Raw genomic sequence first — 72089 nt, 5'->3', positions numbered from 1 at the left:
AAGGAACATCCAGTTTTTCGCAGTCCTATTACAAGATTTCGTTCAAACTTAGTGAGGTGTTGCTAAAGGCGTCTTTGTCGCCTTAAAGTGGTTCTTGACTATCATCAACTCACCACGTCTAATCTTTAAGGTAACTAAAGCTCACGACCGTTACAGCGTGTATTTGAAGCAAGCATGATTTGTATTCTCAAAGTGGCGTTACTAGCTCCACTCTTATGCGACTGGTGCGAAATTTGAATATACATTACCTTTGAGATGTAGAAATACGACCAGCATCTTTCGTTTATGTCAAACAACTCCTTCTTGCTGTTGCAGTTTCTTTCCGTTAGGGTATCTTGTTTTACACATATCAATGGCTTTATAGGCAGTGTCAGACATGTCGAAAAATTTCTTTTTGCTGATGGCAACGACGTTATAATCAATGATAAAACACTATAACGTCAACTGGAGACAGCAAAGGGAAACCTAAATAATGTTTATAATTCGTCATCATGCAATAAACTTACACACAACATAAAATAAACACACTGAGTTTCTACTCAAAGCGGGGAAATAATACCTTAAAATTCAATGTGGATGAGACTTTCAGAGATTATATAGAAAAACAGAAAATTTTAAGAACTTATATTGGCCATACGTGGCTTACATACGGTTACCTCCTCCGTCGTGAGGACCCACCTCTGTGTCGCCATGGCTCCGAAATGACAGTCGTCCACCTCTTGCTGGACTGCCCACTTTTAACTTTCCCAGCACCCTTCTTTCGGTGTTGGGCGACAATGCCTCAACAGCAGCTTTAGTTTTACGTTTTATTCGTGAGGGTGGGTTTTATCATTTGATCTGAGTTTTAGTGCATGTCCTTTGTCCCTGTGTGTCCCCCATCATAGGGCTTTTAGGGTGGAGGTTTTAATGTGTTGCAGAGTGGCTGGCTTCTCCTTTTTTATTCTCATGGTCAGCCAGTCATGGTAATCTGCTTTCTTGTTTTTAATCTCCTCTCCCTGTTTCTTACGTCCCTCTGTGGTTTTCTTGTCCTATTTTGTCCATTGTAGTGTTTGTTGTCCTTCCGTCGTTTTTCTGGTTCTTGCTTTCTCCTGCTATTGTGATTGTGCGGTACGTCTTCTTTGTGTTCTTCTTTCCCTTGGGTAATTGTTCTACTGGGAACACAGGACCTATGACCTCGCAGTTTGGTCCCTTCCCCTCCCCCCCCCCTCCCCTCTTAAACCCACCATGCACGCTCAGTAACACATTAAACACATATTAAAATACTTTAACATTACGTATGTTGATTCCAAGACTTATAATAAATGCTAAAATGACAGTCAATGTCTACCTGGTGTCTGGGAGTCTCTTTTATTGGAACCACAATATTGTCCTTTCCTTCACTGTGTAATTCCTTCCTTTCACTTTGAGTACTAGTTTAACCTCTCTTCCTCCGTTTTGGTGGAGTTTCCCTTTCCATTAAGCGATATTGTGTATTATTTGCATGTAATAATTATTTCAGCAATGCCCTGTTGTTGCAAACAAACCAAAGACCTACTTCAATTATCAGCATTTCACACAAGTGCACGCCAAGACACTAATAGAGAATTGGCGGATGACTCATTATTTGAAAATACATGTTGGTATTGGAAACGAGTGCCATCATTAGACAGCTGTAAACAGTGTTTCCCACAGTTTTGGTGCTTGTGTCAAAATATACACTCCTGGAAATGGAAAAAAGAACACATTGACACCGGTGTGTCAGACCCACCATACTTGCTCCGGACACTGCAAGAGGGCTGTACAAGCAATGATCACACGCACGGCACAGCGGACACACCAGGAACCGCGGTGTTGGCCGTCGAATGGCGCTAGCTGCGCAGCATTTGTGCACCGCCGCCGTCAGTATCAGCCAGTTTGCCGTGGCATACGGAGCTCCATCGCAGTCTTTAACACTGGTAGCATGCCGCGACAGCGTGGACGTGAACCCTATGTGCAGCTGACGGACTTTGAGCGAGGGCGTATAGTGGGCATGCGGGAGGCCGGGTGGACGTACCGCCGAATTGCTCAACACGTGGGGCGTGACGTCTCCACAGTACATCGATGTCGTCGCCAGTGGTCGGCGGAAGGTGCACGTGCCCGTCGCCTGGGACCGGACCGCAGCGACGCGCGGATGCACGCCAAGACCGTAGGATCCTACGCAGTGCCGTAGGGGACCGCACCGCGACTTCCCAGCAAATTAGGGATACTGTTGCTCCTGGGGTATCAGCGAGGACCATTCGCAACCGTCTCCATGAAGTTCGGCTACGGTCCCGCACACCGTTAGGCCGTCTTCCGCTCACGCCCCAACATCGTGCAGCCGCCTCCAGTGGTGTCGCGACAGGCGTGAATGGAGGGACGAATGGAGACGTGTCGTCTTCAGCGATGAGAGTCGCTTCTGCCTTGGTGCCAATGATGGTCGTATGCGTGTTTGGCGCCGTGCAGGTGGGCGCCACAATCAGAACTGCATACGACCGAGGCACACAGGGCCAACACCCGGCATCATGGTGTGGGGAGCGATCTCCTACACTGGCCGTACACCTCTGGTGATCGTCGAGGGGACACTGAATAGTGCACGGTACATCCAAACCGTCATCGAACCCACCGTTCTACCATTCCTGCACCGGCAAGGGAACTTGCTGTTCCAACAAGACAATGCACGTCCGCATGTATCCCGTGACACCCAACGTGCTCTAGAAGATGTAAGTCAACTACCCTGGCCAGCAAGATCTCCGGATCTGTCCCCCATTGAGCATGTTTGGGACTGGATGAAGCGTCGTCTCACACGGTCTGCACGTCCAGCATGAACGCTGGTCCAACTGAGGCGCCAGGTGGAAATGGCATGGCAAGCCGTTCCACAGGACTACATCCAGCATCTCTACGATCGTCTCCATGGGAGAATAGCAGCCTGCATTGCTGCGAAAGGTGGATATACACTGTACTAGTGCCGACATTGTGCATGCTCTGTTGCCTGTGTCTATGTGCCTGTGGTTCCTGACCCCAGGAATGTGTCAATAAAGTTTCCCCTTCCTGAGACAATGAATTCACGGTGTTCTTATTTCAATTTCCAGGAGTGTATGTTATTTGCCTTAGTATTTACTGCGGAATTTCTCTAATTTCTCAATTTTTACTATTTTGGCGCTTAACACAATTACTGACAAGTATTGACGCATATGAAATAAAATGCTCACAACTTGTTACGGTTTGCATTATAACGTTCCAAATGCACGGTTGGCCGCGGGCATGACGACCATTACTATGCGTATGCATGGTTTGGTTTAGTGACGAAGTCCACTTTCATCTGGATGGGTTCGTCAATAAGCAAAATTAGTGCGTTTGAGGAACTGAGAATCCTCATTTCGCGATCGGGAAGTCTCTTCACGCTCAAAGTGGTGTGCAGTGTCTAGTCACGGAATAATCGGTGCGATATTCCTTGATAGCACGGCGACTACCGAATCGGACATGATGGTTTTGGAAGATGATTTCATCTCCATCATCCAAAGTGACCCTGATTTCGACAAGATGTGGTTCACGTAAGACGGAGTTCCACCCCATCGAAACAGGAGAGTGTTTGATGTCCTGGAGGTGGACTTTGGGGACCGCATTCTGGCTCTGGGGTACGCATAGGCCACTGGTATGGGGCACTGATTGGCCGCCATATTCTCCGATCTGAACACATGCGACTCGTTTCTGTGGGACTATATTAAAGGCAAGGTGTAGGCAATAACCCCAAAACCATTGCTGAGCTTAAACAGCCATTGAGGACGTCTTCGACAGCATCGATGTTTCCACACTTCAGCGGGTCCTGCAGAATTTCGCTATTCGTCTGCACCACATCATCGTCAATGATGGCAGACATACCGAACATGTCATAACCTAAGTTCGAATATCTTTAGTGAAATTTACATGTTGAATGTAGTATCTGCACACCGTAGTTCGTAAGTAATTTAGATTTTTTTTCATACAGTTCAGTAATTGTCACCCTGTACATCAGGGCCGGCCAAACGCTGCACAGTGTGCAGACGTGCGGAAGTGCTGCACATGTGCGCACGTGTGTGACAGCGAGTGACAGCGACATCCGTTGTTAGACATGTGTCCTAAATGGACGGCGGCGGCTCCGTTTCCCTGTGGTACAAGCAAGAGCGCAACATATCCAGTCTCGTTTACCCCTGGCGACCGTAATTTTATCAGAGAAGTACTGAGAAATGGTAAGTACTGTGAAAAAGCAAAGGACGGGAGATCTATGTTCTCAGTCGTTTAAAAATGACTGGGAACTGCAATTCTGTTTTGTAGTCGCTGTGCCGCCGAATAATAGGCGGCCGGCGTAAGTTTTCAATCGAAAGACACTACAAGACATATCACAAAGACGGGTAGAGTGTACTCAACAGTGAAGAACGGCAAGTAAAATTAAATGTCCTTAAGAAAATGGATGAAACACATCAACTTGATTTTACTGTACATCAAAGTAACTGATACTTCTTGAACTCTCAGTTTCTTGTGTTACATTTATGTCTGTTTTACTGTACGCTGTATAATGTACTGTTTTCAGTTTTTCAGAATGACAACCACACTAAATCTTCACTGCGAGCAAATTTTAAAATCGCATTAAGAATTGCACAATCTGGGAAGGAGAGTTTGTGAAAGGGTGTCTGATTGATGCTGCAGAACTTGTGTGCCCCACGAACGTTTGTACGTTTCAAGATATCAGCCAATCCAAACAAACAGTGACAAGACGTATCAGTGCTATGGCCGGCGATCTGCACTGACAGAGGAGCGACGCCTGTGCCTAGAAACCTGCACTACATGGACACTGAGGGCTGCGGCGTGCACGCTGTGATCCGGAAGTTGCACATGTGCAAGAGCACCGCACGCGTGCAGAATTTCTGGCCGGCCCTGCTGTACATGGTACATTTGTCTCCATCACTGAGGAACTGAAGGCTGCTACAGGGTTAACACCGCATTTAAAAAATTCCGCAAAAGTTTCTTTAGGTCCGAGTCGTCCGTGCGTTCCAATTGCTCCTCATTTTTGGGCACCGGCTCTTCTATTGCGCTCTCGCAGCTGCAGGTTAACTGTCACAGCGTTTCGAAACAACGTGCGGAGCTCCGTCTTCCTATTCAGGGGGGCATGCTACGGCGCGAGGAGCGCATTCAGGCCCGCAGTCACGTCGGTCGGTCGACGGTGCGTTATCAGCGCCAGCCGGCCGCAGCTGCGGGAAGACGCGACGTCGCTCGCCGCTCGACGGAACTCCTTAGAAGGCTGTGGGAAACGAAAGCGCCGCATCTCCTGTTACCCGCGGGCACATAAAACGAGCTTAGCATAAGGACAATGGGGACACGGCGATTGCATCTCCGGGCTGGCCTTGGACGTCAGCCTCGTATGAATTTACATTGCCCGGGCTACTCGTATCTGGCAGCTCCACCTGTTGCGGCGTGCGAGAGCCGGCCGACCAGTGACAGCAACGTTGTGGCTTAATTTCTCGCTGCGTGGCTCACACACACACGCACACACACACACACACACACACATACACACACACACACACACACACACACATACACACACACACACACACACACACCTGTGCTGAGACAGTCTGGGAAGCAAGAGCGGTGCTCTCTCTCTCTCTCTCTGTCTCTCTCCGTCGCTCTCTTTTCGTGCCCCGCAGCTCTACCTCACACAGACGTCTCGTCATACACACATACACACACACACACACACACACACACACACACACATTTAAGACATCTGCGAGAGCGTTTTAAGATTAGCATTAACACTAACGCTTCGATACTTCGGGTGACTGACAGAATAATGTTACACTCACTGGCCAAAGAATGAAAAAAACATAACCCGTTGGACTTGCCAGACAAGAAATGCAATTTCAAGGATACTGCCATAGTCGTTCGACCTCGAAATGCTTTTAAACGCACGGTGTGGCGCATTCTTGACGTTGAAACTTTTTTGCGTTACTTTTTACATTCCTAGCGAAGTTAGTTCAATGTAAAATATGTAGCAGTCATCTCCTTCTGATTATTTTTTCTCTTTTTGTAGAATAGTAAACAGTGAACAACTTTCACATTGAAAGCGTGGTTTAAATGTTTATAAAAACTCCTTCTTAAGAAGCAAAATATGGACAAGCTGTATTACAGGTTGTGGCAGAGGTACGTTGAAACATAGCCGAAAGGCGTCAACAAAATACAGAATTTCACCTCAATATTAAATTAAAACCTGCACAACATACTTGTCACGTTGTGGTAGCTCACCAATGTACAGTCAGTGCATTCATCCATTACTACCATATGACAACAATGTTATGCATGTTTTAATTTAATATGAAAGTGAAATTTTACGTTTGACTGACACCTTTCAGCTATATTTTAACGTACATCTGCTACAACATGTGCTCAAATTTTCCTTCTGAAGAACACTTTTTTTAATATAAATGTTGAAAACAGGTATAGTATCCAGATTTCGGCTTTTATGCCGTTATCAAGTACAATGCTAAAAGTTGTTAGACCATTATTAAGCCATATCTGTTAAGGCAGTCCAAAGCAGGCCATTATTAAGTCGTACATGTTAGGTAGTGTAAAGTAGTTTAGCACTGCAGTTGATAATGGCGTAAAAGCAGGAATCTGGGTAGTACAGAAGATAATTATAATGATATGCAGCTAAAAGGCGGCTCACTCTTTTAAAAAGTATTGCACGAATGTGGCTCAGCGCCATAGAAACCTTTTCACGGTTAAGAGGGTTTTAATACACCTTCCAGTTTGCAACTTATTGGCTCTTTACTATTTTTACAGGGTGATTTCAGTCTAAACGTGCTGCTTCAGGCCCGCATCTCGTGGTCGTGCCGTAGCGTTCTCGCTTCCCGCGCCCGGGTTCCCGGGTGCGATTCCCGGCGGGGTCAGGGATTTTCTGTGCCTCGTGATGGCTGGATGTTGTGTGTTGTCCTTAGGTTAGTTAGGTTTAAGTAGTTCTAAGTTCTAGGGGACTGATACCCATAGACGTTAAGTCCCATAGTGCTCAGAGCCATTTTGCTGCTTCAGCCACGCATAAAACATTTTTTTTTTTTTTTGTCTTTCTGTGTTGACTACCTTGTAAAGTCACGACAATTTTAGCTTCTTACTACACACCGCTGCTCTGTTACTCTATCATTGTAGTGACGTTCACCATTAGCAGAAACCGTATGTACTTTTACGATTGTCGAATACAGTGTAGAATTCTCATTAGCTTCACAGTCATGTTAGCTACAACAGCCGAGGCGTGACTTAAGGGCTTGAAGTGCACTGTAAAGACATGATCAATCACCTGAGTGTCGCATTGTCCTACTGGAATTGCCCAAACCTGCCGGAATAGCAGTAAGGCGGACATCTGCGCGACCTCTCCTTCTGACGGTGGGGCAGTGTTTTGCCGCTCTGTAGGCTTGTTATTGCAGGATGGTTCAAAATAATGCGCATCTCTCACGAAGGTCCAGTGTGGGCTGTAATCACCGTATGGCAGGGAAGCTTTGTAGATGTGATAATGCGCTAATGCTGTTCCGACTTACGCCAGAAAAAATTGGTTCCAATTTTGCCCACGAGTTGCAAATCTGGCGCTGTGCAGCATCTCTTTGACAGATCCGGTGCTCATATTGAACAAATTCTGTAAGCTCTAACAATAAAATCAACGTTATGCATTCCTCAATAAAAAAATTTCAAATGTGTCTGAAATCTTATGGGACTTAAATGTTAAGGTCATCAGTCCCTAAGCTTACACACTACGTAACCTAAATTACCCTAAGAACAAACACACAAACCCATGCCCGAGGGAGGACTCGAACCTCAGCCGGGACCAGCCGCACAGCCCATGACTGCAGCGACTGATACCGCTCGGATTCCTCAATAGTTTGACCTTTTCTGCCCATGTTCGGTTCCTAATCCATTGCATATGGAAACATCTCTATACGTCTGTCTTGCATCCACAGTGCCAAGCTTCCACATGGTAGCCAAAATTTGAATTAATTATTTCCACCGTAAGTCGGGTCCACACTAATGCATTTCAATATCTGACAAGTCTGATATCATCCAGAGATCGTGGTGCCACACCAAAGTCGATAACAATCGACACCACAGACATTAGTGAGGGCTCGCTGCAATCTGCAATGACAAATGGGGCGACGCTCCACTAGACCACGCCTTCCCTTTAGCAACAAGAGCGCCATCATGCTGATGTCAATATAGTGTCAGGCGTGCAAGAGCGCACATCAGTTCGAGACATCAGCCACTGTAATCAACAAAATCTTGCAGGACAGTGACAGTTATAAAGTTTCAGATGAACATGTACTGTTGTGCCGGCCGATGTGGCCGAGCGGTTCTAGGCGCTTCAGTCTGGAGCCGCGCGACCGCTACGGTCGCAGGTTCGAATCCTTCCTCGGGCATGGATGTGTGTGATGTCCTTAGGTTAGTTAGGTTCAAGTAGTTCTAAGTCTAGGGGACTTACGACCTCAGATGTTAAGTCCCATAGTGCTCAGAGCCATTTTTGTTGTAAATGTCGAACGTTGTATCTCATGAGAACAGTTTGCTACTCTGTGCATCAAGTGATACTTTCATAGTTAATAACAATCGTAAATTATCAAGCAGTCCTATGGGAAAGACCTGTGCATAAGTTGAGGAACCTTATTTATTTATTTATTTATGTCATAAAATGAACTAATACACTGAAGCGTCGAAGAAACTGGTATAGGCACGCGTATTCAAGTACAGAGATATTTAAACGGCGCTGCTGCTGGCAACGACTATATAAGACAACAAGTATCTGGCGCAGCTTTCACATCTGTTCCTGCTGCTACAATGACAGGTCATCAAGATTTAAGAGAGTTTGAAGGTGGTGTTATAGTCGGTACACTAGTGATGGGACACATTACTTGCGAAGTTGCGAAGAAGCAGGGATTTTCGCGTACGACTTTTTCATGAGTGTACCGTGAATATCAGGAATCCAGAAAAACATCAAATCTCCGACATCGCTGCGGCCGGAAAAAGATCCTGCAAGAATGGGACCCACGACCACTGCAGCGAATCATTAAACGTAACGGAAGTGCAACCCTTCCACAAATTGCTGCAGATTTCAGTGTTGGCGTCAACAAGTGTCAGCGTGCGAACCATTTCGGAGCCGAAGGTCCACTCGTGTACCCTTGATGACTGCACGACACAAAGCTACACACCTCTGCTGGGCCCGTCAGCACCGACACTGGACTCTTAATGACGGAAACATGTTGCCCGGTGGGACGAGTATCGTTTCAAATTGTTTCGAGCGGATGGACGTACACGGGTATGGAGACAACCTCATGAATCCATGGACCCTGTATGTCATCAGGGACTGTTCAAGCTGGTGGAGGCTCTTTGATACTGTGTGGCCTGTGCAGTTGAAGTGGTATGGGACTCTTGATAGATCTAGATGCGAAACTGACAGCTGATACGAACGTAAGCATCCTGTCGGATCACTTGCATCCATTCATGTCCATTGCGCATTCCGACGGACTTGGGCAACTCCAGTAGGGCAATGCGACACGCCACACGTCTAGAGTTGCTATACAGTGGGTCCAGGAATACTCTTCTGAGTTTAAACACTTTCGCTGGCCACCGAACTTCCCAGACATGAACATTATTGAGCATATGTGGGATTTACGGACAGCCCTTTAGGATTCACGGTGTCAATTCCATCGAGCGCTACTTCAGACATTACTCGAGACCATGGAGAGTCCAGTTGCGGAAATTCCGCTTGTTAACCATAGTAACGTATTTTTGGTGTTCCTATATTTTTGTCCACCTCCTATTCGTTCTCGAGTTGACAATTAAAACGTTTTGACTACTCTCATAAAGCAATCGTATTTACACTACTGGCCATTAAAATTGGTACACCAAGAAGAAATGCAGATGATAAACAGGTATTCATTAGACAAATATATTATACTAGAACTGACATGTGGTTACATTTTCACGCAATTTGGGTGTATAGATCCTGAGAAATCAGTACCCAGAACACCCACCTCTGGCCGTAATAACGGCCTTGATACGCCTGTGCATAGAGTCAGACACAGCTTGGATGGAATGTACAGGTATAGCTGCCCATGCAGCTTCAATACGATACCACAGTTCAAGAGTACTGACTGGCGTATTGTGACGAGCCAGTTGCTCGGCCACCATTGACCAGACGTTTTCAGTTGGTGAGGGATCTGGAGAATGTGCTGGCCAGGGCAGCAGTCGAACATTTTCTGTATCCAGAAAGGCCCGTACAGGGCCTGCAACATGCGGTCGTGCATTATCCTGCTGAATGTAGGGTTTCGCAGGGATCGAATGAAGGGTACAGCCACAGGTCGTAACAAATCTGAAATGTAACTTCCACTGTTCGAAGTGGCGTCAATGCGAACATAGAGGTGATCGAGACATGTAACCAATGGCACCCCATACCATCACGCCGTGTGATACGCCAGTATGGCGATGACGATTACACGATTCCAATGTGCGTTCACCGCAATGTCGCCAAACACGGATGCGACCATCATGATGCTGTAAACAGGACCTGGATTCATCCGAAAAAATGACGTTTTGCCATTCGTGTATCCAGGTTCGTCGTTGAGTACATCATTGCAGGTGCTCTTGTCTGTGATGCAGCGTCAAGTGTAATCGCAGCCACGATCTCCGAGCTGATAGACCATGGTGCTGCAAACGTCGTCGAACTGTTCGTGCAGATGGTTGTTGTCTTGCAAACGTCCCCATCTGTTAACTCAGGGATCGAGAAGTGGCTTCACGATCCGTTACAGCCACGCGGATAAGAAGCCTGTCATCTAGACTGCTAGTGATACGACGCCGTTGGGATCCAGCACGGAGTTCCGTATTAACCTCCCGAACCCACCGATTGCATATTCTGCTAACAGTCATTGGATCTCGACCAACCCGAGCAGCAATGTCGCGATACTACAAACCGCAACTTTGATAGGCTGCAATGCGACCTTTATCAAAGTCGGAAACGTGATGGTAGGCTTTTCTCCTCCTTACACGAGGCATCACAACAACGTTTCACCAGCCAACACCGGTCAACTGCTGTTTGTGTATGAGAAAGCGGTTGGAAACTTTACTCGTGTCAGCACGTTGTAGGTGTCGCCACCGGCGCCAACCTTGTGTGAATGCTCTGAAAAACTAATCATTCGCATATCACAGCATATCCTTCTTGTCGGTTAAATTTCGCATCTGTAGCACGTCGTCTTCATGGTGTAGCAATTTTAATGGCTACTAGTGCAGTTGAAATCTCACTCGAGCTCCACGTGATGTGTGACACACCTCAAGGTGATACAGGTATTCATCGTCACGATATACGCGTTCATGCCGGACAGTCAGGCGCTGCAATTACGGTGTAATGACTAGCCTTTGTGTGGGGGTCCTAAGGAAAGCGGCGCGAGCGTGTCGTGCGCTGCCTCGGCAGGTGGGACACCCAATTAATACCTGCGGTGACACTCGCCCCGTACTGGGAACCTGTGGCGCCCCGCTGCGCCCGGCCCTGGCGTCACCAGCCTCTCACTCCTGAGTCACGAGCGGCGCGTCGTGACGCCGCCCAAGGGCGCTCTCGGTCGCTTCCAGGACGGGTCGAGGCCGCGCGACACACACACACACACACACACACACACACACACACACACAGGCCAGCGAGGCCTGCCCATCCGTCCGTAGCAGCTGCAGAAGCCCGCCGCTCTCTCTGTGACGTCAGCTTCCAAAGCTACGGTGCTTACCCACTTACCATCCTCTGAAACACCGGTGCTGCGTCAGATACTTGTTGCAAGAAACCAGTATTAACTCGATTATCGACGGTGCTCTCAGGACTTGCTAGTTCGCATCTCTTAGTATGACAAGCTCCTGATTATGTGGCTAGTATATTATCCAACCACAGACAAGTGATTTTTCAAAAAAAAAAAATTATAGAAACGAGCCATACACACTGAAGAGCCAAAGAAACTGCCTAATATCGTGTGGGGAGCACGCAGATGTGGAGCAACACGACGTGGCATGGACTCGACTAATGTCTGAAGTAGTGCTGAACACATCTGCATCTACATCTACATCCATACTCCGCAAGCCACCTGACGGTGTGTGGCGGAGGGTACCCTGAGTACCTCTATCGGTTCTCCCTTCTATTACAGTCTCGTATTGTTCGTGGAAAGGAGGATTGTCGGTATGCTTCTGTGTGGGCTCTAATCTCTCTGATTTTATCCTCATGGTCTTTCCGCGAGATATACGTAGGAGGGAGCAATATACTGCTTGACTCCTCGGTGAAGGTATGTTCTCGAAACTTCAACAAAAGCCCGTACCGAGCTACTGAGCGTGTCTCCTGCAGAGTCTTCCAATGGAGTTTATCTATCATCTCCGTAACGCTTTCGCGATTACTAAATGATCCTGTAACAAAGCGCGCTGCTCTCCGTTGGATCTTCTCTATCTCTTCTATCAACCCTATCTGGTACGGATCTCACACTGCTGAGCAGTATTCAAGCAGTGGGCGAACAAGCGCACTGTAACCTACTTCTTTTGTTTTTAAATTTCATTTCCTTAGGATTCTTCCAATGAATCTCAGTCTGGCATCTGCTTTACCGACGATCAACTTCATATGATCATTCCATTTTAAATCACTCCTAAAGCGTACTCCCATATAATTTATGGAATTAACTACTTCCAGTTGCTGAGCTGCTATACCGTAGCTAAATGATAAGGGATCTTTATTTCTATCAATCTTGCAGGGCTGTCCAGATATCTGTAAGGGAACAGTGGGATGGAGATCTCTTCTGAACACGTTGCAAGGCATCCCAGATATGCTAAATAATGTTTGGGGGCCAGCGCAAATGTTTAAATTCAGAAGAGTGTTCCGGGAACCACTCGGTAGGAATTCTGCACGTGTGGGGTGACGCATTGTCCTGCAGGAATTGCCCAATTTCGTCAGAATGCACAATGGACATGAAAGGATGCAGGTGATAAGACGTGTCACCTGTCAGAGTCGTATCTAGACGTATCAGGGGTCCCATATGACTCCAACTGCACACGCCCTACACCATTGCAAAGCCTCCGCCAGCTTAAACAGTCCCCGGCTGACGTGCAGGGTCCATGGATTCATGCATTTGTCTCTATACCCGTACACGTCGATCCGTTCGATATAACTTGAAACGAGACTCGTCCGATTAGGCAACATGTTTCCGGTCATCAACAGTAATATCGGTGTTAACAGGCCCAGCCGAGGCGTTAAGCTACGTGTCCTGTAGGCATGAAGGGCAACACGACTGGGTCTTCTGCTCCGAAAGCCCATATCGATGATGTTCTGTTGAATGGTTCCCACACTGACACATGTTGGTGGCCCAATATTGAAATGTGCAGCAATTTCCGGAAGGGTTGCACTTCTGTCACTTTGGACTATTTTCTTCAGTCGTCTTTGGTCCGGTTCTTGCAGGATCTTTTTCGGGCGCAGAAATGTCCGAGATTTGATGTTTTACCGGATTCCTGATGTTCACGTTACACTCATGAAATGCTCTTTCACTGCTACCTCGGAGATACTGAGTCCCATCGCTCGTCCGAAGACGCAGGACGCAGGGTGTCCGTGACGTATCCTTGTACCGTCAGTGGTGCCTCAGTCACTGCCAGCCCTCGAACTGAAGGCATACTAGTGTCTCCCCACACTATGCCGCTAGGAGAAACTCTTCTATACTACTCCAAAAAATTGGAGGAATGTGATCTCTGTCCAGGTGGCCGCCAAAGTCGCTGATGATGCCCATCCGGTGTAGTGCAGAACCGAGATATATCGCTGAACATAACACGGCACCAGTTATCAGCAGTCTGTGCTTCGCAGTCGTGGAACCACTTCTGTTTTGGTGCTGCTGGCAGACTAGGGACGAGAGGGTAACTTCTGGGTCCGGCTGCTGACAGTCTCCGATCAGAGGAGCAGGACACTGAAGGACGTTGCACGGAGTCCATTTGCTCGCGAATGGCAGTCGCAGAGGCGAAGGTGTTAGGACGTACTTGCGGCGCCACATACAGCGATCCTTCCTTGCGGTGATCAGACGAGGTCGACCGAAACGTTGACGAATATGCTTACTGTAATGTTCCGATATAGTCCAACATCGGGCCGCTGTCACATGCGGATCCCACATGAGTCCGAATATTACACATTTAGACCAGTCGGGCTAAGGGAGACCCATAATGAGCCCCCTTTCAATCTCTATAATTTGCTTATAACTCTGTGTCACGCAAATACACAGCATTTTTGTATCGTTCACGCCCCTTGTATACTCTACCAGGCCTGATGGTAACGATCCTATACACTAACAACACCAATGCACTCTGTCACAGAAAACTGCAACACTAATCTTTAAGGTAGCAACTGATGATGTACGGAATTGCTGATAATAAATTAGTAATTACTGTTGCACTTCAAAATGATATTTGACCTCAAGGTAAAACGTATCCTATAAATGCAGTTGCTATAACTAAGAATAGAATTACTGTTCCAATTATTCAGGTGTGTATGTATATATAAGATCCATAGTAAATTCCTCATCCTACATGCAAATAAATACAAGTAAAAAATATAGATGCCCAATTTGCATGTGAAGTTCGAATAATTCAACCATTATTTACGTCTCGGCAGATGTGAACAACACTAATAAATGCTATGTCAATATTTTATGTATAATGTATAGCTAAAAATAGTCCAGTTACGATTTGAATTACCAAGCATAACCCAAACAGGGACCCAAAATTTCATCAAAATGAAATATTTGTTGGTGCAGGTAAATCAACTAAAGAGTTGTTAATAATTTTAATTAAAGGATGTCTTAATCATAATGGTTTATTCATTAGTAAGTTATCTTATTTTACGAATATGCCTCTGGTTAATATTAGTGATTTTAACTAGTGCTAATAGCTCTAAAAATAAATAAATAATTATTATTATTTTAATAATGAATGTTCATCTATTATGTGATTTTTCTAAAGATATTGTTGTTTCTTGGTAATTGATTGAATTATCAATATTTATAGTTTCAGTGTTTTTGAAGAAGTCTATAAATATTGTTATGTCTAGGATAATAAATATTGACATAATAAATACTCATATTGTTAGGGTAATAATTACAGTAATTGATTTAGGTTGAAATATTTCGTTTGATGCAATTCTTGTAATATAAATAAATAGGACTAATATACCACCAAGAAAAGTTAAGAAAAAATATATGATAGTCAATATCTTTCCATTATTTTTCCTGTTATTAATCTAATTAAAAAAGTTTGGAGGATAAAGAAAAGCATTATTGATATTGTATTTCTTAATTTAATAAAATTAACGTTCATTACATTTGATAGTGATATAATTTTTATTTTAATCATTTCAGGGGTTAGTTTATTAAAAAAATCGGTTTTGGGGACCGATGATGGAAGCTTTTCCATCTCTGAAGTTTTAAAATTGGGGGCTAGACTTATTTCCGGTTTACAAGACCAGCGTTTTCTTAAAACTATTAAAACTAATGTTTATATTCTCTATTTTTACTTCTTTGTTGGAATATTATGTTGGTGTTTAAGTTTTTTCTTCTAAACATAAGCATTTATTAATGGTTCTTCTGAGATTGGAGTATATTGTTTTTTCTTTATTTATATTAATTACTGTTTTTCTTATTGAATTTGTTTATGATTATTTCTTTCCTGTTTCTTTTTAGTTTTTTCTGTTTGTGAAGGTGCTTTAGGTCTTTCTATTTTGATTTCAATAATTCTGTCTCATGGTAATGATTTTAATTCTTTTGGGTTATCATTATATTAAAGTATTTCTTTATGGCTAGTTTTTTGATCCCTCTTTGTTTATTAAATAATTGTTGGTGGTTGGTTCATTCTTTAATGTTTCTGTCGAGTTTTGTTTTTATGATTTGTGTTTATTCATGTACTGACTTGAATATAGTTAGATACTATTTTGGTATTGAATAATTTTCTTTTAGTTTAATTTGGTTGAGTTTTTGGATTTGTTCTTTAATAATTACAGCTAGAGGTTCAGTTTAATTGAGTTCTTATCATTCTATTTTTTTGTTTTTATGGTTTTAATTTTAATGATTATGCTTTACTGTTCATTTGCTAGATTGAGCCTTCTTTCTTTCATATTTTTTTGAGGCTAGATTGGTCCTTACTTTGCTTTTGATTTTGGGTTGAGGTTACCAGACTGAATGTTTGCAGGCTGGTGTTTATTTAATTTTTTATATTTTGGTTACTAGATTACCTTTGTTGTTGGTTTTATTTAGGGTTTATGATTTTTCTAACACTTCATATTTCCCCTTATTGGTTGATTTTGGTTCATATTATTTTATGTTTTATGTATTTATAATTTTGGCGTTTTTAGTTAATATGCCAATATTTCTGGTTTATTTATGACTTCCTAAAGTTCATGTAGAGGTCTCCATTTCAGGTAGAATAATTCTTGCTGGTGTTTTATTGGGTGGTTATGGTATTTTTGGTGTTATAAAGGTTATTTCTTATTTGGGTTTAAAGTTTAATTATTTTTGATTATCTTTAGGTTTATCTGGTGGAGTTATTGTTAGATTTATTTGTTTTCGTCAGGTTGATGTAAAGTCTTTAATTGCATATTCTTCTGTTGCTCATATAAGAATGGTTATTGGTGGGTTGATGACTATAAATTGATAGGTTCTCTTTCTATAATGGTTGGTCATGGTTTATGTTCTTCTGGATTATTTTGTTGGTCTAATATTATTTATGAGCGTTTAGGTAGATGAAGATTATTAATCAATAAGGGTATAATTAATTTGATACCTAGAATGCCTTTATGGTGATTCCTTTTGAGATCATCAAATATAGTTGCCCCTCCACCATTAAATTTGGTAGGTGAACTTAGATTATTAAATAGAATTATGTCTTGATCTTGTTTTAGATTTTTTGCTTTAATTCTTTATCTTTTTTTAGAGCTGTTTATACTTTATATATATATTCTTATCCTCAGCATGGGAATTATTATTCTGGGGTTTATACTTGTTCTCTTGGTTATTTTTGTGAATATCATCTTACTTTTACATTGATTGCCTTTAAATATTATTTGTCTAAAGGGTGAGTATTTCTTTGTGTGAAATGCTTAAGTATTTTAATTTGCTCGCCTGGCAACTAATTTTGTGGTCAGCCAGCAAGCGATGGAGAACATACTGACCATAGTTTCCACTGTGCATGGCCACATTTTGTTCCAGCTCACTGAAAGAAATGTTTCTATTCTCTTTCTATTTAGCGGTATCAGGACTATGATTATAAATTAAGGTATAAAGTTTTAGTTCAAACATATAATGAGTAAAGTCTCTCAAGTACAATACTTTAAAATTAACTGTGTTATATTGATAGTAAATCGTTCTATTTTAAACAGCACAACTAGCAGTTCAGAGGCGACTTCTACGGTACATTACTACCAAATTGTCTTTCGCCCTGACTACTAATACTCAAATGTTCAAAATAAATGATAAACAGCCAAACAGTTGCAGGATAGAGATTTATTGAAATCCTTGACCACGGTGTCGGTATATCTAAATATACCTTCATCAGAAGTAAAATACACTAAAATGGCTGGCTCTGAGCACTATGGGATTTAACATCTGAGGTAATCAGTGCCCCAGAACTTAGAACTACTTTAACCTAACTAAGGACATCACAAACATACATGCCCGAGGCAAGATTCGAACCTGCGACATTAGCGGTCGCGCGGTTCCAGACTGTAGCGCCCAGTACTGATGCTATGCTGTGTTCACATCGACCCTCTGTCCATAATTATGTCATATAAATGGAGATGATGTTTTAACTACTGACGACGCCTTTGGCACAATTGTTTTATGTATTTTCACTGCAGGATGTGATTTTAGTGTATTTTACATCTGATGAAGGTATATATATATATATATATATATATATATATATATATATATATATATATATATATATATATATATGTATGTATATATGTATATATATGTATATATATATATATATATATACCGAAACCGTGGGCAAGGAATTTAATAAATCTTTATCCTGCAACTGTTTGGCTGTTTGTCGTTTACCGTGAAGAATTTCAACAGTTGCTGTTTCAGCCATGTTTAAAATCTTCAAAATAAATTCTCGCCACAAAAGTGGAAATAATAATTACAAATCTGTTTGGCAAGTGGTGACTATCACGGACGGCACACTAACAGTTACTTTAGCGACTTCTAAGTGATCCAGGACGGTGTACAGCCCTCGCGAGTTCAGTATCCGTTATTACAGGAAATAGGCGTTTTGTCACAATTCGTCTCTTGACTTAATCCGAGGCAGAGAGCGATCCGCCATTTAACAGACGTGGAGTGGCTGAGTGCGAAGTGAATCTTTTTCCTGCTACTCTACGCTAATTCACGGAGTTTCATGGTCCGGCGAGTTTCAGGGTGTACGGGTCACGCCTTCCCTACTTCTTCCTTGGTGTGTCGACTGTGTTCTTCTCGTCTGAATCGTCCTCACGGTTGCGCTGCTGCTAGGGGGTCTTCTTGCCAATGTTGCGGCGTGCCTTCACTCCAGCAACAGGTCTGGACACCTTGTGGTCGGGCGCCTGTGCACCTGGTTGCCCAGGATGAGTGTGCTCCCTGCCGCCGTTGGATAAGCAGCTGCAGCAGCAAGTCGTATACTCCTAGCTCATGCATTTGTTACATAGTTTAATTCTTAATTTCTTTGCGTGTTTTTGGTACTTGCATTGTTTAATTCATAAATTTCGGGCGTATTATAGTACTTGAGAGTTGTAGCATTGCGTTTTTAGTACCTGAATAGTATAAAATCGCGTAGTCTCCTTCCGCCGCCAAGCAGTGTGTCAGCAGTGCGCAAGTAGCAGCATTACTGCATTTAATAGGCACTCTTGTATTTTAATAACCGTTTAAATTTTGTGTCGAATTGTTTGTGCTCTCTGTAGATTAATTCAGACGTTCTTTGCACAACAGTTTTCAGCATGGATAGGGACTGCAACTGCTGTGTTCGGATGCAGGCTGAGTTGGCATCCCTTCATTGCCAGCTTCAGGCAGTGTTGGCTTCGGTCACACAGCTTGAGGCTGTTGCCAATGGGCATCACTGTGGGGGTCCGCATGGGGGTTTGTCGGGGACGCCAGCTCGTCCCACGCATCCCCCGATCAGACTACGACTGTGGCTACCAGGGATACTGCTCACATTGAGGCTGATCCCTCACCTGTGGTGGAGTGGGAGGTCGTCTCGAGGTGTGGCAGGGGGCGAAAGACATTCCGGAGGGCTGAACGGAAGACCTCTCCAGTTCGTCTGACGAACCGGTTTCAGGCTCTGTCTCTGGCTGATACTGATGTTCGGCCGGCGATGTCTGCTTCTCCTGTTCCAGAGGTTGCCCCTCAGTCTGAAAGATCCGGGCAGTCGCAGAGGGTGGGCTTACTGGTAGTTGGGAGCTCCAATGTCAGGCGCGTAATGGGGCCTCTTAGGGATATGGCAGCAAGAGAGGGGAAAAAAACCAATGTGCACTCCGTGTGCATACCGGGGGGAGTCATTCCAGATGTGGAAAGGGTCCTTCCGGTTGCCACGAAGGGTACAGGGTGCACCCATCTGCAGGTGGTCGCTCATGTCGGCACCAATGATGTGTGTCGCTATGGATTGGAGGAAATCCTCTCTGGCTTCCGGCGGCTATCTGATTTGGTGAAGACTGCCAGTTTCGCTAGCGGGATGGAAGCACAGCTCACCATCTGCAGCATCGTCGACAGGACTGACTGCGGACCTTTGGTACAGAGCCGAGTGGAGGGTCTGAATCAGAGGCTGAGACGGTTCTGCGACCGTGTAGACTGCAGATTTCTCGACTTGCGCCATAGGGTGGTGGGGTTTCGGGTTCCGCTGGATATGTCAGGAGTCCACTACACGCAGCAAGCGGCTACACGGGTAGCAGGGGCTGTGTGGCGTGGACTGCGCGGTTTTTTAGGTTAGATGGCCTTGGGCAAGTACAGAAAGGGCAACAGCTTCAAAGGGTGCGGGGCAAAGTCAGGACATGCGGGGACCAAGCAGCAATCGGTATTGTAATTGTAAACTGTCGAAGCTGCATTGGTAAAGTACCGTAACTTCAAGCGCTGATAGAAAGCACTGAAGTTGAAATCGTTATAAGTACAGAAAGCTGGCTGAAGCCAGAGATAAATTCAGCCGAAATTTTTACAAAGGCACAGAAGGTGTTTAGAAAGGATAGATTGCATGCAATCGGTGGTGGCGTGTTTGTCGCTGTTAGTAGTAGATTATTTTGTAGTGAAGTAGAAGTGGATAGTTCCTGCGAAATATTATGGGTGGAGGTTACACTCAACAACCGAGCTAGGTTAATAATTGGCTCCTTTTACCGACCTCCCGACTCTGCAGCATTAGTGGCAGAACAGCTGCGAGAAAATTTGGAATACATTTCACATAAATTTTCTCAGCATATTATAGTCTTAGGTGGAGATTTCAATTTATCAGATATAGACTGGGATACTCAGATGTTTAGAACGGGTGGTAGGGACAGAGCATCGAGTGACATTATACTGAGTGTACTATCCGAAAATTACCTCGAGCAATTAAACAGAGAACCGACTCGTGGAAAAAACATCTTGGACCTACTCATAACAAACAGACCCGAACTTTTCGACTCTGTAAGTGCAGAACAAGGAATCAGTGACCATAAGGCCGTTGCAGCATTCCTGAATATAAGAAGTTAATAGGATTATAAAAAAAGGGAGGAAGGTTTATCTGTTTAGCAAGAATAATAGAAGGCAGACTTCAGACTACCTAACAGATCAAAACGAAAATTCCTGTTCTGACACTGACAATGTTGAGTGTTTATGGAAAAAGTTTAAGGCCATTGTAAAATGCGTTTTAAACAGGTATGTGCCGAGTAAAACTGTGAGGAACGGGAAAAACCCACCGTGGTTCAACAACAAAGTTAGGAAACTACTGCGGCAGCAAAGAGAGCTTCACTCCAAGTTTAAACGCAACCAAAACCTCTCAGACAAACAGAACCTAAACGATGTCAAAGTTAGCGTTAGGAGGGCTATGCGTGAAGCGTTCAGTGAATTCGAAAGTAAAATTCTATGTACCGACTTGACAGAAAATCCCAGGAAGTTCTGGTCTTATGTTAAAACAGTAAGTGGCTCGAAACAGCATATCCAGACACTCCGGCATGATGATGGCTTTGAAACAGAGGATGACACGTGTAAAGGTGAAATACTAAACACCTTTTTCCAAAGCTGTTTCACAGAGGAAGACCGCACTGCAGTTCCTTCTCTAAATCCTCGCACAAATGAAAAAATGTCTGACATCGAAATAAGTGTCGAAAGAATAGAAAACCAACTGAAATCACTCAACAGAGGAAAGTCCACTGGATCTGACGGAATACCAATTCGATTCTACACAGAGTACGCGAAAGAACTTGCCCCCCTTCTAACAGCCGTGTACCGCAAGTCTCTAGAGGAACGGAAGGTTCCAAATGATTGGAAAAGAGCACAGGTAGTCCCAGTCTTCAAGAAGGGTCATCGAGCAGATGCGCAAAACTATAGACCTATATCTCTGACATCGATCTGTTGTAGAATTTTAGAACACGTTTTTTGCTCGAGTATCATGTCGTTTTTGGAAACCCAGAATCTACTCTGTAGGAATCAACATGGATTCCGGAAACAGCGATCGTGTGAGACCCAACTCGCTTTATTTGTTAATGAGACCCAGAAATTATTAGATACAGGCTCCCAGGTAGATACTATTTTCCTAGACTTCCGGAAGGCGTTCGATACAGTTCCGCACTGTCGCCTGATAAACAAAGTAAGAGCCTACGTAATATCAGACTAGCTGTGTGGCTGGATTGAAGAGTTTTTAGCAAACAGAACACAGCATGTTGTTATCAATGGAGAGACGTCTACAGACGTTAACGTAACCTCTGGCGTGCCACAGGGGAGTGTTATGGGACCATTGCTTTTCACAATATATATAAATGACCTAGTAGATAGTCGGAAGTTCCATGCGGCTTTTCGCGTATGATGCTGTAGTATACAGAGAAGTTGCAGCATTAGAAAATTGTAGCGAAATGCAGGAAGATCTGCAGCGGATAGGCACTTGGTGTAGGGAGAGGCAACTGATTCTTAACATAGACAAATGTAATGTATTGCGAATACATAGAAAGAAGGATCCTTTATTGTATGATTATACGATAGCGGAACAAACATTAGTAACACTTACTTCTGTTAAATATCTGGGAGTATGCGTGCGGAACGATTTGAAGTGGAATGATCATATAAAATTAATTGTTGATAAGGCGGGTACCAGGTTGAGATTCATTGGGAGAGTCGTTAGAAAATGTAGTCCATCAACAAAGGAGGTGGCTTACAAAACACGAGTACTTGAGTATTGCTCATCAGTGTGGGATCCGAACCAGATCGGGTTGACGGAGGAGATAGAGAAGATCCAAAGAAGAGCGGCGCGTTTCGTCACAGGGTTATTTGGTAACCGTGATAGCGTTACGGAGATGTTTAGCAAACTCAAGTGGCAGACTCTGCAAGAGAGGCGCTCTGCATCGCGGTGTAGCTTGCTAGCCAGGTTTCGAGATGGAGCGTTTCTGGATGAGGTATCGAATATATTGCTTCCCCCTACTTATACCTCCCGTGGAGATCACGAATGTAAAATTAGAGAGACTCGAGCGCGCACGCAGGCTTTCAGACAGTCGTTCTTCCCGCGAACCATACGCGACTGGAACAGAAAAGGAAGGCAATGACAGTGGCACGTTAAGTGCCCACCGCCACACAGCGTTGGGTGGCTTGCGGAGTATGAATGTAGATGTAGATGTAGGTTGCGGACGAGTTCGTTCTCCGACATCCGCGCGGCCGCATTAAACCGACGCGTCGATTGCCGGAATCGTCGTGTAAGCAGCGGGACTCCCGCTATTCTGTGGAGTTCTCCGGTGCTGGAGTCTCGTGGCAGGTGAAGCGCTGACCTAAGCGCCTTGTTCTGGACCGTCTGCAGCTTTGCGATTGACGAGTCGGCCGCGTTGCCCAGCACCACAGCAGCGTACTCCAACACTGGCCTGATTAGTGTCAGGTACAGAGTAATGGCGCAGTGTGGGCCAGGGTCGTCACTGGGTTGAGTAAGGGCTATAACAAGCACTTTACCCCTTATTCAAATGGTTTCGGGATTGCGGCCGGTCGTCGTTAGCTTCCGTCCACGATATTTCGACTGGACAACTGCCAGCCATCCTCAGGTGAGCCATCCAAGACTGACGAAGACGCCCTCCGTTCTGTAATATATAGCGTGCAGCGACTATTCCGCGCATGCGTCCAAATCATATGGAGAGACGAACCACACCGCCCGCCAGCAGCGCCCTCGCTGGTGGAACTGCAGAACTCGGCTGTCTCCGGCGTTGTCAATTGCCGCGACCATCGGAGTACTCTGATGCCTTCGTCTGGAGCAGATCTTAGAGATGACGGTGTTCCACGCATTATCTACCTGGTAGCCATTGTCACGGTTGATAAGATTGTCTGTCATGCGAATTTCCACTGATTCTTTTGTGACGGAGTCCCAAAAGGATGTTGCTGCGGCCAAAATTGTTGTCTTGTCATACTCCATTGAGTGTCCAGTGAAAATGCAGTGCTCAGCAACTGCAGACTTGCTAGGTTGCAAAAGGCGAGTACAGCGCTGATGTTCAGTGCAACGTTTGTAGGTAGGCTGTTTAGGCTTTTATATTGGTAACGCCACGTAGCGCTCTATATGAAAATCATTTGCTGTGCTGTGTGCAGTCTGTGGCTAGTTTGCATTGTTGTCTGCCACTGTAGTGTTGGGCAGCTGGATGTGAACAGCACGTAGCGTTGCGCAGTTGGAGGTGAGCCGCCAGCAGTGGTGGATGTGGGGAGAGAGATAGAGGAAATTTGAGAGCCGATGATCTGGACGTGTCTCCATCAGAGACAATATATTTGTAAGACTGGATGTCCTGAACTGCTATATATATTACGACTTTTGAACACTATTAAGGTAAATACTTTGTTCTCTATCAAAATCTTTCATTTGCTAACTATGCCTATAAGTAGTTAGTGCCTTCTGTAGTTTGAATCTTTTACTTAGCTGGCAGTAGTGGCGCTCTCTGTATTGCAGTAGTTCGAGTAACGAAGATTTTTGTGATGTAAGTGATTTGTGAAAGGTATAGATTAATGTTATTCAGGGCCATTCTTTTGTAGGGATTATTGAAAGTCAGATTGGGTTGCGCTAAAAAATACTGTGTGTCAGTTTAAGCACAGTCATGTACAGTTTTTCTAAGGGGAAGTTTCACGTTCTTCTATTGTTCGCAATGTTTGCCCTATATATGACATGCCACAATGACAAGGTATTTTATAAATTCCCGCCTTCCGCAACACTAGATCGTCTTTCACTGATCCCAGCAGGTCAGAAATCTTCGATGGTGGACGGAAAATTACGTTCACTTCGAAATCGTGGAGGATGCTTGCAATTTTGAAGGAAATGTTGCCAACGAAGGGAAGGAAACCTAAAGATTTAGTAGACGTTCTCTCTTCTTTCTCCGCTCCCTGTTTCTTTGGCTTAATTGCAACGGTGACATTGGCTACCAGGTAGATAATGCGTGGAACCCCGTCATCTCTAAGATCTGCTCCAGACGAAGGCATCAGAGTACTCCGATGGTCGCGGCAATTGACAACGCCGGAGACAGCCGATTCTGCAGTTCCACCAGCGAGGGCGCTGCTGGCGGACGGTGTGGTTCGTCTCTCCACATGATTTTGACGCATGCGCGGAATGGTCGCTGCACGCTATATATTACGGAACGGAGGGCTTCTTCGTCAGTCTTGGATGGCTCACCTGAGGATGGCTGGCAGTTGTCCAGTCGAAATATCGTGGATGGAAGCTAACGACGACCGGTTGCAAGCCCGAAATCTTTTCGAATATTTAGTTCGCAGCGAAAATTTTAAATTTCACACTTTACCCCTTACTTCCTTGATGTGCGCCTTCCATGTCAGGCGCCGGTCCAGAGTGACGCCTAGGTAGCGTCCGGGTATCGACCACGGGATGGGGCCTCCCATGATGCTGAGTGGCTCCAGGTCGGCAGGACTCTTCTTCCTAGTAAAGATTGCCGCCTGGCTTTTGGCTGCGTTAAACTTGAGCCGCAATTTGGTGGCCCAAGCTCCGAGGACGTAGCAAGCCGATTGCAGGCGGTGACGCATCAGCCTGGCGTTGATGCTTCTGCCGTAGAGCGCCGTATCGTCCGCGTAGAGCGCAACGTGCACGCCCTGGCTCCTAGGAACGTCGGCGGTGTGCAGTGAGTAGAGCGAGGGGCCGATGAGGGATACAGATATGTTTGATACCGTTGGCCTGACAGAAGTCGTGGAAGGAGGATGCTCTGAATTGGGGGCCATTATCGGAGACCAATGTGTGTGGCAAGCCCTCAATGCCGAGAACCCGGGCCAGGGGCGTGAGTGTAGTCTCTGTGGTGGCGGATGCCTCGCGGACGACATTTGGGTATTTGGAGTAGGCATCAACAATAAGTAACCACATGGAGCCCATAAACGGGCCCTCAAAATCAGGATGAATGAGATTGCAGGACCGGCGACGCACAAGTCAGGTTGCAACGACTGAGGGGAGATTTCCTGGCGACACGCACACACAGTGCACCCGCGGACCAGGTGGTCAATAACACATTGATGCCGGGCCAATACACACGCCGGCGAGCCAAAACTTTCAGGCGGCAGATACCCTAGTGCCCGCTGTGAAATAAAATGAGCACTTGATGCCACAAATCTGGAGAGATGACCAGCCGATGGGTTTCCGACTCCATGGCTGAGAGAAGAACATCATTGACCACGAAGGGCGTGTGGGACAGGTGGCGCCACCCATGGACCACATAGCAGAGAATCTGCCACAAGGTAGGGTCACGGCGGGTAGCCGCAGCAATGTGAGCAGCCGTAACAGGCAGACCGTCCAGCGCGGAATCTATGTGAAAGCACAGGACCTCATGTTGGTCAAACGCATGATTGGGGCCTGATGGGGACGCGACAAAGCGTCCACGTTAGCCTTGTGGGCGGTGGGCTTGTACCGGATTGTGTAAGCATAATTTCATAAAATACACTAGAGACATTGATCTATCAAATATGGAAATTGAGAGTGGGGTCCGAAAAGCGTAACTGAAGGTTTATGGTCCATCAGGAGGGTGAACTTTGCCCCAAAGAGATATGTGAGAATTTCTTGACGGCGAACATGATCGGCAGGGCCTCCTTTTCAATCTGAGAGTACATCTACATCTACATCCACACTCCGCAAGCCACCTGACAGTGTGTGGCGGAGGGTACCCTGAGTACCTCTATCGGTTCTCCCTTCTATTACAGTCTCGTATTGTTCGTGGAAAGGAGGATTGTCGGTATGCTTCTGTGTGGGCTCTAATCTCTCTGATTTCATCGTCATGGTCTCTTCGGGAGATATACGTAGGAGGGAGCAATATACTGCTTGACTCTTCCGTGAAGGTATGTTCTCGAAACTTTAACAAAATCCCATACCGAGCTGCTGAGCGTCTCTCCTGCAGAGTCTTCCACTGGAGTTTATCTATCATCTCCGTAACGCTTTCGCTATTACTAAATGATCCTGTAACGAAGCGCGCTGCTCTTCGTTGGATCTTCTCTATCTCTTCTATCAACCCTATCTGGTACGGATCTCACACTGTTGAGCAGTATTCAAGCAATGGGCGAACAAGCATACTGTAACCTACTTCCTTTGTTTTCGGATTGCATTTCCTTAGGATTCTTCCAATGAATCTCAGTCTGGCATCAGCTTTAACGACAATCAACTTTATATGATCATTCCGTTCCGTTGTGTTGGGGACAACGTCTTAGACGCATAAGTGATAGGATGTTTGGAGCCATCGGCATTGTGACACGCAAAGACGGCCCCAGTGCCGTATGCCGACGCATCAGCTGCCACAACCAAGGGGTGGTTCAGAGAGAAGGGAGTAAGTCAAGCTGTCGACTTCAATATCGGCTTTTAACAGAGGAAAGCCTGGTCACAGGCAGGAGTCCAATCAAAAGGCACCCCTTTGGGACGCAAGTGATTGAGGGTTTGAGCAACGGAGGCAGCCTGGGGTAAGGACTTCAAGCAACCTTGCCCAAAAAGACCTGGAGTTCAGGTAAGTCCTTGGGACGAGGAAGGGACTCAATGGCCATGGCATTATGACCCAAAGTGTGAATGCCATCTTTGCTAAGCCAGTGGCCTAAGTATTCCACTTACAATTAAAAAAAAACACTTGTCCAGCCAACAGCGTAAACATGCAGATTGCAGGACGCGAAATAAGGTGCTGAGGTTTTACAGTGTTGCTGGCGGGAATGCCTTGCGACCAAGATGTCATCCAAATGATTTACACAGGCAGGGAATGGCTGCATAATCTGCTCGAGGAACCGCTGGAAATTTGTCAGCGCCAAAGAGACACCCAATGGAAGGCACTTGTAATTGCACAGTCCAAAAGGCGTATTGATAACCAAGATGTCCAGGGAATCGGCATCCAAGGGTAACTGGTGGTATGCCTCAGCGAGGTCGATCTTGGAAAAGTACTCTCCCCCGGGATGGGAAGGTCTTCTGTCGGGGAATGGGGTAAGTGTCTACTAAAGACTGAGCATTGACAGTAGCGCCGAAGTCTCCACACAGGCGAAGGGAACCATTGGGTCTCCGTATGACCACCAGTGGTGTCGCCCAGGAACTGTATGTCACAGGCTCCAAAACGCCAGCGGCCTGGAGCCGATCAAGTTCCTGCTTGACTGCTGGCTGTAAGGCCCCTGGAAAGGGTTGGGCCCGAAAAAAGTGAGGCTGTGCTTCTAGCCGAAGTGTGATGTGCACCTGAAAATCGGAAGCACATCCGAGATCCGTTGCAAACAACGACGCAAAATCGGAGCACAAATCGTCTAAGTTTTGAAAAGGAACAGAACTGGAAACGACCTTAACTTTATCGTAAATTGAAAAGCCAAACAGCTGAAACGCATCCAGGCCAAAAATATTCGAAGCCGACGGATGGTCGACGGCAAATAGGGTAAGGAGCCGGGGAAGAGGTTTGTATGTCGCCTGGATGGCGAACTGCCCACAAAGGGGAATGGAACCGTCTCCATAGGCGACCAAGCACCGAGAGCGAACTGACTTCTCAGGAGAGCCCAGGGGGGTATACATCGTCATATTAATCAGGGAGATGGTAGCCCCAGTGTCGATCTGAAAACTGACATCCTCAGTGAGAAGGCGGAGCACGAAAAACGCTTTCGTGCTGATGGGTGAGCCTGTGGGACTACCGATTGCAGAGCCAGGACTTTGAGGCCCAGGAGAGGCAGGACTGGAGCAAGTCGAGTGACTATGAGAAACCGATCGGGTGTGGCCCTCCTTGTTTCACAGCGAGCACGTTTTCCAGCGGTGGGGACAATCAGCTCGAGAATGCGTAGCAAAGCACTGTGGGCAAGATGGAAGTGGGCCGTGTGACTGGCGACGAGGGGCGACCGGAGGCGCCGGTGCCATAGAGACGTCTGACAACGAGGAGTCCCAGCAGCGCTGGCCTCTGTCGACAGGGCCACGTCGACGTCGCGACGGAAGAACTCACTGGGACACATCTATTGCCGCCACTTGCAGCCGCGCCATAAGACGCTCATTAGCCGCCTGAGAATTTTCAAAGAGTGTGCATCTCTTCCAAGGAGGGGTTATCGAGTTTCAACGCCGCAGTGCGGACCTCAGGGTCGGGAGCCAGCTGAACCACCATATCCCGGATCAGGGAGTCCGCATACGAAGCCTTACACTGCTGATTGGTGCACGTAAAATCGCATCGACGGCTCAGACCCTGCAAGTTCGTGACCAGGAATGATATGATTGATGGTTCAAATGGTTCGAAAGGCTCTGAGCACTATGGGACTCAACGTCTGAGGTCATCAGTCCCCTAGAACTTAGAACTACTTAAACCTAACTAAACTAAGGACATCACACACATCCATGCCCAATGCAGGATTCGAACCGCAGCGGTCTCGCGGTTCCAGACTGTTGCGCCTAGAACCGCACGGCCAATATGATTGACCAGGCTGCTTATGGTACTGGTGGAACTCTAGAAGAGAGGCGACCACATGGTAGTGTTGGGAATAATAGCGCTTCAGCAAAAGGCGTATCTCCTGAAAAGAGAGAGCCACAGCATCAGACAACTCGCGGAGAAGAATGAATGTGTCTGGGGTGGCCCAAGACAAAAACAACGACCTGAAAAAGCCGTGAAATGTTGTTTCAGCCGATTTAAGTATGTTTCCCAGTCTTCTTTAGCGTCATTAAATGGTGGGCATGACGGCGGACGTGGGAAAGCATCAGACACCCGAGGACTCGGAAGTTGTTGTGGTAACGCGTCCCAGCCATCGACTTCGTCCATTAGCAACCGCAGCGACTGTTGTTAGATGTCTAACTGCACCTGCTGCTGCTGCATGAGGTGCTGCTGTTGCACCAGAAGACAGACCAACTTCGGTCCATACTAATAAATGGTTCAAATGGCTCTGAGCACTTTGAGACTTAACATCTGTGGTCATCAGTCCCCTAACTACTTAAACCTAAATAAACTAAGGACATCACACACATCCATGCCCGAGGCAGGATTCGAACCTGCGACCGTAGCGGTCACGCGGTTCCAGACTGAAGCGCCTAGAACCGCACGGCCACTCCGACTGGCCATGCTAACAACTACCACCGTTTACCTCATCGCCAAAATGTTGAATCTGGTTGTGGGGTTGCCGAGAACGAAAGTGCCGCGGAATCAAATGGGATCGGCCTGCGAACAAACAAAACAAACGGGGAAGGACGGACAAGAACAATGATGGACGACCGAGCAAGACCTAACAAACAACAAGACGCAAATACCAATCCGGTCACAAGCGAAAACTCACGAATCCACCACGTCCACTCGCACACGGGAAACAAGTAAACATGCTGTCTGTCGGCGAGACGTCGATAGACTAACGCGAATATCAGATTTCCTGCTGAGATTTTTTATTTTTATTTATTGATTTTCAATTCCTCCCGAAGGGGGCGGGCTGGCAGCAGCTTAGTACACTGCTCTACAGCCTACAGACTTTGTTTTTAAAAATAGAAGAAGAAAAGAAACAAGAAAAACAGGTGATAAAACGGTGACTTAAAGTGTAAAATGGCGGAAAATGCGGAAAGTTAAAATAGAAAGCAAAAGGGGTTGGCAATGTTATAAAAGACACAGGAATCAGACAAGTGACATAGCACACCCAGCGGCAGTATGATGGCCGTTCGCAACACTTCCCAAAAACACAACACGGAACACTCACTGTAAAACACTGCACGAAAATGTCGGTACAAAGATGACACTCCGGAGCCAAAGGCAGAGGGGGTGGGGGGTTGGGGGGGGGGGACCTGGAGGTGGAGGAAGAACAAGGAGGGAGGAAGGAAGGGAAAAAACGAAAAAGGGGGGGAACCAAGGAGGGAGAGGACTCATAAAGGGGGACCCGCTGAGCGAGAGGCAGGAGCTTAAATACCTGTAGAGTACGTTGTTATTGGTCGCTGGGACCACGTATTACTCCGTGGTGCCCGCACATTATAAGCGGGCCAGGAGCGCTCGGATAGCCACAGCTTACGGCGCAACAGCTGTAGAGACCTCTTGTGGTAATCGAGGTCCGTGCCCTCTGAAGCGGATTCGAAACCCACGGCACTCGGTACCAGAGATATAAATCTTGAATACGTTCACCAATCACCTTGGCGAAGTACCTGTAATATTGCATGGCAGTTGCAGGTATCTCAAAGCGTGATTGTTGAAGTGTTGCACGATGAAGAACTGTATCTGTATCATTGCCCCTTAACTCAACATCAGCGGCAAGAAGACTGGATTCCACAAGCACAGTCTGTGAATTGCTTTTGCGCCAAATGGAAGATACTGAACATTTTATAAATAACATGATATGGGCTGACGAATCTAGCTTCACTCATGAAGGTATTTTCAACCTTCACAACAGCCATTATTGGTCAGAAAACAGCCTACATGTCTCCCATGAATGTGGCTTTGAGGCACACTTTGGCATAAGAGTAAACCTGTGGATTGGAACTGTGGGTGGAGTGCTTTTAGGCCCTTATTCATTGCCGGTCATGCTGAATGTGTCCCTGTATCGTAAGTTTTTTGCAATACTTTGCCTGACGCAGTAGGAAACATTCCACTTGGTGGTCGACGAAGGTTGTAGTTCCAGCACGATGTCTCACCACTCTACTTTGCAATAAATGTGCATAACTACTTAAATAAAATGTTTCCAGGGGAATGGATTGGTCGTGGAGGTCCAGTGTTCTGGCCTCTACGTTGCCTGGAGCTTAAAGCCAAAATTGCTCATATGCGTACATACCGGCACTGTGAAGGTAAGCCTGGGCATCAAACCTACAGAATGAAATTATTGCTGGTAGCATAATGTGTAATCTAGTGTACTCTACTTATTGGATTTTTTGTACCTTATTGGATACAGACAATGTTACCGTATTCACTGTTATTTTTATTGACTTTATATGTGTTGTGAACGAACGAAGTGGACATTTACGTCTGTAAGAGGTTCATGTTATAACCTGATGTTTAAAAAGAGCTAACAGAACGAGGAAGAAATACACAAGATATCACACTGTGAAGGTGTAAACTGTACATAAATTTATGCCAATTTTTTGCAAACATCAGCGGGTATGCGTTGCCGTTTACTATAGCGTTGCCGTATCTCACTGAGGCAACTGGCCTCCTCGCGTAGAGTGTAGTGTTCATGCTATGCCTTCTACACTGTGCTGCGCACAGTTACAGATTTCCCACAGCCCCGATTTTTAAATCGCATTTCTATTAAACCTGTTGGCGGAATTAGGTTTTCCAACATAAGCTTGTGTCTTGAATTGGGATGAGAAACAGCATGCCGACATCCATGTGCGGCATTTTTTCTGCTCCCTGTGTGTGCAGGCCTTCAGTGTGGATAGCTTTGTTTGTTTTCTGAGAAGGAGTCGTGGGTAGCTCTTGCGATGCACCACGCATTGCTTCTCATTCATTCTAACACACACACACACACACTCACACACACACACACACACACACACACACACACACACACACACAAACTAAATGTCCTTCACCTTTCACCACTTTAAAAATGAAAGTTTTCCAAGGAAAGGCTTTTTCTACAGTTTACTTAGGCGTTAGAATTGCTAATAATATGGGGGAGAGAGAGGCAGGGCAACAGATGGCACGGGGTGGAGGGGGGCGCGGAAACAGCGGGATACTAGCTGCATCTGATTGCACTCTGGGGTAAGAGCAAGTGCAAGAAGACTTAGGAACCACTGTTATAATTGGACTGTAGTCTCCAGAGATTTTAGTCCTGTCTAGAATACACGCCAAGGTCTAGTTTCATTGACATCTACCTACATGCTTTTTCGTACATTGTCATGGGCCATATGAATTACACTGAAGCGCTAGGGAAAGTGGTGTAGGTGCGCGTATTCAAATTCAGAGGTATGTAAACAGGCAGGATACTGCGCTGCGGTCGGAAGCGCATATAAAGGACGACAAATATCTGGCGCAGTTGTCAGATTGGTTAGTGCTGATACAATGGCAGTTTATCAAGATTTAATTGAGTTTGAAAGGGGCGTTACAGTCACCGCACATGCGGTGGAACACAGTATCTCCGAGGTAGCGATGAAGTGCGGATTTTCCCGTCGACCACTGTGTACCGTGAATATCAGGAATCTGGTAAAACATGAAATCTCCGACATCGCTACTGCCGGAAAAAGATCCGTCAAGAACTGCAGCAACGGCTGAAGAGACTCGTTCAACGGGACAGAGGTGCAACCCTTAAACAAATTGCTGCAGATTTCATTGCTTTGCCATCTACAAGTGTCAGCACGCAAACCATTCAACGAAACGTCATCTATATGGGCTTTAGAAGCCGAAGGCTCTCTCATGTATCCTTGATGACTGCACGACACAAAGCCTTACCGCTCGCATGGGCCCGTCGACACCGAGATCCCGGCCGGAGTGGCCGTGCGGTTCTAGGCGCTACAGTCTGGAACCGCGTGACCGCTGCGGTCGCAGGTTCGAATCCTGCCTCGGGCATGGATGTGTGTATGTCCTTAGGTTAGTTAGAGTTAAGTAGTTCTAAGTTCTAGGGGACTGATGACCACAGCAGTTAAGTCCCATAGTGCTAAGAGCCATTTGACCCATTTGAACACCGACATTGGAGTCTTGATGACAGGAAACGTGTTGGCTGTTCAGACGAGTCTCGTTTCAAATTGTATCGAGCGGATGGACGTGTACGGGTATGGAAATAAACTCAAGAATCCATGGACCCTGCGTGTGAGCAGGGGACTGTTCCAGCTGGTGAAAGCTCTGTAATGGTGTTGTGCGTGTGCATTTGGTGCGACATAGGACCCCTGATACGTCTAGATACGACTCTGACAGGTGACATGTACGTAAACATCCTGTCTGATCACTCGCATCCATTCACTTCCACTGGACTTGGGAAATTGGAACAGGACGATGCGACCCCCCACATGCCCAAAATTGTTACGGAGGGGCTCCAGAAATACGAGGGCTATCCACTAAGTAATTACGTTTCGGAATTAACAATAAGTAAAGTATTGGAAATTTTTTTATTATATACAGATGAAAGCCACACTTAAATACTACTTTTCTACATAGTTACCATTTAAATTAAGGCACTTATCGTAGCGATGGACGAGCTTGGTAATTCCTTCGTCGTAAAATTCGGCCCCCTGCCCCTTCAACCACGTGGTTACCTCTTGATGAAGCTGTGCGTCATCATCAAAATGCTGCATAGCCAACCACTTCTTCATTGCTGGGAATAAGTGGAAGTCGCTCGGCGCCAGGTCGGGACTGTACGGCGGATGAGGAAACAACTCCCACTTAAAAGATTCGAGAACTTCACGAGTGGCATTTGCCGTGTGGGCCCGGGCGTTGTCGTGAATCAGCAAGATCTTTGAGCCAAACTTTCCCCTGCGCTTGTTTTATATTGCTCTTCTGAGGTTGTGCAGAGTTTGGCAATACCTTTGAGAGTTTATTGTAGTGCCTCTTTCGAGGAAATCCACAAAAATCACACCTTTTCTGTCCCAAACGACAGTCGCCACGTGGTTGAAGGCGCAGGCGGCCGAATTTTACGACGAAGGAATTTCCAAGCTCGTCCATCTTTAGATAAGTGCCTTAATTTAAATGGCTAACTATGTAGAAAAGTAGTATTTAAGTGTGGCTTTCATCTGTATATAATAAAAAAAATTCCAATACTTTATATATTTTTAATTCCAAAACGTAATGTACTTTGCGGATAATCCCCGTATATACACTCCTGGAAATGGAAAAAAGAACACATTGACACCAGTGTGTCAGACCCACCATACTTGCTCCGGACACTGCGGGAGGGCTGTACAAGCAATGATCACACGCACGGCACAGCGGACACACCAGGAACCGCGGTGTTGGCCGTCGAATGGCGCTAGCTGCGCAGCATTTGTACACTGCCGCCGTCAGTGTCAGCCAGTTTGCCGTGGCATACGCAGCTCCGTCGCAGTCTTTAACACTGGTAGCATGCCGCGACAGCGTGGACGTGAACCGTATGTGCAGTTGACGAACTTTGAGCGAGGTCGTATACTGGGCATGCGGGAGGCCGGGTGGACGTACCGCCGAATTGCTCAACACGTGGGGCGTGAGGTCTCCACAGTACATCGATGTTGTCGCCAGTGGTTGGCGGAAGGTGCACGTGCCTGTCGACCTTGGACCGGACCGCAGCGACGCACGGATCTACGCCAAGACCGTAGCATCCTACGCAGTGCCATAGGGGACCGCACCGCCACTTCCCAGCAAATTAGGGACACTGTTGCTCCTGGGGTATCGGCGAGGACCAATCGCAACCGTCTCCATGAAGCTGGGCTACGGTCCCGCACACCGTTAGGCCGTCTTCCGCTCACGCCCCAACATCGTGCAGCCCGCCTCCAGTGGTGTCTCGACAGGCGTGAATGGAGGGACGAATGGAAACGTGTCGTCTTCAGCGATGAGAGTCGCTTCTGCCTTGGTGCCAATGATGGTCGTATGCGTGTTTGGCGCCGTGCAGGTGAGCGCCACAATCAGGACTGCATACGACCGAGGCCCACAGGGCCAACACCCAACATCATGATGTGGCGAGCGATCTCCTACACTGGCCGTACACGTCTGGTGATCGTCGAGGGGACACTGAATAGTGCACGGTACATCCAAACCGTCATCGAACCCATCGTTCTACCATTCCTAGACCGGCAAGGGAACTTGCTGTTCCAACAGGACAATGCACGTCCGCATGTATCCCGTGCCACCCAACGTGCTCTAGAAGGTGTAAGTCAACTACCCTGGCCAGCAAGATCTCCGGATCTGTACCCCATTGAGCATGTTTGGGACTGGATGAAGCGTCGTCTCACGCGGTCTGCACGTCCAGCACGAACGCTGGTCCAACTGAGGCGCCAGGTGGAAATGGCATGGCAAGCCGTTCCACAGGACTACATCCAGCATCTCTACGATCGTCTCCATGGGAGAATAGCAGCCAGAATTGCTGCGAAAGGTACTAGTGCCGACATTGAGCATGCTCTGTTGCCTGTGTCTATGTGCCTGTGGTTCTGTCAGTGTGATCATGTGATGTATCTGACCCCAGGAATATGTCAATAAAGTTTCCCCTTCCTGGGACAATGAATTCACGGTGTTCTTATTTCAATTTCCAGGAGTGTATATGTGGGTTATGTGCGTGGTTATTTCAAAAAAATCTTTATTCCAAACATAATAATCATACAACGTTAACCCACTTCCTTATCTGATTAGTGGGTCATAATAATTATACAACTGATATAATTATGTTGCAGCTAATTACAATTTTCAAGTGAACTACAGTTAGTGTTACATACAATCGGCATTTAATTTCTAGTATCTACGGCTTATATCTATTTGTTATGACTAGTTCCTATCACCTGCAGCGTCACATGTGTGCCAGTGAAAGAAATAAACCTACTTTTGATAGCCTTGCTCATCGAGCTAAACCCGAAGAGCGTGCCAGTGGCACTGGGCAGGCCAAGATGTTTATTCGCTGCAGTTCCCTAACTTAATTTTCCTAAACTAAGTCCTACAAACTAACTTATCCTACGTCATATCCGGTGCATATCCTTATTGGTAGCATTGACCCTCCACTCCCCCTGATGCTGCACATGGCGGATTCCAACTATGATGGAAAGCCGGGCAGTCCACGCACAGGCGGTGTGGGAATAGGGCTCTGGACGCAATCGGTGTTGGTTGTCTCAGTTATTTAGTTCATGTCCCTCAAGTATTCTGTTAAAACTTTCCGTGATACCTCGTTAGCCAATGAATTTAGCAGTTGGAAAGTGTCCTCACGTCTAAGCACTTGATAGGTGTCATGGTTTGGAAGTCTGTCTCGAAGTGTAGTCGCAACTCATTGAAGAGGGGGCACTCGTAAACCACATGGTCGGGATTACCCTCTGACACGCCACAGTCACACGTGGTTGTAGCCCTCTTCCCAAATAGACGTAAGTATATCGGGTAGAGTCCATGGCCAGTGAGAAAATGATTCAATCCTCGTGTTGGCTCAAAGTATTTCATGTCCAAGCGCTCCCTCACATCTGGTATGAACTGAAAAGTTCTACGTCCAGTTTCTTCTACCTCCCAAAACCCCTGCGAAAGTTCCTCCCCTCTTTTCCTTATTTCTTTTTTGTCCTCCACCCTCACACCCATGATCTCTACAATTTACTCATAATTCCCCTATTTTGCCCAGTACCAATTCGCTTGTTCCCTTATTTTGATATCCAGTGGGCAGAGTCCCATTATGACTAATAGCCCACCCACCCCTGCTGGAGATGTTCTGTAGGCCCCCACAGATCTCAGTATCATACTTATCTGAACCCTTCTCAACTGTCATGGCGGGCACAACCCTCGTGAGCCTGTGCGCCCAGACTCCCGAGCGTAACCCACTACTGAAGTTAGGATGCTACACTCCTGGAAATTGAAATAAGAACACCGTGAATTCATTGTCCCAGGAAGGGGAAACTTTATTGACACATTCCTGGGGTCATATACATCACATGATCACACTGACAGAACCACAGGCACATAGACACAGGCAACAGAACATGCACAATGTCGGCACTAGTACTACTTTCGCAGCAATGCAGGCTGCTATTCTCCCATGGAGACGATCGTAGAGATGCTGGATGTAGTCCTGTGGAACGGCTTGCCATGCCATTTCCACCTGGCGCCTCAGTTGGACCAGCGTTCGTGCTGGACGTGCAGACCGCGTGAGACGACGCTTCATCCAGTCCCAAACATGCTCAATGGGGGACAGATCCGGAGATATTGCTGGCCAGGGTAGTTGACTTACACCTTCTAGAGCACGTTGGGTGGCACGGGATACATGCGGACGTGCATTGTCCTGTTGGAACAGCAAGTTCCCTTGCCGGTCTAGGAATGGTAGAACGATGGGTTCGATGACGGTTTGGATGTACCGTGCACTATTCAGTGTCCCCTCGACGATCACCAGAGGTGTACGGCCAGTGTAGGAGATCGTTCCCCACACCATGATGGCGGGTGTTGGCCCTGTGTGCCTTGGTCGTATGCAGTCCTGATTGTGGCGCTCACCTGCACGGCGCCAAACACGCATACGACCATCATTGGCACCAAGGCAGAAGCGACTCTCATCGCTGAAGACGACACGTCTCCATTCGTCCCTCCATTCACGCCTGTCGCGACACCACTGGAGGCGGGCTGCACGATGTTGGGGCATGAGCGGAAGACGGCCTAACGGTGTGCGGGACCGTAGCCCAGCTTCATGGAGACGGTTGCGAATGGTCCTCGCCGATACCCCAGGAGCCACAGTGTCCCTAATTTGCTGGGAAGTGGCGGTGCGCTCCCCTACGGCACTGCGTAGGATCCTACGGTCTTGGCGTGCATCCGTGCGTCGCTGCGGTCCGGTCCCAGGTCGACGCGCACGTGCACCTTCCGCCGACCACTGGCGACTACATCGATGTACTGTGGAGACCACACGCCCCACGTGTTGAGCAATTCGGCGGTACGTCCACCCGGCCTCCTGCATGCCCACTATACGCCCTCGCTCAAAGTCCGTCAACTGCACATACGGTTCACGTCCACGCTGTCGCGGCATGCTACCAGTGTTAAAGACTGCGATGGAGCTCCGTATGCCACGGCAAACTGGCTGACACTGACGGCGGCAGTGTACAAATGCTGCGCAGCTAGCGCCATTCGACGGCCAACACCTCGGTTCCTGGTGTGTCCGCTGTGCCGTGTGTGTGATCATTGCTTGTACAGCCCTCTCGCAGTGTCCGGAGCAAGTATGGTGGGTCTGACACACCGGTGTCAATGTGTTCTTTTTTCCATTTCCAGGAGTGTATTATGGTAAAGTTTAATGAGGTCTGGTGGTAGATGGAATCTTTTGTGTCCTATCGAGATGAGATTGCTTAATATATGCAGAGCTCTATGTTACGGTATCAATGTGTTTCCTGAAGTTCCACCTCTCATCAATGATGACTCCTAGGTAGCGTGTCTCACGTCGCCGGAGAATTGGTGAGCCGTTATTTCTGACAGTGGGACTTCTAATTAGATGTCCTTTTAAGAGCAGGTATGTGGATTTGCTGGATGAGATTGTCATTTTAGTTATGTGGCGCCATTGTTGGATTTTCTGCATGGCTCTCTCAATTTTCGGTTCTATGCCTTCCCGGCTGTGGCCGCCGACCAACAGGAAGAGGTCATCCGCGTAGGCTATCACCTCTAGCACTTCTTTGCTTTGTTGTAAAATGTCTAGTAGCGGCTCCATGCGGATGTCTCAAAAGAGGGGTCCTAAAACGGATCCTTGGGGGCATCCTTTACTGATTGCTTTTCCAACACTCTCGCTAGGGAATGATAGCCAGACCTCCCGATCCTTACGTGGGTGGTTGTGTAACTGAGTGACTTTCACGCGACGAACTGCGGCGGAGGAGCGCGACACGGCAGGCGGCGGTGGGCGGAGTGCAGGGATGGGGGTCGTCGCTCCACGTAGGGCGGCAGGCGGCGGCTCGGCTCCTTTCGGCTCGGCTCGGCTCGGCTCGGCTCACCCCTAATTAATCACGACTGTGTGGCTGTCGGGACGAGGCGGGCACGGCGACGGCTGCGCGCCGCGCGGCGACGTCTCTCTTTGTGGCTGGCGGGACCCCCTCCGCTGCCGCTGACGACCGTATTTATGGCCGGTGTTTTCTTTATGGGATTCCTGTGTAATGAACTGTGTGCATTACACGCTACAAAAAGGCGCGCAGCGGCTGCCCGGCCGCGCCTAACGAGCGCCTAGACTAGGCCGGGCCGGCGGTCAGAAGCGCGCAGCACTCGTTAGCCGCCTTCACGCCTCAGCTGCGCAGGAAACACTAGTAGCGCACTGACGTATTCCAAAGTGCTACAAGGTCAGTGATGGAAAAACTTGGCGCGAGATCGTTAAACTCGCGCACTGCGCAAAGTCCAAAGCGACTGGAAAAAACGCAGGTGTTTCTAGTATGGTTTGGCACAAAGAAAATGATCTGCAAATTCTTCTTTTTCTCCTTGTTCTTCTTCTGTCTGCATCTACACGTCTACATCGGGTGGCGCAGGGAAACGGGAAATTTCGAAATAACGTCATTTCCATGAATAAATTCATAAAACTAATAATTTATTAACGAAAGAGAACGTATTCAGTTGCCTTCATTCAGTTTGTATTTACAATCGAAATGTCCAAGAGTGTCTCTTTACTTTTTAAAGATGACAGCGGAAAGATGTGCTCCCATTCGGCGTTCACACTCTAACAGGCTGTTATGAAAACTCTGGAGGTGTAGCAAATCTTGCGGAATGGCAGTGATTTCGTTTTCAATGTTCTCCTTCAGTTCATGGATAGTTGCAGGACGTGTACAATACACCTTGCCTTTAAGATATCCCCACAGGAAGAAGTCGCACACACTAAGATCAGAGGATCTCGCAGGCCATGTCACCGTTACGTGAAATAATGCGTCTTTCAAACAACTGACGAACTGCTGACATCGATTGTCGAGCAGTGTGTGACGTGGCTCCGTCCTGCTGAAACCACATGTTTTCGACGTTAAGATTAAGCTCGTACAGTCCTGGTGTAAAGAATGTTTGAAGCATTTCAGCATATCTAGCGGATGTTACTGTCACTGCACTACCATCCTCACGTTCAAAAAAATAAGGGCCGATAACACCATGAGATGATACAGCACACCATATTCCGACCTTGGCGCTATGTAGTGGTCGCTGGCGAAACTCACAAGGATTGTCCTGTGCCCAATAACGAAAATTCTGTTTCTTCACGAATCCGGTCAGGTGGAAATGGGCTTCGTCTGAATTCCATAAGTTACAAAGGAAATTAGCGTCCTCGTTGATTTTAGCCAATATCTGGCCACTAAACTCCATGCGTGATGCTGGGCCTCGTTCATGTAAGTGTTGCACAATCTGCAATAGGGATGAAAGTCGATTTCGTGCAGTATTCTTTGTAGACTTCGTCGCTTAATCCCTAGAGAAGATGCGTGCTGTCGAACGGAGCGGCGAGGACTACTCTCGTTTGCAGTTCTAGCAGCTGCAATGTTCTCTGGGGTACGTACCGTTGGAATGCCACCTGGAGGTTTCTTTTTCAAGGCAGATCCTGTTTCTTCAAAATAACGCACCCACGTTGTAATCGCATGCGCAGATGGGACACGTCCATGACGTCCAAGCTGCTAATGCTGTCGAAATGTTCTCTGCGCGGCAGTCGCACTATCACCATTTTTGTAAAACGCTCTCACAGCTACTGCACGTTCCGCACCAGTCCAGTTTTCCATGATTACTAAATGGCAATGCGTTCACATCAATTGTGCAAAGTTTCGAACATCTGCCGGGGCTACAGTGCTGCCAACTCTAACGTTCAAAATTTCCCGTTCCCCTGCTCCACCCTGTACAAGGATACCCTGCAATCACACTTCAATGCCTGGCAGAGTAATCATCAAATCACCTTCAAAATAATTCTTTCTTATTCCAATCCCCAACAGCGCGGAAAAAAAGAACACCTGTATCTTCCCGCGCGAGATCTGATTCCCCTTTTCTACGAGGTTTATCCGGAAAGTAAGTTCCGACTGATCGCGAAATGGAAACCACTTTGAAAATAAGAAATATTTTGTCTGCAACAGTTAGCTACAGCTTCCAGCCACTGCTCTACATAGTGACCACTCCGACTTGGACATTTATCGTAGCGCTGTAGCAACATTCCAATAACGTCGTCATAGAAGGCAGCCGCCTGTGCTTCCCGCCAATTCTCTACGCTCATCTATAGCTCGTTGTGTGTGCGAAAGTGTTGTTTTATAGCTAGTAGTTAATATGAGCTGAGATGAAACACAGAGGGAGCCAATCACAGGCTGCCCTCCAATGTTAAATTTCTGATACCTTGATGCCTCAGAACATGTCCTACCAACCGAACCCTTCTTTTTGTCAACTTCTGCCACAAACTCCCCTTCTCCCCAATTCTATGCAGTACCTCCTCATTAGTTATGTGATCTACCCATCTAATCTTCAGCATTCTTCTGTAGTACCACATTTCGAAATCTTCTATTCTCTTCTTGTCCAAACTATTTATTGTCCATGTTTCACTTCCATACATTGCTACACTCCATACAAATACTTTCAGAAACGACTTCCTGACACTTAAATCTGTACTCGATATTAACATACTTCTCTTCTTCAGAAACGCTTTCCTTCCCATTGGCAGTCTACATTTTATATCCTCTCTATTTCGACCATCAGCAGATATTTTGCTCCCCAAATAGCATAACTCTACTTTAAGTGTCTCATTTCCTAATCTAATTCAGTACATTCCATTATCCTTGTTTTGCTTTTGTTGATGTTCGTCTAATGTCCCCCTTTCAAGACAGTGTCCATTCCGTTCAACTGCTCTTCCAAGTTCTTTGCTGTCTCTGACAGAATTACAATGTCATCGGCGAACCTCAACGTTTTTATTTCTTCTACATAGATTTTAATACCTACTCCGAATTTTTCTTTTGTTTCCTTTACTGCTTGCTCAATATACAGATTGAATAACATCGGGGAGAGGCTGCAACCCTGTCTTACTCCCTTCTCAACCACTGCTTCCCTTTCATGTCCCTCGACTCTTATAACTGCCATCTGGTTTCTGTACAAATTGTAAATAGCCTTTCGCTCCCTGTATTTTACCCCTGCCACCTTTAGAATTTGAAAGAGAGTATTCCAGTCAACATTGTCAAAAGCTTTCTCTAAATCCACAAATGCTAGAAATGTAGGTTTGCCTTTCCTTAATCTATTTTCTAAGATAAGTCGCAGAATCAGTATTGCCTCACGTTGAATTGCATGAAATAAAATCAACATAACGTCTGAACGATTTGCGTTATGACACTGAAACTGCACGGTTGGCCTAGGAGCACCATGGGAATTACTATGCACATGCATGGTTTCGTTTACCAACGAAGCCCTCTTTCATTTGGATGGGTTCGCTAATAAGCACAATCGGCGCACTTGGGGGACTGAGAATCTGCATTTCGCGATCGAGAAGTCTCTTCACCCTCAACGGGTGACTTTGTAGAGTGCAATGCCCAGTCATGGAATAATGGGTGCGATATTCCTCGATGGCACGATGACTACCGAACGGTACGTGCAGGTTTCGGAAGATGATTTCATCTCCATTATCCAAAGCGACCTTGATTTCGACAAGACGTGGTTCATGCAAACCGAAGCACGACCCCATCGAAGCAGGAGAGTGATGTCCTGGAGAAGCACTTTAGGGACCCATCCTGGTTCTGGGGTACCCAGAGGCCACCGTCGTGGTCCTAGACTGGGCGCCGTACTCGCCAGATCTCAACACCCGCGACACCCTTTGGTGGAGCTACATTAAAGACGAGGTGTACACCAATAGCCCCAAAACCATAGCTCAGCTGAGAACAGCCAGTCACGAGGTCATCCACAGCATTGATGTTACGACACTTTAGCGGGTCATGCAGAATTTCGTTATTCGTCTGCGCCACATCATCGCCAATAACGGCAGGCATATCGAAGATGTCCTCACCTAAATCGGCATATCTGTAGTGACATTTACATGTTGTGTACAGTATGTCGACGCCGTAGTTTATAAGTTATTTACGTTTTTTTTTATATGCTTCATATACACTACTGGGCATTAAAATTGCTACACCAAGAAGAAATGCAGATGATAAACGGGTATTCATTGGCAAGTATAATATACTATGACTGACATGTGATTACATTTTCACGCAGTTTGGGTGCATAGATCCTGAGAAATCAGTACCCAGAACAACCACCTCTGGCCGTAATAACGGCCGTGATACGCCTGGGCATTGAGTCAAACAGAACTTGGATGGCGTGTACAGGTACAGCTGCCCATGCAGCTTCAACACGATACCACAGTTCATCAAGTGTTGTGACTGCCGTATTGTGAGGAGCCAGTTGCTCGGCCACCATTGACCAGACGTTTTCAATTGGTGAGACATCTGGAGAATGTGCTGGCCAGGGCAGCAGTCGAACATTTTCTGTATCCAGAAGCGCCCGTACAGGACCTGCAGCATGCAGTCGTACATTATCCTGCTGAAATGTAGGGTTTCGTAGGGATCGAATGAAAGGTAGAGCCACGGGTCGTAACAAATCTGAAATGTAACGTCCACTGTTCAAAGTACAGTCAATGCGAACAAGAGGTGACCGAGACGTGTAACCAATGGCACCCGATACCATCACGCCGGGTGATACGCCAGTATGGTGATGACCAATACACCGTCCCAATGTGCGTTCACCGCGATGTCGCCAAACACGGATGCGACCATCGTGATGCTATAACAGAAATGACGTTTTGCCATTCGTGCACCCAGGTTCGTAGTTGAGTACACCATCGCAGACGCTCTTGTCTGTTTTGCGGCATCAAGGGTAACCGCAGCCATGGTCTCCGTGCTGATAGTCCATGCTGCTGCATACGTTGTAGAACTCTTCGTGCAAATGGTTGTTGTCTTGCAAACGTCCCCATCTGTTAACTCAGGATCGAGACGTGGCTGTACGATCCGTTACAGCGATGCGGATAAGATGCCTGTCATCTCGTCTGCTAGTGATACGAGGCCGTTGGGATCCAGCATGGCGTTCCGTATTACCCTCCTGAACCCACCGATTCCATACTCTGCTAATAGTCATTGGATCTCGACCAACTTGAGCAGTAATGTCGCGATACGATAAACAGCAATCGCGATAGGCTACAATCCGACCTTTATCGAAGTCGGAAACGTGATGGTACGCATTTCTCCTCCTTACACGAGGCAGAGGCATCACAACAACGTTTCACCAGGCAACGCCGGACAACTGCTGTTTGTGTATGAGAAATCGGCTGGAAACTTTCCTTATGTCAGCACGTTGTAGATATTGCCACCGGCGCCAACCTTGTGTGAATGCTCTGAAAATCTAATCATTTGCATATCACAGCATCTTCTTCCTGTCGGTTAAATTTCACGCCTGTAGCACGTCATCTTCGTGGTGTAGCAATTTTAATGGCCAGTAGTGTAATTGTCACGCTATAGTTTGGCGTCTACAAAATACTTTCGCATTCGGAGGAGAAAGCTGGTGATTGAAATTTCGTGAGAAGATTCCGCTGCAACGAGAAACGCTTTTTTAAAATGTTACCCACCCCAAATCCTATATAATTTCAGTAACATTCTCTGCCCTATTTCGCGGTAATACAATACGTCCTGCCCTTCTTTGAACTTTCTCGTTGTATTCCGCTAATCCTATCTGGTAAGGATCCCAGACCTTGCAGCATTACTCGAAAAGAGGACGGACTAGCGTAATGTAGACAGTTCTTTAATAGATCTGTTACAGTTTGTAACTGTCCTACCAATGAAACGCAATCGTTGGTTCGTCTTCCCCACAACATTTTACATATGTTCTTTCCAATTTGTGTTGTTCATAATTGTATTTCCTAGGTGTTTAGTCGAATTTATGGCCTTTGTATTTGACTGATTTATCGTGAAGCGAAGGGGTTCCTTTGAGAGATGGCATGAGCCCCTTCTCATATTACTATCTTACTCTGGGTAATTCGATTTTCCTCTGTAATTGCATGCGATGATAAGTTGCTATTCCTTCACACGCAGACTTCCCACGCAGCATCTCTCGTCACCCGGGTGGTCCGGTGACAGGCGAGTTCTGATGAGCTAGAAATGGGTAAGCCGACGGGCGTGAGTGAGTCGAGTGGATGCTTTCCAGACGCCGACATTGTCATAAGAGCGGCGGCGACACTCCCACAGGGGCCTGACGGAGTGGCTGGGTTAGAGATTCCGTTACTTCGCAGAAACTTGGTGAAAACACTTTCTGGCGGGCTACCAGTGAGGCGTGGGAATGACTTGTGTTCCCAGGCAGTCTTGGCTGGCAAATTCCCGCATTTTCTGCAAAATCTTAAATGTGATTGGCTTGCTCAGGGAATTGCTCCATGACGTAGGAAAATCGGCGAGGAAATTGGCGCCAAGTATCTCCATTGGTGGAATATTACTGCATCGACAATAGAGGGGAATTTACCGCTGGTTTTCGAGTTGCTGATTGGAACGTTTAACCACGACCACTGTAGTGGGGGCGGCAATGTTCTGTGTTCGGTTTGTACGGGTGCTCTTGAGAGGGTCGGCCCTCGCTTTTCGGTCGGCGTAGGTTGCAAGACTGAGCTCTCGCTGCTCTGGACAGCCTGCCTGCCGTTGGCTGTCTAATATACTTTTATTTAATTGTAACTGTTTGACGAAGTTGCTGAAGTTTCGACTTCAACGTAACTTTCCGAGTACAGTTGGCAATTGAACGTTCTGTGTACAAGCGGCCTATGTTGTCTGTCTTGAGCAGTTTTGGCTAAAGTTGACTGTATCGGAGTTACTGTGTGACTTCGCTTGTTAAAGTCAATCACTGCACAGTCAGTGATTGTGTGGCAGGCCTTCTTCGTCTCCCTCAGAGGCACATTTGTATTGCTAGGAAGTCTTTAGTCTTGAGCAACCAGACCAGGATAATTTGTTTTGGGCTATACTCGCGACATTGTCATCACCACGACGGGACGCCGAAGCAACCAGCCATCGCCTCTGGTACGCCAGATCGTGTCCTTGCAGTTAAGAAGACAGCTTGGTAATGTATGTCCGCAGCACCGTCAGATTAGGGAATTTTGCTATGTGATAATCAGAACCACAGCAGAGCGCGCCTGTTCGTCTTTTCTAACTTTGTTCTGTCATGGGTGTTCATTATCTGAGTTCTCACTTCTGTAGCAGAAATTAATGTTTGGTGGGCTGGGTGTTTCACTTAGGGTTTGAGTTGCAAGGAATTGGCTCCACTTCGTCATAAATGACACAATCTAGTTTATGGACAACTTCACTTTCACAGCATTTATTTGAGTATCCAAGTTGATGTATTGTCAATGTTTCATGTGTTTTGTTTATTATTTTGAGTTTAGACATCATAAATCAAATTGTTATTTTGGACTGAACTTTCATTCTGTTAATCGGTAGAGCAACCCTTTCATTTCTCACTACGTTAATGAAACTTTCCTTTATTTAATTAATTTCTATCAAATTAAAGTATTGCAGGTGCCAAACTCTTTTCTACTCCACTTGCAGGGTCGATTACAGTCAGTTCGTGTTTCTTCTTAACCCATGTGCAATAGCAAAAGTCGGAGTTAGAAAGGGGGGGGGGGAGGCTTAGAGATCATTTACATATGAAGATTCTAGAAGAATTTAGTGTTAAATACACAGCTAGACCCGGCACTTCGCACCTTATAGTACTCATGTAGATGACCTCACAGTTCTCATTATTTAGGCTCAACTGTCAATTTTCGCACCACGCAAATATCTTTTCTAAATCGTTTTGCAATTTGTTTTGAACTTCTGATGACTTTGCTAGACGATAAACGTCAGCATCATCTGCAAACAACTGCTGCAAATCGTTTATATAGATAAGGAACGGCAGAGGACCTGTAACACTACTTGGCGAGCGCCAGAAATCACATCTTTTTACTCGATGACTTTCCGTCAATTACTACAAATTTGACCTCTGATAGGAAATCACGACTCCAGTCATATAACTGAGACGATATTCAATAAGCACGCAAGCCTTCTGGAAATCAATTTGAAATCCCTTATCAGTACCACTCAACACTTGATGTGAGTAAAGTGCTAGTTGTGTTTCTCAAGAATGCTGTTTTCTAAATCCGCGTTGACTGTGTGTCAATAGACAGTTATCTTCTAAGTTATTTATAATATTCGAACACAATACATATTCCAGAATGTATCAGGAATGTACTACGGATCTTCCTATTACCTCCTGTTGGTAGAAATTATTGATCTTTCCACCTTTTCCTATGTATTCCCAACAGCTTCTGCCCACTGTCTAGTAATTCATCGTTACTTTTGGTGTTGTATCGTCCTCGACTCTTGTGACACTGCTCTCCCGGTTGCTCCTGTGTTCGTTATTTTCGTCATTGAAGTTTTTAAAGTTTTCACTCCCAGTCTTTCTCTAATGTCAGCATTCCTCCCCCTGTCAGACAGAATGAACCCAGCCCACCTCTTAGGAACCGTACGTCTTATCCTTGTATTCTTTGTTCATTTTCTAGAACTTAGGAAGAGCGTCCTTTATTAGTTTAATTCTGAGGCTTCGGTAGACTGTTCCGTGGTCTGGTGGTTACTGTTGTTGACTTTCGATCACTGGGTCCCGCCTTCAACTCCAGGCCGCGACGGGGCTTTTCTCCGATTCAGACTGGAGTACATATTGTCCTTATCATAACCAACGCCCAATTCGCCCCTCCACGCCCACACCAACGTGGTAACCAAACAAAAGGTTCTACTGTCACCTCCGTATAACATGTTAGTATTTGAATCAGGAGTCACAGGATGCGGGCTATGATGTTATCCGTGCGTCTGGGTAAGATTGCTCATTTACATGGCCCATCGGGAGACAGCAAGTGGACGAAAGTCGATCGAAGGGTAGCGGTTGTAAGAGCAGAGCAAAAAAGTGCCAAGACAAGCGCCAAGGGGAAAAAGCTCTGCGACAGTAGGACGGGTAGTAAGGGCAGTAGCGACTTGCTAGCTGCGACAGTGCACGCAAGGTGTGGTTATGTTGGTGCGAGGTATCGGTCCCCGAAAGTCTATGAAACAAAAAGGCGTACAGTATGCGGCCGACCTCCTCGTAGGAAACTCCTAGCCACAAAAAGACCATATACACTCCTGGAAATGGAAAAAAGAACACATTGACATCGGTGTGTCAGACCCACCATACTTGCTCCGGACACTGCGAGAGGGCTGTACAAGCAATGATCACACGCACGGCACAGCGGACACACCAGGAACCGCGGTGTTGGCCATCGAATGGAGCTAGCTGCGCAGCATTTGTGCACCGCCGCCGTCAGTGTCAGCCAGTTTGCCGTGGCATACGGAGCTCCATCGCAGTCTCTAACACTGGTAGCATGCCGCGACAGCGTGGACGTGAACCGTATGTGCAGTTGACGGACTTTGAGCGAGGGCGTATAGTGGGCATGCGAGGGGCCGGGTGGACGTACCGCCGAATTGCTCAACACGTGGGGCATGAGGTCTCCACAGTACATCGATGTTGTCACCAGTGGTCGGCGGAAGGTGCACGTGCCCGTCGACCTGGGACCGGACCGCAGCGACGCACGGATGCACGCCAAGACCGTAGGATCCTACGCAGTGCCGTAGGGGACCGCACCGCCACTTCCCAGCAAATTAGGGATACTGTTGCTCCTGGGGTATCGGCGAGGACCATTCGCAACCGTCTCCATGAAGCTGGGCTACGGTCCCGCACACCGTTAGGCCGTCTTCCGCTCACGCCCCAACATCGTGCAGTCCGCCTCCAGTGGTGTCGCGACAGACGTGAATGGAGGGACGAATGGAGACGTGTCGTCTTCAGCGATGCGAGTCACTTCTGCCTTGGTTGCCAATGATGGTCGTATGCGTGTTTGGCGCCGTGCAGGTGAGCGCCACAATCAGGACTGCATACGACCGAGGCACACAGGGCCAACACCCGGCATCATGGTGTGGGGAGCGATCTCCTACACTGGCCGTACACCTCTGGTGATCGTCGAGGGGACACTGAATAGTGCACGGTACATCCAAACCATCATCGAACACATCGTTCTACCATTCCTAGACCGGCAAGGGAACTTGCTGTTCCAACAGGACAATGCACGTCAGCATGTATCCCGTGCCACCCAACGAGCTCTAGAAGGTGTTAGTCAACTACCCTGGCCAGCAAGATCTCCGGATCTGTCCCCCATTGAGCATGTATGGGACTTAATAAAGCGTCGTCTCACGCGGTCTGCACGTCCAGCACGAACGCTGGTCCAACTGAGGCGCCAGGTGGAAATGGCATGGCAAGCCGTTCCACAGGACTACATCCAGCATTCCTACGATCGTCTCCATGGGAGAATAGCAGCCTGCATTGCTGCGAAAGGTGGATATACACTGTACTAGTGCCGCCATTGTGCATGCTCTGTTGCCTGTGTCTATGTGCCTGTGGTTCTGTCATTGTGATGATGTGATGTATCTGACTCCAGGAATGTGTCAATAAGGTTTCCCCTTCCAGGGACAATGAATTCACGGTGTTCTTACTTCAATTTCCAGGAGTGTACATTTTCCTTTTTCTTATAGATTTTCCATTAAACTGTTTCCACTTTCCATAATGAGATTTTCACTCTTTAGCGGAGTGTGCGCTGATATGAAAATTCCTGGCAGATTAAAACTGTGTGCCCGACCGAGACTCAAACTCGGGACCTTCGCCTTTCGCGGGCAAGTCTTCTACCATCTGAGCTACCGAAGCACGACTCACGCCCAGTCCTCACAGATTTACTTCTGCCAGTATCCGTCTCCTACCTTCCAAACTTTACAGAAGCTCTCCTGCGAACCTTGCAGAACTAGCACTCCTGAAAGAAAGGATACTGCGGAGACATGGCTTAGCCACAGCCTGGGGGATGTTTCCAGAATGAGATTTTCACTCTGCAGCGGAGTGTGCGCTGATATGAAACTTCCTGGCAGATTAAAACTGTGTGCCCGACCGAGACTCGAACTCGGGACCTTTGCCTTTCGCGGGCAAGGGCTCTACCACTTAGTTTCCACTTTCTTTTGTACATTCATTACTGTCATCAATGCAAAGTATTTCATAAGAAGTTGAACGAGATTACTTTTTCTACCTTCTGAGTGTTTTATTATTATTCTGCTGGGAATTGGCTCCTGGCCCCAGAAGGCCATAACTTTTGTTTTCGTTAAAGCTGTTTGGTGTGTATTCTAGCTATCGTCAATTACAATTTGATCATCAGCAAAGAGTTATGCCGTAGAATAGAAGTCATAAGTAGAAAAAGTTACTTGCCGCAGTGGTAACGCCGCTTCCCGTCAAATCATCGAAGTTAAGCGCTGTCGGGCTGGGCTAGCTCTTGGATGCGTGCCCATCCAGTCCGCAGAGCGCTGTTGGAAAGCGGGGTGCACTCAGCCCTTGTGAAACAAGCTGAGGAGCTACTTGATTGAGAAGTAGCGGCTCCGGTCTCGTAAACCGACATACGGGTGGGAGAGCGGTGTGCTGATCACATGCCCCTACATATCCGCATCCGGTGACGCTTGTGGCCTCAGGATGACACGGTGGCCGGTCGGTACCGTTGGGCCTACGTGGCCTCTTCGGGGGCAGCGGAGAGAGTATTGCCTCAGCATGTAGTCGATATAAATACTGAAAAGAATCAGAGACAACTCACATCCCCTCCCAAATTTGTTTTGGTTTTAGATTTGCGATTCCCTGTAGTGGGGATGTCTGATCCTTGACAGTTTTGTGTAGAGGTATTCTTCTTTTATTCAAGGACTCCCACAGCTTTCCTCTGGTTACGTTGTCTAATGGTTGCCCAAATGTGTCTCTCTATTGAACTCTGTGTTTCTCAATGATTTTTGTAATAGCAAACGTATTCTCTGTGCACAGTCTATCTTCCGTAAGACCCGTTTACTCTTCCACCAGAAAATTTTCAACAATTGCTGTGAGTCTCTATGTTAATATTTTAGCAGAGATATGCCTCTATAGTTTCTGCAGTTACGTCTGTCTCCATTCCTGCAAAAAGATTTCGTTCTAGCTGATTTTCAATCCTCTGGAATTTTCTTATTTGTTCAGCATTTTCTAATATGGTTGACAAACTTAGGTGTCAGTATGGCAGATGTGCATTTAACCATCTCTGTAATAGTTCCGTCAACATCCTGTGATTTACTCATTACATCTTCTAATTCCTTCATTTCCTTTCTATGTATCTAATGTTGTCCCCTCCTCTTCTTCGTGCGTATCATTCGAGCAGATTTCTCTTGTTGCCAAGACTTTCTAATACTAGTCCAGGCATTGCGACTTACCTATCCTCACATTTGCAGACCAATATCCTTAACATTGATTTTTTGTAGAATTCTTGAGCATATTCTATGTTCGAATACACTAAATTTCCTTCAGACAAATAAGATTCTGCCTACAAATCAGCACGGATTTGAAAAGTATTGGCCGTGCGAAAGTCAGCTCGCCCTTCTCTCGCACGGTATCTTGCAACAGGCAGAGCCCGCACTCTGCAATTTCCGGAGAGCGTTTGACACAGCTCCCCACTGCAGACTGTTAACGAATATCCGAGCATGCAGAGTGGATTCCCGGAGATATCAGTGCCTCGATGAGTTCTTAAGTAATGGAACATATTTCTTTGTCCTGGACAGGTAAAGTTTATCAAAGACACGGATATCGTCAAGAGTGCCCAAGGGAAGTGCGACAGGACCGAACTTGTTCTTTATGTATAAGGTTAGCCAAATGAAAACGAGAAAGAAGGAAATAATTAAGTAAACTGTTTGTCATTTCAAAATTAATCGCCATAGCTCTTAATACATATATCTCAGTATGAGATAAGACGGCTAGTGCCCTCATGCAAAAATATTTGCGGTTGCTTACGGAACCATGATTGTACCCAGACGTCCACCTCTTCGCCGGAAGCTAATCAACGGCCACGAATCTCTTTCTTCAGAGCTCCAAAAATGTGTATATGGCATGGCGAGAGATGGGCACTGCATGTGGGATGTGCAAGGGCTTCCCAGCGAAACTTCTGCACCGTACTCGAAACGATCTTGACGGCATGTGGCCGGGCATTATTTATTCTGCAACAGAATGAAGTCCTCTATCAACCTGCGACTCGTTGGCTTTCTGGAACACGGAGCCAGAATTCACGCACAGCGGTACGCGGACAAAATTGGAAAAATTAAAGCGCGCCATCAAGTCCGAAGGCCTTGTAATGTTCACTGACGGCATAATCCTGTTACAGGATAATGCCCGTCCATACGTTACCAAGGTTCTTTTGAGTTGAGTGATTACAGGAGGATACATGACCACTGAGACAGAATCACTGCTTGGTGAGATGAATGATTGAAATGTAGAAAATTTAAGTTAATGGGCGGCCGGAGTGGCCGAGCGGTTCTAGGCGCAAGAGTCTGGAACCGAGTGACCGCTACGGTCGCAGGTTCGAATCCTGCCTCGGGCATGGATGTGTGTGATGTCCTTAGGTTAGTTAGGTTTAAGTAGTTCTAAGTTTTAGGGGACTGATGACCTCAGAAATTAAGTCCCATAGTGCTCAGAGCCATTTGAACCATTTGTAAGTTAATGCAGGAGAGTACCGAAAAAAATCGCCAAATATTCGAATACGGTATTAACGGTGTAGTGCTTGACACAGTCACTTGGTTGAAATCTACGAGTAACGTTGTTAAGCGATGTGAAATAGAACGAGCACATCACGTCAGTTCTAGGGAAGTCGAATGGTCGACTTCAGTTTATTGGGAGAATTGTAGGAAAACGTGCAGCATTTATAAAGAAGTCCGCCTACAGAACACTGATACGACCCATTCTTGAGTAGTGCTCGGGCGAATGGTATCCCCACCATACCAGATTAGTGAGACGTCGAAGGGGTTCAGTGGCGTGGTGCTAGATTTGTTACTGGTAAGTTCGATCAACAATACAGTATTAAGTTCTTCGTGCACTGGAATTGAAATACATGGACCTAAACCCACGTTCTTATCGCAAAACGCTATTGACATACATTGTAGAACCGGTGTTTTCAGCTGACCGCAGGACGATTCTACTGCCGCCAACATACATTTCGCTTAAAGAACACGAAGGTGGGACAAGAGAAATTAGCGTTCAGACTCATTCATTCATTTCCGTGTCCGGTCAGCATTACCAAACAAAAGCAGCTGCGATAGCTTTGTCATTTCCTTCTTGAACATCTTGTATTGTGCACGGGTTGTCCAGGAGGGGGCTTACAAGTAGTTGGCTTGGATCTTCTTCAGCCCCGCAGTCGTAAAAGCTGTCAGCGCTCGCTGGAAGGATTCCCCATTTTTTCAGGTTGGCCTTGCATCGCGGGACGCCCACTCTTAAGCGGTTGAGGGAACTGCATACAGGGTACTGTAGGTTTGCTGTAGGAGCTAGTTCTTCTTTTAGTGAAACTCCTAAGGGCAGTGAGCTCTTCCGTGCTGCAAGACGAATTGCCTCTGGTGCTCCCTCCAGCGACGAAGTCCTAGCAAGGAAACTTGCGTGATTTAAGGCGGAACCCTGCTGCCTGATGACCATACAGAGGATGTCGGCGGTCATTCTCCTGCTTTGTTCTCTCATTGTATGCAGCAGTGGCCCTCCAGCTGTTGGGTGGGGCTATTCCAACAATCGGGTACAATTTCTGTACCGGTTTGGCTTGAAGCATCCTGAGGTGCTCCTTGCAGTAGCGTTGTCCGAAATATCGACTTTTTCAGTATGAGATGAAGCGTTCCACACAGGAGCAGCATACTCAGCGGCTGATACACAGAGCGCAAGTGCAGAAGTCCTTGACAGGTGCGGACTGGCTCCTCAGCTACTGCCGATAAGCTTCTTAAGTATCTCATTGTGAGCAATGACTTTCTGTTTCACGTTTAGACATTGCTGCCTGTACGTTAGAGCCCTTTCCAGTTCGGCACATTGGTAGACTGGTGTTGGGCAATGTTTCAATTGCTCTCCTCGCCATGTGATGTCCAGCTTTTGCTGCTCTTTCCTGTTTCGTGAGTGGAAGGCACTCACTTGAGTTTTACTGGGACTGGGTAGGTGGTTGGCATCATAGTACTTTGAGTGTTCATCCATAGCTAGAGACAGTTTTTCCTCTACTTCTTTAAAGGTTGGCCCCTGAACAGCTACTGCTATGTCATCGGCATAGATGAAGAGCCTAGTACTTGCTGGTATTGGCTGATAATTTGTGTAGATATTGTACAGTGCTGGAGCGAGCACACTGCCTTGGGAGAGACCAATCTTCTGCGTTTGCCATCTACTCCTCTTACCCTGTAATGAAACTTGGAATCTTCTGTTCTGAAGGAAGGTGCTAAGAAGGGATGTTAGTTGGTAGACCTCAGTAAGGTCATACACCTTCTTTAACAGTTTCCTATGATTCACAGTGTCGTATGCAGCTGTTAGATCAACAAAAGCGACTCCAATAATCTCACCACGCTCCTCGATGTGCTAGATTAGAGCATGATTTGCCAGCATGAAAGCCTGCTTGTTGTGCGATAAACTTCAATTCTAGGGTGGCACTGATTCGGGTAAGCACCGGCCTTTCTAATATCTTGAAGGCGTCGCATAAAAGGGAGATAGGTCGAAATTTATTTTAGATCGTTTGGTTTCTTTTCCAGGCTTAAGTATTGCAAGGACTCGAGACTTTCGCCACATTTTGGGGTTCACACTGAGGCGTAGGTAGACAGTCGTTTTTCCCTCTCTCCATTTGTGAGAGGAACAGGAAAGGGCACGAATTATATTGGTTCAAGGTACCCTACGCCATGCACCATAAGGTGGATTGAGGAGCATTAATGTATATGTAGATGTAGATGAACACTATCTACAGAATACGGTGTACAAGTACGCACGTACCTCAGTCTCCTCCGCCCAGCTTGTAGCACAGCAGCCAAGACAAATCTGGAAGAGCTCGATCGCCAAGAAAATTAAGTACTCAAGAGGATATTCCACGTCCCGCGCAGCTCACGCGAAAATTACTTACACGAGACAGCAGAGGAACAACCAGTGGAACAAAGTGTGCTACACAGGTTGCAGGAAGCGACGAGGCAAGGCAAGAAACCCCGACAATATATATTATCTTGCTTCTGGACGAGAAGCGAAAACACCGAGTGCTCTAATCGGCCCATAGCGGCACTGGCTAGACAAAAGCCCCACAACGAATGGCAACGCAGTAAAATAATAATGATACAACATCAAGAAGAACCATGCTAAGTTAAAGAACTTAGAACTACTTAAACCTAACTAACCTAAGGACATCACACACATACGTGCCCGAGGCAGGATTCGAGCCTGCCATCGTAGTTGTCGCGCGATTTCAGATTCTTGCGCCTAGAACCGCTCGGCCACTCCGGCCGGCAAGAAATACCCATATACCCGTAATAATGGGTCAGTTGACAGACCGCTTGGTAACAATCTATATCACATATCAACTAAACTTTCAGCATAGAGAGCAGATGCACTGCCATCAGCCACAATATTTTTGATACAGTAATTTATATTCCCCTAACTACACAGCTTGACAAAAAAATGAAGCACCCAGAAGATATGAAATAATTTGAATGTAATTTCGCACACGTACATTGCATCAGCTGGTATGTAAATGAACTGCAATTCTATGTGACAAGTAGTAGGGAAGTTCAGTAAGTCACGCACCACATTCTTTTTCTGATAGCCGATTGGGTTTATTCGGGATTCCAATACACCATACCATTCGCAAATCTCCTGGCTACAGAACCCTATTTTATTGCATGATCTCTTTTCAATGCGATGGCTTTAGCCACCTTATTGGGAGGGCTTGTATGCCCGCATGACACCAGTCTAACAGTCGACGTCGGAGCCAACGTGTTGCCGCATTAATAAGCCTTCCCCATCACCCACGTACTCCTTCTCGCGGAGTGCATCCTTCATTGGCTCAAACAGATGGACGTCGGAAGGTGCGAAATATGGGCTGTAGGATGGATGATGAAGAATAGTCCTATGTAGTTTTGTGAGCTCCTCTCGGGCGCGTATGCTTGTGCGAGGACTCGACATGAAGAAAGATAGATTCGTTTGCGCTCTACTGGCTACGAGCACGCTGAAGTCTCTTCTTCAATTTCCTGACGGTAGCACAATATGTTTGGGAGTTGATCATTGCACCATGAGGGAGGACATCAAACAGAATAACTCCTTCAGGGTCCCAGAAGACCGCTGAGATGCCTACCAAGTGAGGGTACGTCTTTGAACTTCTTCAGAGGAGAGGTGATGTGGCCCCATTCCATGGATTGCCGTTTTTGTTTCAGGTCCGAATGATGAACGATGTTTCATCGCCTGTCACGACGTTCGACAAGAAGCGTCATGATCAGAGTCCTTCGCGAGTCCTTCATTGCTCCTTATGGCCTTCTATTAGGGGGAAAGGAGCCCAGCGGCCATACACCTTTGAGTACCCCAATTGATGGACGAGTGTGTCAGCACTACCTGCGGAGACACACAGCTGTGCAGCGATGTGTTCGATTGTGGTCCGTTGATCATCTCTAATGAGAGTGTCCACACGTTCCAGCATTGCTGGAGTCACAGCTGTGTGTGGCCGGCGGCGCGCCGGTGATCTGACGGGTATGCGCGACCATGTTGCGATGATGACACACGCCTTGCCCAACGAGTCACCGTGCTTTTGTTCACTGCCAGGTCTATCAAGACATTCTGTAAGCACTTATGAATATCTGCGATGTTCTGGTTTTCCTTCAACTCTCTGCCTGGAACGCACATCCGTTACAGGCGCCATTTTGAAGTCTACTTATAGCGCCGCCATCTATCGGAAATTCATGAAACTACAAAGGCTAAAGCGGGAATATTCCACAACGTCCCACAAAATATTCCGAATTTTAAATCGAAGCTGGCCGAGAAAAATCACCCATCGTAGAACGGCATGCAAGTGCGTCAGTGTTGTTCGTGATTAGTGTCCTTACAGAGCTTGGTGGGGTATATGAGGGGCGTGAACAGTTGTGAAGGACACGGAGTTGCGGAGTACTCGCGTGACACAGCGGTACCAGTACACGAGAGAGAAAAAAAAGCACTCCGTCGTCAGGCCACGAGTAGCCTACCGGGACCATCCGACCGCCGTGTCATCCTCAGGAGGATGCGGATAGGAGGGCGTTGAGTCAGCACACCGCTCTCCTGGTCGTTATGATGGTATTCTTGATCGAAGCCGCTACTATTCGGTCGAGTAGCTCCTCAATTGGCATCACGAGGCTGAGTGCACCCCGAAAAATGGCAACAGCGCAGACCACGCCCGACAGCGCTTAACGTCGGTGATCTCACGAGAACCGGTGTAGCCACTGCGGCAAGGCCGTTGCCACACGAGAGAGAAAGGGTCTTCTATTTACTAGCTGATCGAATTGCACAATATCTCGATTTGTTGGCACTGGAATGTGACAGTGGACTAGAGCAGGCATACTTCTCCCCCAAAGGTCCCGTCTGGCCGCCACAAGGGAGGATCTCCGTGTTGCTCACAAAGCACGTCGTAACCCCTTCACATCTGCGCCCACCAGCTGAAAACAAGAAATGGACTCTCTGCAACACTGTGCATCATCTTGCGCAGTTGTTCAGAGGCTGGCAGCGTCCTAACTAGGGAATTGTCGTCCCGGGAGTAGCCTGCCATTAACATCACATCACAAACGGCTGGTTTTGGTGCGGTGCTGTGACCAGGAAACACGGATTGTGTCCAGCGATGAATAGCAGTTGTGCACTACCGCAGATGACCATCATTGTTGAATATGGCGGGGACATGGGGAGAGATTTCATTTTTGAAATGTTTTGGAGAGACACAGCGGTGTTAGTCTTGGCGTCACTGTACGGGTAGTCTTGAGTTATGACTTGGCACAACGGTACGTCTCATACAATCTGCATCCCAATGTGATGCCTCCGTTGCGACACTTCACGATGCTCTTTCTCTATAGGGTAATGCTAGTTCACAGTTGGGACGTACCTCTGTGAACTGTCTCTGTGATGCTGAAGTACTCCCACGGCCAGTAAGATCCCCAGATCTGTCCCCGATGGAACGTGTGTGGGACCAGCTCATATGTCAACTCCACCCTAGAGCCAGTATACAGGGTACCAACGATCAGTTACAACAACTGAGGAACAGTTTGTCACAGGAAGAGGATACAACGGCATTACTGACACCCTTCCTAACAGAATCAGTGCATGCATCCTGACCAGAGGGGGTCCATCATAATAGCGGTAAGTGAGCTCGTACTGCCAACTTCTTTGCAAATTTGACCCTGGTTTGTAACCTCTACATCTACATCTACATCCATACTCGGCAAACCCCTGACTATATGTGTCGGAGGGTACTTTGAGTACGTCTATCGGTTCTTCCTTCTATTCCAGTCTCGTATTGTTCATGGAAAGGAAGATTGTCGGTATGCCTCTGTGTGGGCTCTAATCTCTCTGATTTTACCCTCATGGTCTTTCCGCGAGATATACGTAGGAGGGAGCAATATACTGCTTGACTCGTCGGTGAAGGTATGTTCTCGAAACTTCAACAAAAGCTCGTACCGAGCTACTGAGCGTCTCTCCTGCAGAGTCTTCCAATGCAGTTTATCTATCATCTCCGTAACGCTTTCGCGATTACTAAATCATCCTGTAACGAAGCGCGCTGCTCTCCGTTGGATCTTCTCTATCTCTTCTGTCAACCCTATCTGGTACGGATCCCACACTGCTGAGCAGTATTCAAGCAGTGAGCGAACAAGCGTACTGTAACCTACTTCCTTTGTTTTCGGATTGCATTTCCTTAGGATTCTTTCAATGAATCTCAGTCTGGAATCTGCTTTACCGACGATCAACTTTATATGATCATTCCATTTTAAATCACTCCTAATGCGTACTCCCAGACAATGTATGGAATTAACTGCTTCCAGTTGCTGACCAGTTATATTGTAGCTAAATGAGGAAGGATCTCTCTTTCTATGCATTCGCAGCACATTACACTTGCCTACATCGAGATTCAATTGCCATTCCCTGCAGCATGCGTCAATTTGTTGCAGATCCTCCTGCATTTCAGTACAATTTTCCATTGTTACAACCTCTCGATATACGACAGCATCATCCGCAAAAAGCCTCAGTGAACTTCCGATGTCATCCACAAGGTCATTTATGTATATTGGGAACAGCAACGGGCCTACGACACTTCCCTGCGGCACACCTGAAATCACTCTTACTTCGGAAGACTTGTCTCCATTGAGAATGATATGCTGCGTTCTGTTATCTAGAAACTCTTCAATCCAATCACACAATTGGTCTGATAGTCCATATGCTCTTACTTTGTGCGTTAAACGACTGTGGGGAACTGTATCGAACGCCTTGCGGAAGTCAAGAAACACGACATCTACCTGGCAACCCGTGTCTATGGCCCTCCGAGTCTCGTGGACGAATAGCACCAGCTGGGTTTCACACGATCGTCTTTTTCGAAACCCATGCTGATTCCTACAGAGTAGATTTCTAGTCTCAAGAAAAGTCATTATACTCGAACAGAATACGTGATCCAAAATTCTGCAACTGATCGACCTTAGAGATATAGCTCTATAGTTCTGCACATCTGTTCGACATCCCTTCTTGAAAACGAGGATGACCTGTGCCCTTTTCCAATCCTTTGGAACGCTACACTCTTCGAGAGACCTACGGTACACCGTTGCGAGAAGGGGGGCAAGTTCCTCAGCGTACTCTGTCTAAAATCGAACTGGTATCCCATCAGGTCCAGCGGCCTTTCCCCTTTTGAGCGATTTTAATTGTTTTTCTATCCCACTGTCATCTATTTCAATATCTACCATTTTGTCGTCTGTGCGACAATCTGGAGAAGTTACCACAGTGCAGTCTTCCTCTGTGAAACAGCTTTGGAAAAAGACATTTAATATTTCGGCCTTTGGTCTGTCATACTCTGTTTCAGTACCATTTTGGTCACAGAGTGTCTCTCAATAATATCACATGCCCTCACAACCCGTCAAGTTTCACTTCATGTCCTCCTCCGCTTCTGGATGCTTCCCTAGTCTTGTCAGGCTGTGTACATGGAATTAGTCTTCCGGCAGAAGCTCACGAAAAGAACTGCTAAAAAACGAAAGTCACAGTAGTTAGTACCATATAGTAGGGTTGCATCTCTTTCCTTTGATGAACTGACTGTTGAAAGCGAGCGTGGACTTAAATCAGTCTGAATGCACGGTTGTTGACAGTGGTATATGGGTGGGGCTCGAAGCTTTGAGAACAAATCCTCCCCCGGCACACGTTGACGCAGTTGCGTTGGCCTGGAGGTTTGGTTATAAAGGGCGTGACGGTAACCTAGCCTTGATGTGAATATTCGCCACGAACGACAAGTGGATCGAATTACACGATAACCTTTGGGTCCAATTTCCTCTCAAGGATTACTCGGATAGGTTGGCGACACCAAAGTCGCCGAAACAACGTCTAACTGAAAAACTTATTCCAGGCCGTTGATCCACGTAGAATTATTATGTTACTATTATTAACCCTTTTGTTGATGTGGGTATGTATTCACATCCTGCTAGGATGTTCTCCAGGTGCCGTAGATGTGTATACGCGCGCCGCTTGGGTTTTCATTCAGTGCTATGGACGTCTGTATGCGTCATGGTGCTGACCTCAGCGAGTTACTTTCATATCTCAGTGATTAAAACGGTGTCGAATATTTATTATACAAGATATGTGCCTCATTCCGTGCTGTCATTTGCAAAACACCTCGTTTCGACATCCTGAACCGTGCCTGAGATATGACGATATTTATGACCACATCTATGAAGCGACGTTCGACTCCCTTTTGCGCACAGGGAGGTGTATGGGTGCATCGTCCTCCAATAAGTTGAGAAAGAAATAAGATGTCGGTCTGCTCATAATTTTAAACAAAATTTCGATATCTTATCTATGTTTCAATGTAAAAGCTAAAACCATCTACACGCAAGATACATGCAGTGCGTCTTTATCTTTGTAAAATCTTTAACATTTCGCTCAATGTTTTAGTCACAAGAGGAGGCCACGATGTTGGGATCACGAATTTGTTTCAAACTTTGTACACCTTTAGTAGGGCATTAAAACAACGTAACGTGCAAGTAGTAAAGTGCACTACTCTGGCAGTTCCTAGAACATTGCAAGAGAGTTTTTATGCACCTGTTATGTGCCTGAAGTATCCGTACGCAGGTGCCGCACGGTAGAGTTCATGGTGGTCAACCGGTTAGCGTTCGAGCTTCGAAAAACGAAAATCTATGAAGCGACGTTCGACTCCCTTTTGTAGCACAAGCAAAAATTCTGTAACATTAAAAAAATTGCACCTATGTTATTCGTTCTTGCTACATTAGCAACGTCTCATCGCTACGCAGGTTAACAGCCAAACGGAGCCTGCCTTTGCAGCTCGAAGCGTCAGGGAGCAAAGTGGTTCCGCGCACCTCACCAGCTTGTATGTACACAGCAAAAATGTTTCGCATCACCTCGATTCCGAGAGTTTCTGAACCTGTACAGAAAATTGGAATAGAGGTCTTAATAAACATCATTTCCGCTCTTTTACTTGCTCATGAATACCACACATTGCACTTTGTACCACCATACAGCGAGACCTTCAGAGGTGATGGTCCAGGTTGCTCTACACACCGGTACCCCTCATACCCAGTAGCACGTCCTCTTGCATTGATTCATGCCTGTATTCGTCGTTGCATACTACCCACAGGTTCATCAAGGCACTACTGGTCCAGATTGTCTAACTGATCAACGGCGATTTGGCGTAGATCCCTCAGAGTGGTTGTTGGGTCATGTCGTCCATAAACAGCTCTTTTCGGTCTATCACAGGTATGCTCGATAGGGTTCATGTCTGGAGAACTTACTAGCCACTCTAGTCGAGCGATGTCGTCATCCTGAAGTAACTCATTCACAACATGTGCACGAGGGGGGCGTGATTTGTTGTCCATGAAGACAAATGCCTCGCCAATATGCTGCCGATACGGTTGCACTATCGGTCGGAGGATGACATTCACGTATCGCACAGCCGTTACGGCGGCTTCCATGACCACCAGCGGCGTACGTCGGCCCAACATAATGCCACCCCAAAACAGCAGGGAACCTCCACCTTGCTGCACTCGGTGGACAGTTTGTCTAAGGCGTTTTGCCTGACGGGGTTGCCTCCATACACTTCTCCGACGATTGTCTGGTTGAAGGCATATGCGACGTTCATCAGTGAGGAGAACGTGATGCCAATCCTGAGCGGTCCATTTTGCGTGTTGTTGGGTCCATCTGTAACGCTCTGAATGGTGTAGTGGTTGCAAAATGGACCTCGCTATGGACGTCGGGGCTGAAGTTGCGCATCATGTAGCCCATTGCGCACAGTTTGAGTCGTAACACGACGGCCTGTGGCTGCGCGAAAACCATTATTCAAAATGGTGGCATTGCTTTCAGCGTTCCTCCGAGCCATAATTCGTAGGTAGGGGTCATCCACTGCAGTAGCAGCCCTTGGGAGGCATGAGCGAGGCATGTCATCGACAGTTCATGTCCGAACAACATCGCTTGGTTCACTCGGAGACGCCTGGACACTTTCCTTGTTGAGAGCCCTTCCTGGCACAAAGTAACTGCGAACGCGGTCGAACCGCGGTATTGACCGCCTAGGCATGGTTTAACTACAGACAGCACGAGCCGTGTACCTCCTTCCTGGTGGAATTACCGGAACTGATCGTCTGTCAGACCTCCTCTGTCTAATAGGCGTTGCTCATGTTTGGTTGGTTACATCTTTGAGCGGGTTTAGTGACATCTCTGAACGGTCAAAGGGACTGTGTCTGTGATACAATATCCGCAGTCAACGACCACCTGCAGGAGTTCTGGGGACCGGGGTGATGCAAAATCTTTTTATGTGTGTATAAGGGATTTCATAAATCACGACAGGTATACGTTTCCAGGAATTCTCTAGCGTTTCTTCATTTACTTGTCAATAGTTATGAATATGTTTTTCCTAATATTTAAATTTAATTAAAAATAGTAAGCAGTTAAACTACATAAAATTCACTAAAACTTCATGCAAAGAAACACGTTTTTTAACTGTATTACCTCTCAAATGTCATATACATTAAATAATATGCCCTGTGTTGAAAATACAGATTAAAAATTAATTTTTATCAGGATTCAAACATGTGACCTTTCATTTCACCACCACGAACTCTAAAACTCAGCACTTGCGCAAAGATACATCCGTTAGATAAATGACGCGTAGAACTTCTCTCGCAAATTTTCTCGGTATTGCCATATTAGTGCACTTTTCGATTTGCATATTATGTCGTTTTAATGGCCTAATACAGGTTCACAAAGTTTAAAGTAAATCTGTGATCCCACCGGCGTGGCTTCTCCTTGTTAATTTGATGTAGCGCAATAATTGTGGCATATAGCGAAAACACATTCAGTCGTTTGTCGAGGGAGTGTAAGACATGCAAAAATGAAATTTTTTCGTGTAATAGTTTTCTTAAAATCGGATGATAACTATTTCATAGCAGCTGGGAAGTCCGCATGGTCCGAACTGGGCAGTTGTGAGCGACCGTCTGACGGATATAAGAGCCAATAATTCGGGAAAGAAATGAAATATCTTTCAGCTCCCATTATTATATCAAATTTAGATATCTTATTTACATTTCATTCCCTGTAATATATCAAATTTCGATATCTTATTTACATTTCATTCCCTGTAATATATGGCCTAAAACCAACCATACACAAAGTTTACTCAGAACGTCATTACCTCTGCTTGACGGACAATGAAAAGAAACTCATTAGCCGGCCAGGGTGGCCGAACGGTTCTAGCCGCTTCAGTCTGGAACCGCGCGACCGCTACGGCTTCAAGTTCGAATCCTGCCCAGGGCATGGGTGTTTGTGATGTCCTTAGGTTAGTTAGGTTTAAGTAGTTCTAAATTCTATGGGACTGATGACCTCAGATGTTAAGTCCCATAGTGCTCAGAGCCATTTGAACCATTTGAAGAAACTCATTTATGAGGTCGTAAGAAGCGCAAAAATCGAATTTTTTCACCTAAAATTTTTCTAAAAATCAAGTGATAAGTATCATATATCGGCCGGCACCTGTTTCTCAGCCAAAGTGCCAGCATTTAGTGAGCAGTACGGCCAAACAAAAGCCTTCTCAGCACGGAATGCAGAGATCATGTCCGTAGCAGCGAAAGGGTTTCTATAGTGAAACTTCCTGGCAGATTAAAACTGTGTGCCCGACCGAGACTCGAACTCGAGACCTTTGCCTTTCGCGGGCAAGTGCTCTACCAACTGAGCTACCGAAGTACGACTCACGCCCCGTACTCACAGCTTTACTTCTGCCAGTATCTCGTCTTCTACCTTCCAAACTTTACAGAAGCTCTCCTGCGAACCTTGCAGAAGTAGAACTCCTGAAAGAAAGGATACTGTGGAGACATGGCTTAGCCGCAGCCTGGGGGATATTTCCAGAATGAGATTTTCACTCTGCAGCGGAGTGTGCGCTGATATTAAACTTCCTGGCAGATTGAAACTGAGTGCCGGACCGAGACTTGAACTGTGAGGACGGGGCGTGAGTCGTGCTTGGGTAGCTCAGTTTGTAGAGCACTTGCCCGCGATAGGCAAAGGTCCCGAGTTCGAGTCTCGGTCCGGCACACAGTTTTAATCTGCCAGGAAGTTTCATATCAGCGCACACTCCGCTGCAGAGTGAAAATCTCATTCTGGGTTTCTATAGTATCAACATCAGGGCTACCAACACAATTCGCTGTGGAACGCCTGAAGTTAATCCTGCAACAGTCTATGACTTTACTTCTAATGTCATGCTGCGTTATTCCTACCAAGGAATCGCAATGCATTAGTCAATTTCGCTTGTACCCTAAGTGGTGATACTTTCCTTACTGAGCATTAGTGTGGTGTAGGAAGTAAAGAAATACTACAGCTACCTGAGCTACTTGATTGCTTTGGTCCATATCTTTAAAGAAAGCGTGAGAGAAATGCAGCTCGGTTTCGTGCTACCGATGGATACGTAATCCACGCTGGTGGGCAGAGAGGAAGTCCTTCTGTTCGAGATACCTCATAACGTTCGAGTTCAGAATACGTCCAAAGATTTTAGTGCTGCTGAAAGTCAACGATGAACGGTTGTTTTGTGGGTCACTTCTGCTAATCTTTGGAGGCGAATCTAACCTGTACTAGCTTCCAGTCAGCCGAAGAAGTAATATCCAGACTGTTGGACACGGAGCATTGTCTCCTACTGGACAGGGAAGGGGTGGGAGGAGAAATTTCCAGTTGCCTTCTTCGTGGAGTCGTGCCGCCATTCGCCTCAAATGTTTACGAGCACCCAAGTCGAGGTCGGGATTTGCACTGTGTTGTAGAGCGTCAAACGTCTACGTCTGACCTACAGGCTTTATAACGATGAGTCGAGACTTTTCTTCCAGGTACTCTGTACGACGCTTTAACTTTTATGTTCGGGCAACGGTTGGTTCATTAGAGAATGGGTGTAAATCGTAGATTTGCCTGCCATGTAAGTGGCTGACCAGCCACGCGGCGGAGGCGTGGTGCTAGGCTGGGAGGCGACGACCTGGGCTCTCGGTTGTAATCAGAGTGGCGTGACCCAGCGCGGGCTGCCGCGTAACGAACCGCAGCAAGCAGGCTACACGGCACACGTCGGCGACGTGTGTGGGGAACATCCGCCACTGCTCCCGTCTCCTCCTCTCCCTGCTGGTTGACTGCCGTCCAGGACGTACCCGAGAGGCAATAAATACGTGTAAAGGTACGTCTGGGAAAAAGTCTTCACAGTACGCGCTGCAACTTTCGTTCCATCACGTTCTTTTCTCGATGCAATTCATTTAACACAAATCATTATAAAAGTAATTGATATACAGGGTGTTACAAAAAGGTACGGCCAAACTTTCAGGAAACATTCCTCACACACAAAGAAAGAAAATATGTTATGTGGACATGTGTCCGGAAAGCTTACTTTCCATGTTAGAGCACATTTTATTATTTCTCTTCAAATCACTTTAATCGTGGACAGAACGTACCAGCGTGACTTCAAACACTTTGTTACAGGAAATGTTCAAAATGTCCTCCGTTAGCGAGGATACATGGATCCACCCTCTTTCGCATGGAATCCCTGATGCGCTGATGCAGCCCTGGAGAATGGCGTATTGTATCACAACCGTCCTCAATACGAGCACAAAGAGTCTCTACATTTCGTACCGGGGCTGCGTAGACGAGAGCTATCAAATGCCCCCATAATTGAAAGCCAAGAGGGTTGAGGTCAGGAGAGCGTGGAGGCCATGGAATTGGTCCGCCTTTACCAATCCATCGGTTACCGAATCTATTGTTGAGAAGCGTACGAACACTTCGACTGAAATGTGCATGAGCTCCATCGTGCATGAACCACATGTTGTGTCGTACTTGTAAAGACACATGTTCTAGCAGCACAGGTAGAGTATCCCGTATGAAATCATGATAACGTTCTCCATTGAGCGCAGGTGTAAGAACATGGGGCCCAATCCAGACATCACCAACAATGCTTGCCCAAACGTTCACAGAAAATCTGTCTCGATGACGTGATTGCACAATTTGCGTGCGGATTCTCGTCAGCCCACACATGTTGATTGTGAAAATGTACAATTTGATCAAGTTGGAATAAAGCTTCATCCATAAAGAGAACATTTGCACTGAAATGAGGATTGACACATTGTTGGATGTACCCGTGGAGGCCAATCAGCTGCTCATAGTGCCTGCACACGCTGTACATGGTACGGAAACAACTGTTTCTCCCGTAGCACTCTCCATACAGTGACGTGGCCAACGTTACCTTTTACATCAGCAACTTCTCTGACGCTGACATTAGGATTATCGTCAACTGCACGAAAAATTGCCTCGTTCATTGCAGGTGTCCTCGTCGTTCTAGGTCTTTCCCAGACGCGAGTCATAGGCTGGAGTGTTCCGTGCTCCCTAAGATGGCGATCAATTGCTTCGAACGTCTCCCTGTCGGGACACCTTCGTTCTGGAAATCTGTCTCGATACAAACGTACCGCGTCACGGCTATTACGCCGTGCTAATCCATACAGCAAAAGGGCATCTGCCAACTCCGCATTTGTAAACATTGCACTGACTGCAAAACCACGTTCGTGATGAACACTAACCTGTTGATGCTATATACTGATGTGCTTGATGATAGTACTTTAGAGCAATGAGTCGCATGTCAACACAAGCACCGAAGTCAACATTACCTTCCTTCAATTGGGTCAACTGGCGGTGAATCGAGGAAGTACAGTACATACTGACGAAACTAAAATGAGCTCTAAGATGGAATTTAAGCGTTTCCGGACACATGTCTGCATAACATCTTTTCTTTATTTGTGTCTGAGGAATGTTTCCTGAAAGTTTGGCCGTACGTTTTTGTACCACCCTGCATAAGGTGAATACTATGGTCCATCACGTTAATGTTTTCTAATTTCGTGGTCCATTTTTCAAGAATTACTTCATGCAGCTTAACAAAAATTTTACAGGGTACTTACGAGTCATGCACTTGCTTTTCTAGTTTGTTTGAAGTATGTATTTTAGAAGTTAGTACAGAATTTTGTATATTTCTTGTTACATTTCTTCCTTAAAATGTTGTGCATTTCACTGGAAATACACTCGCGGTCGCTACCATTCTAGAAGTATAAGTATCACGAGGGTATTATAAGTAAACTGTAAAACCACTCTCGTGTCTATATTCTATAGGACCTGAGGAAACAGGTCATCTGTCTATGGCAATTTTGTATTCCAGAAATCGGAATAGAAATCAATTTAAATTAAAGCGCATATTACACTATAAACTACAGTTCAATCGCAGCACCACTGCAGTCCACATCATCTTCTACATCATCTGAATGCATCATCTTACTCCTCATCAAAAGACCTAGAGGCTACTTGGAAAATTTTTGAGTTTCGTCGACTCATTCCTTGTCCGGTTCCTCCAGTATGATTCGTTTATTTCAACCAGTCCTCACTCCCAGCTCCTCCAAGACTTTTAGTCTTGCAGTTTAACATTATTAAGTGTGATGACAGCTTCACATATAGCAATCCAATGTATCGAACCTCAAAAAGACATTATTAGGTAGTCTTCTCCGAACCACACTGTTGAATGATTCATTCACATTTTCTGTTTTTCTGGTCAGACATTTCTTCAATAGATCTGAATGTAGCCTCCTGTAAATATTTTTGTAGGTAAACGTATCTGAGGTTAAACGTGATTCAGCTTTTTGATATTAACATCACTCGCCACTGTGGATCGCCTTGTCGTCTGTTGATATTTTATGGAAAAAGAGTGCCTACACAGACTATTTCATAGTTTCTACGTTATTTCCGTTGCTTCTTATGGCTTGATGTAGTATTCTGATAGTTGATTGATGATGTTGTCTGGCAGACGACTGCTAATTTCGACAGCTATACTTCTCCATAATACCAAGAATTTCACACGAACAGCTAAACAAGTTAGAACAGTTACGTCAGGCCTACTAACCAATGCAGCAAGGTTTTTACTAGAATATAATTCATACCACAGTCCTCTAGACCTTATGGTTAGTGAGATATTAAATTTTTAACTGAGTAGTTATTTATGAAGTCCTAAAAATGTCTTAGACCACAAATAAAATTAAATTAAATATAATTATAGAGAATCAAATTCAATAAATTATACACCAAATTAATTAGCAAAATCCAAATAACGTTTCTGCATTTAAAAAAAGGTAAAAATAAATTGTTTTCAAGAAAGTAGCCCTTTATACTGCCCTTAAATCTAGTGGTGCACTTTCACTGTACATTGATGACCCAAAACATCACAACCCCCTTTTTAATAACGTCTGTGTCCACCTTTGGAATGCAATTCAGAAGGGATTCTACGCGACAGGGATTCGAAAAGTCCTTAGTAGGTTTCTAGAGGTGTGTGGCATGTCTGCACACAGGCTATACAGTTCTCGCAAATGTAGAGCTGGTGGCTTGTCCCAGAAGTGTTGCATTCGGTTCAGGTTAGGACAAGAAGCAACGAGAGTTCACTATCGTTCTCCTCAAACCACAGTCCAAACACTACACTGCTCTCATCGGCCAGCGTCTGTACGCGGTAACAGCATACCCAGATACGAGCATCGATCAGCTGTAACAAGAAACGTGGATCAACAGACCAGCAATACGTTTCCATTAGTCCATGGTCCAGTCTCGATTATCACGTGCTCACTACAGTTCTAATTGGCGATGTCGTTACATCGAAGTGGCAGCCACGTCGGGGGTTCTCTGCTGCAGAGCACCATCTTCAACGGCGTGAGCTCAAAGGTGTGCTCCGAAACACCTGTGCCTGCAGCAATATTGTGTTCTGACGTCAAACCTGCCACCGAACGCCACCTAGCCTGCTTTAGAAAATGGTCAAGCTTCCGACAACCGGCATGGACGTCTACTCGTGGTTTCACCGTCACTGAACCACTTTTCTCATAAATGCTTAGGATGGTAGCATGCGAAAGGCAGACCAGCCTGGCCGTTCCCGGGCGCCGAGCCATGTAACAGTCTGTCGCTTACGTCAGTGGATTTCCCGATATGTGGCCTGCGTAGTCACTAGAATGGACCCCCAGTGTTTGCCTTTCTATGTTTTTGTTCCACTGTAGCATCACAGGCCTTGCCCGTCTGACTTCTAGTATCGCTGAATGATATTTAGAAGAATAGCTTTTGTAGTTTATCTGAATCATGTTTGCATGGATGACTTTTCTCTGTAACTGTAATGCCCTAAATTCTCTGGTTAATGTTGAGATAGGTCGCTTGTCTGAAGCATCGGGGTAATAGGTTCCTAGCTGGTGAATTAGTTGGTGGGTCGAAGTAGGTGCCTTTTCATAGAGTTTTCTGATTTTCTTTTAATGTAGGTGTAGATTGATGGTTCTTCTAAGAGGTCTTTAATGTGTATGTTTGGTGTGTAGCGGTCTGCCGCGGTGATGACGCGGAGGATTGTGTTTTTGAGTCTCTGAATTGTTTGCAGATGTCAATCTGCTGCCATAGACCAAACTTCCGATCCATATAAAATACTCTGGAGGGTAACTGACCTGTACAGTCTTAGTTTCGTTTTTATGCTAAGTCCTCCACCTCTTACAAGGGAACCTCCCCATCGCACACCCCTCAGATTTAGTTATAAGTTGGCACAGTGGATAGGCCTTAAAAAACTGAACACAGATCAATCGAGAAAACAGGAAGAAGTTGTGTGGGACTATGAAAACAATAAGCAAAATATACAAACTGAGTAGTCGATGCGCAAGATAGGAAACATCAAGGATAGTCTGAGCTCAGGAGCGCCGTGGTCCCGTGGTTAACGTGAGCAGCTGCGGAAGGAGAGGTCCTTCGTTCAAATTTTCCCTCGAGTCAAAAGTCTAATTTTTTTATTTTCAGACAATTATCAAAGTTCAGGCACTCACACTTAATTATCTTCGCTCTCCAAAATCCCAGGGCATGTTCAGAATTGCTTGGACATATACAGGATTTGACGGTCTACACATGGAAAAGATTGAAAGCGTTAAAAACATATGTTTGACAGAGCACAGGGAAAGCTGTGCGACTGTGAAACTGTTGCATTCGTTTGTTGCAGTTTATGTGACAAACTCTTATGTTTTCATCACTTTTTTGGGAGTGATTATCACATCCACAAGAAAACCTAAATCGGGCCAGGTAGAAAAATGTTTTTACCCATTCGCCAAGTGTACAAGTTAGGTGGGTCGACATCATATTCCTGTCATGTGACGCACCAGTGCCGTATAGAACATATCAGACGTGTTTTCCTGTGGAGGAATCGGTTGACCTATGACCTTGCGATCAAATGTTTTCGGTTGCCATTGGAGAGGCACGTCCTTTCGTCTACCAATCGCACAGTTTTGCAGTGCGGTCGCAAAAGACAGACACTAAACTTATTACAGTGAACAGAGACGTCAATGAACGAACGGGCAGATCATAATTTTGTGAAAATAAACTTTTTACGCGAGGGAAGATTTGAACCAAGGACTTCTCGTTCCGTAGCTGCTCACGCTAACCATGAGACCACGGCGCTCGTGAGCTTACAGTTTCCTCGATGTTGCCTATCTTGCCCATGAACTACTCAGTTTGAGTATATTGCGCATTTTTTCATAGTTCCACACGACTTCTTCCTGTTTTCTCGATTGATCTGTGTTCAGTTTTTCAATGCCTATCCACTGTGCCAACTCATAACTAAATCTGTTGGGGGTGCGATGGGGAGGTTCGCTTGTTAAGAGTGAGTACAGTTGGATAACAGCAGTGCAACCTCTGCTTCGCGATCTGTCTATCTGCTTTGCGAAGGTTAGGCGTTTGTCTAGTGCAAGGCCGGCCGAGATACGTAACTGAGTTGCTCCATTCTGTTTCCTCGTCGGCTACAGAAATATGTCTATTTGGGGGAGTCAACTTCCTCGTGAACATAACTGCTACGGACTTCTCAGGATTGATCTTTATTTTCCAAATGTTGCACCATTTCACAATTTTGTCAAAGTGCCCCTGTAGCTTTCTTGCTATGAAATTGATGTTGCTGCTACTCCTGTAAACCGCCATGTCATCGGCATACAGCGCTATCTCACCACCTGCCAACTTTGTCACATCGTAAGTGTATAGCAAAGTATAATATGGGACGAACTGAGCCCTGCTGTCTTGTCCTGACGTAGGTGGTAGAGGGAGATAAGGGATTGCTGGTCAGTCTGCGCTCCCGAGCGGTACAGAGCAGAAGGCAGAAGCACAATTCACAGTGAAGGCATTTGGTTGTTTTCTTCTATCTGAGCCAACACTGGCACAGGCATTTACTAGAAATGCAGGTGGAGAGACGTGGTAGGGAACTCGTTGTGGAGATTCTTGGACAAAAAGGGTTTTGAAATAGTTGTTT

Source organism: Schistocerca gregaria, chromosome 7 (assembly GCF_023897955.1).
Source record: "Schistocerca gregaria isolate iqSchGreg1 chromosome 7, iqSchGreg1.2, whole genome shotgun sequence".
Taxonomy (NCBI): Eukaryota; Metazoa; Arthropoda; class Insecta; order Orthoptera; family Acrididae; genus Schistocerca; species Schistocerca gregaria.
This window is presented reverse-complemented; position numbering follows the sequence as displayed.